Source organism: Antennarius striatus, chromosome 4 (genome assembly GCF_040054535.1).
Source record: "Antennarius striatus isolate MH-2024 chromosome 4, ASM4005453v1, whole genome shotgun sequence".
NCBI lineage: Eukaryota > Metazoa > Chordata > Actinopteri > Lophiiformes > Antennariidae > Antennarius > Antennarius striatus.
In genome coordinates, this window is record NC_090779.1 from 11,201,754 (window position 1) to 11,262,701 (window position 60,948).

At 41.5% G+C, this 60,948-nt stretch overlaps 1 protein-coding gene across 3 annotated transcripts; it reads right to left on the reverse strand.

The window, feature by feature from the left end:
* Positions 1-24,212: 24,212 nt before the first annotated feature.
* On the reverse strand, positions 24,213-56,601 carry mctp2a (multiple C2 domains, transmembrane 2a). 3 transcript variants are annotated; one of them, XM_068314117.1, is made up of 23 exons: positions 56,534-56,601; positions 55,181-56,189; positions 53,498-53,557; positions 53,295-53,406; positions 50,307-50,449; positions 50,143-50,219; positions 49,927-50,041; positions 49,811-49,834; positions 47,304-47,480; positions 46,381-46,511; positions 46,088-46,274; positions 45,802-45,895; positions 45,613-45,715; positions 45,426-45,528; positions 45,229-45,333; positions 45,076-45,150; positions 44,643-44,762; positions 34,916-35,035; positions 33,895-33,936; positions 28,891-29,000; positions 28,685-28,794; positions 27,379-27,476; positions 24,213-25,263 (listed from the first exon to the last, which is right to left on the reverse strand). In XM_068314117.1, the coding sequence occupies exons 2-23, from the start codon at positions 56,186-56,188 to the stop codon at positions 25,204-25,206; spliced, it is 3,174 nt and encodes a 1,057-aa protein (XP_068170218.1). In that variant the 5' UTR covers position 56,189; positions 56,534-56,601; the 3' UTR covers positions 24,213-25,203. The 3 variants fall into 3 exon arrangements, with proteins under 3 accessions (XP_068170218.1, XP_068170217.1, XP_068170219.1); XM_068314116.1 differs by having other exon boundaries at positions 47,304-47,483; XM_068314118.1 differs by lacking the exon at positions 33,895-33,936 and having other exon boundaries at positions 47,304-47,483.
* Positions 56,602-60,948: the final 4,347 nt, after the last annotated feature.

Consider the following 60,948-nt stretch of genomic DNA (forward strand, 5'->3'; position numbering starts at 1 on the left):
TCGTGGCTTTGATATTTCTATCAATAAAATTTCACGTTTCCCCACATGTATGTCCTAATGCCTGTAATGATCAGCAAGGGGTCAGTATCAGTCATTACACTATGATAATGCAGTAGGTGATGAACATTTTTTTTCTTGTGCAACTTCTTTGTTTTTTTTTAACCCATTCATTTGAAAGATTTAGTTAAGACGTTTGGAATTAGTTACATTTCTCTCCTGGTATCGATAGGCCCGAGAAACGTGAACAATGCCAGGATTGTAAACGGCAGCAGACTCCCTTTACAGCTCAATCCAACAAAGTCACAGGGGTGTTGTTTTGCTGCTGTTGTTTTTGTTGAGTATTGATCTTAATGTTGTGTTTCATGTTCGGCCTCCATTTGGGGGAAAAAAATAAGTAAAAGGAGCATTTAGTCAGTCAGAAGATGTTCCTTTAAACGAGGGCGCTATGGTGCTCTCTTCTTCTTTTCCCTCTCTTTGTGTTTTGAGTGACACTTTGTTCAAATTACTGACTAAGCCTGGGGGAAGGTGATACCAAACCTTTAAACTGTTATTAGCGTATGTACAAGTGCTGCTTCCATGATGTAGATCATAATTCAAAGCTGTATTTGTTCGTTGCAGCTCCTACACTTCACCATGTAGCTTTCATTTCATTCACAGTACTTTTATAGTCATGCTCACTTTTGGGGCTTTAGCCTCCTCTCCCATAGGAACCTATTATGCTTCTTAACATATGCAGAAGCTTGCTGGAACGTGCATCACACTCACTTGGGGACTTGACACACTCATGTTTGGGAGGCTCATGTGCCCGGATGAGAGGCTCAGCACCGTTGTAGGGGTGATTCTCATTTAGAAAACTCTCCTCACATTGAGGGCTTTCACAAAGAGAGTCATTATAAGTTTTGAGCAAACATGGAGGGTCACGCATCAGAGAGAAGACATTAATATGTCATGCTGGTTAGCGCATCTTGAAAAATCAAATGGGCATATCTTTTAATTTAATTTAATTTATTCAATTCAGTGTCTATCCATCCATAAAAGTTAAAGAATATGAGGTGTAGCCTTGCATTTTTCCTGTAATGCACTGAGATGCTGTATTTCTCGTATTTTATTCAGCTACAGACCGATGCATTCATTGCGTTTAAAAAAGCCAAATGTCATATTTTTTAAAAAAATTAGATTTAAGAAGACGGCGACACTACCAGTTTTTTGTTTTTTTTTATCATGATCATGTCTGTTTTGAAAGCATACACTCAATAGAGAGAGATCGGGGGGTGGGGGGGACCTCAGCAACACTTTGATTTCAGCTATGAAATTTTAATTTGAAAAAAGAAAGGAGTGAACATATTGCGCTCATTCAAATCTAACTTTGTTCCCTCAAACTGGAAGATTGGATTTTCTTAATTAAATTATCCCCCTTGTTCACATACTCAAGGGGGCCAATGGCTCAAGGCAGTGAGAAAAATGTGTCTGGGTTTTTTTGGATGCATGGCTGGCATAATGCTGGTTTGTGAAGAGAATGAAATGTTTTGTTCTGGTTAGATTCCTTTTTTCCATTCCATTTGGACTCCTTTTTTTTTTTTTTCCAAACTGGCCGTTCCTGCTTTCTTCTGTGCTCCTCTGTGTTGTGCCAGCATCAGCCCTGAGCCTTCTCACCGAGAGAAAGCTTTGATGTGTCCCCCACTCTGCCGCCGCCCCCCTGTGCCCTGATTGGTGGATAGCAGCCGGGGCTGGCGGGGGCAATGTGGGAGTGGATGGGGGATGAAAGCGAGCAGGGCAGAGAGGGGGCACCTGCACACAGAGCTCTGCCTGTGTGTCTGCTTCATCTTCAACTGCTTCCCTTGACCGCAGGCTGAACTCCTGTGTCAGCGACCATCACACGGTCGCTGTGACCTCCCTCTCTCTCTCTCCCTCTCCATTTATTTCCTTTCTCTCTCCTTCCTATATCCTCCTCTTTTCTTCCACTCCCTTTTGTCTGTCTCTCAATAAATGTGTTATGAGAGAGCGGCAGATGACAGGTGAATCTGTCTGTGTGTGTGGAGTATTAAGCAGAATTCGAACTAAATGAAAAATTCCTCCCTTACTCAAGCTGAGTTACCGAAAGGGAGACTTAAATTTTTTCATTTTCAAAAAACGTGTGCAACTTTAATACGACGGTTTTGTGTTGATAATGATCAACACAAGATAATCGCAGAGGGGGTCTGATAAATCCAACCGAAAAGAGAGAATTTACATTTTTACTTGCAATGACTCTGTGTGCGACAGATGAACAATATCCGACTTTGTCTTGCGACCGTAAAGCTGCTATCCTGATCTTCTTTTTCCGTGGGAATTTGATTAACCGTAAAACGGTGCATTATGTCATTCATATTTATGCCATTTAGAGCTGGCAGGAGGTCAGAGCCACAGGACCCCTTTCTTTATTTTATTGAGATGCCTCAGCAATAAGGGTACTGTTTCAGCACAGATGTACGCCGAGAGAGATCGAGCAGAAACAATGAATGTCTCTGTGCCATCACATTTCAGACTTTACTCTGTTCAGAAAGAAAAGGGGTTTTGGTTGAAAAGTGGTGAGCTCATGTTACTGACAAAGTACATTTACATATTCTTTTATAAAATGTGCTCTTGCTGGGTTGGGTCAGCGTTTTAATTGGAGTACTGTCGGTTTCTTTTCAGAGTGACATTGTGATTAAAATATGTTTTTACACTGAGACTGTGGTCAGTGTTTTCTCTGGTCACGTAGTTAAAATATTAAATATATACAGTTTGTGCATATAATGATCAGTGTTTAGTGTCTGTTCACAGGACGACCTTTGACCCTCAGTATAACAACCTTGGCTTGAAGACCAGTGATGATATTTGACCCGAGACCCGTGTGTGCGTGTGGTGTATATGAGTTAGTTTTTCTAAGAGGAAAGGTATCGATGTCTCTCTCTGACCGTGCTGTAGTTCTTTTGAAGCCAGGTCCAGCTGTGACCCTTTTGCTTATGCTGCTGATGTGCAGCCAAGGAACACTGCATGATTAAGATCTAGTTGCTTTTTTAGAGCTTTTTTTGGTGCACAGAGATCTAAGCTGACCCTGTGTAAATGCAGTTGTTGCAGAGGTGACCTGCTTGTAAATGAGGGTCATGGTTCAGGTGCTAGAGGTCACAGGAGTGGGCCCTTTCTGTGCAAGAGGGCACCTTAGTGACTGCCACCACTTTGACCCCCGAATGCTGAACGTGCAGTTGATTGTGTTAGAGCCAATAACGTATGGAGCTCCAAGGCAACAGAGAGGTCATCTCTGGGCCCATTGAGATGTGAAAGGTGACAGGCAGCAGGATCTTAGCCAATAGACCTCAAAGAGCATCTGTCAGATACCTTTGACAGGAGTGTTTGCTCAGCAATCAGGAGGCATTCTTTGTGGATAGAAAGACATTGTTTAATATTATTTTATTCCTCTCAATAGTTGTTTAATGAATGGTAAAATCGTTAAACATCCATCCATACATCCATTTTCCTTCTCCGCTTTATCCGCCATCGTGGGTCACGGGGAGCTGGAGCCTATCCCAATTGGCTTAGGGCGTGAGGCGGGGGGAACTCCGGGTGCAACGCCAATGACCCGCAGAGTTATACAGAGACAGACAACTCCACACACACACACACACATCTGCAATTAAGAACCTGAAGCGCCTGTTTTTTGGAGGTGGGAGGAAGCCGGAGAACCCGGAGAGAACCCACGCAGACACGGAGAGAACATATAAACTCCTCACAGAGCGGGACTCGAACCCGGAAACACCTTGTCGTGCTGCGACAGCGCTACCCACTGCGCCACCGTGCTGCCAATATCAATAGAAAATTTAAAACCCACAGTAAACTACAATAAATATACATATGCTATTGGTAACTATATACACACCTGTAGTAATTAAGAATTGACTTTGAATATAAATATTCAGCGAATAGAAAACAATTTCAGCAAGGAACTCAGAAAAAATATCTGTTGCTATTGACGCATCCATGACTGATCAGCATAAATATAAATGTGCTTTATAGCTGACATATCCTCCGATCAACCAGTGATTGACAAGACTTGTTTTTATTCACCTACCTGATTGACTGAAATTTGATGGAATTTTTAAAGAAGAGTCAAAGACTTTGATGGTTTCCTGTGCTTGAGGATTTCAGAGCAAAGCATCAGAACGCACAGCACTTAGGGCAAATCCCAAAGGCCGTGACTGGCACAGCATGTCCCACATTAGCTCAACCACAGCTCACTGAAATGGACTCGCCTGAGTGGAATAAAACCCATAAGGCACCACACACACCACGCCAGCAGCTTTATCTGACAAAGATCAATGGACGGCAGCATTCACTTGGCGAGCCCAAGCTACAAGGACAAATACAGTATCCCGGCGGGATTGTGAGAGTCATTGATAGGCTTTGGCTGAGGATGTGTACGTCTCACCTCCTTTAATCAGGTTTCTCAACAGCAAACACTGAGCGTCAAGTGATGCATTTAGGGCAGTGAGGCCTTTAAGGCAGGACAAAAGGTGAGAGAAGCTGTGGGCCTGGAGACCCAGCCCTCTCCATCGGTGAATACGGACCTCAAAAGGCCTCTGCCCTTCCAGCTATAAAATTGGCAGACAGGGTGCCTCTAAAAGTCCTTGCCTACTGTGCGTCCACACCAAACTGCAGCACTTACTCCGATGGGCTTAACCAAGCTTCAGCAGAGCCTATATTAAGTGCTAGCTAGTGAAAATAATGCTTTCTAGACTTTTGTGTTCTCAGTCCCTACTTGTCAAGCCCTTGTTCAGCAGCCCTGAAGACTCAGACAGCAAATGTAAAAATACAACATCTAATCGGATGTTGTATTTTGCTGAAAAGATTGCACTTTGTTTAGGATTAAGTATAACACTGTTGTGATGTGTGCACTGGGATAAAATATGTAAAATTGCATTACTTATCTTACACTTATGACTTCCAACCATATTTAGCATTTGCTCCTATATGTGACCCAACCCATGAATGGACTATCTTTGACCAATCTGACCCCACAGATTACTTCCTGTTTTAGAAAGCTCCTACACCTTGTACTCTTACACTACAGGGTTGCCTTCCTTATCTAGAAATCATGGTCCTGAAGCTTAACTGCGGCATCAACAACGTCAGTGTTATGACCACTCTACCATCTTTAATGCCTCTGCAGTAGGTTGTTTAATGGGTCATAATACTAGTCAATAGTATTGCATGTATTGTATTTCCATAATAATGGATCAACCAATGGATTGAGCCATAAAATGAATTACAAAACTTTGTGTTCATGACCACATCCATATTAGACCCACCTCAGCTACCTTACACTCCAAAGGCTGAGAGACTTCGGAGAGAGGATCTTATTTTTTAAAACTAAGTGGGAAAAAAAATATCCTCAGTGAAAGCATTATTTAGGAAGCTGATCTTGCCACAGAATAATCTGTCAAAACTTCGTAGAAAGTTTGTTTTAGTATAACCTGAAGGAATTAAAATAGTGCATGGAGATAAAAGAACATTTTACTTTTATAAGCAATTAATGAGATAATTTTTTTACAAATGTAAAATGTTGCTAAGACCTCAAGGGAAAAGATGACAGAAACTCTTCAATCTTTTAAAGTCATTATTAGACAAATTGCATAACCCTTGATGTTTGTTGCAGAATGTGTTCATACATCATTGGCTACTCAAACACTGTTTCGCCATGCAGTACTCATAATGTACGTCTCTATACATTAGAGCACTAAATGAAAGGGGAGGTCAGTATTCATCATTATTGCATCACAAGCTGGCGAACTGAACTAAAGCCCCTTGGTGGAGAATATCATTTATTTATGAAGTGGCCCGTGACTTAAGAGGATCATGGATCTTATAAGGGCTTTTCAACAAACGCTGAAGCATAAAACAACTGACATGCATTTAAACAAAGACATCATCATTATAAGGCTGTTTATAGCATCCTCAGAAATCCCTCAAGGTCTCATGAACGAAAGTGATTGTTAGTGATTTGAACTTTAAGGCATCAGCATTACTCATTAACTTTATTTCACACTTATACAACTTGTGAACTAGACATTGAAACGTTCTTTACTGGTCAAGGATGTTGACGCAATGCTAATGCTGCTAACTTTTACAAACAGGCATGTTCTTCAAGATTTTTGAAAAACATTCATGACCACAAAGACAAACGTTAATAAAATGCGTTTGTATTTTTGGAAGCACATTTTTGGACTATCTAAATGTTGTAAACCTGCATTCTATCACCATGGAAGGAAAAGATGACCTATTGATCTACTTAATCCCACAACATCACATTAGGTCTGACAAAACAAACCGTAAATGTTCATCTGTGTTACTGTGACAATATCCATTAATAGAGAAAAAAAACAGTAGGAGTACAATGAATTATAATTAGAATAGTAGCAGTTTCTTTCTTAACCCTTTTCAAATTTATGAAATTGGCTAAATGACAAGGTTATGACATTGGCACCAGGACACTTTGAATGAAAACAGTAGATGAGTATGTGGCGTTGACATAGCGTGCAGATCAGTCGGGGTCTGGTCACCTTGTTTACATGATTCATACAACTCACTGCTCATCACGGTCTGTGGCACTCTGTCAGGAAAAGAGAGAAAGGATTGTAACTTTGGCCCTATTGTTTAACAGCTCCCAAAGACGGAGGACACAGAAATTACTCTGAAGAGCAGGAGGCACACGGTGGAAAATGACCTTTAACTGCACTTCCTTAGCTGAATCTCATCCAATTAGAGCACTGTATATTTTCCCTAATAGCAGCTGATGAGGCAGGGCGTATGAGTGAGCACGCCCGACCGGCGTTGCTATGCAGCGAGATGGCTGCTTAGCACCAGAGGAGCGCTGGGGAATAAGTGAGCAGAGAGCTTTAATTTGATAGGGTTAGAATCCTGCAGGCTCCAGGGTCGTGGGTCACCAGGAGCTTGTCTCACACTGAATATGAAGAAATCAGAAGTAAATTGCTTACATCTGCTGCCAGTGGCTGTAAGGCTGTGATTGGCTCCCAGAGGTGTGCACTATCTAACGCAGGCAGCGGAAGGGGGCCTCGGTGCAACAAGGATTGTAATTGGAGTAATTCTGCATTAATAGATGTTAAAAATCCTCCAAGCAGCTGGTTTGAAAAAGTAGTGCCTTGATGAAATGCCGCAGGATCACTGGGGTGTTTTTTTTTTTCTTCTCTCTCCCTCTCTCATTCTTCATCTTCCTCTTTAAATGCCTGTGCTGCATTGCAATCACAGCAGCCCAGCTGTAAATGCTTTGTCTCCCTGATGAAGGCAATGATGTTTATGTCAGACAGGGGAGCAGATAAATAGGGTAAACAAAAGTGCCATGTGAGAATTACTATCCATCAACATTGTCCACAGTCTGGAATGAGAGGAAATAGCTTGTAATATTACTGCCAATGAATAATTTTATATCAGGTCAAGGTTTGAGATGCTCCATATTGCATCCTACTTGTTTCCATCTATGGTTTCCATACCAGCGATCTGATTTGTTTGCCGTGTGTTCATTGTGATTGCCGCTCAGTTATTTCGCCACGCTACAAATACCGTACATGTTATGTTGTCAGTGTGACGCCGTCTCCTGGTTCATGCTTTTCTTCGCAGCCTACATTGGGACTGTGTCCAACAGAAAATGGGACAGGCTGTGAATTATCACAAATGCTCTGGCAAATGACACTTCATTGTAAGGTCTTTGTCACCAATTATGTGTCTATTAAGAAACAGTCAATCAGTCAATGTGCAAATAGCTAACCCTCCAAGGACTCGGCTATTGACAGGATGCTGTCAATAGTCCATCTGATATGATTTAGCTGTAGAAGAACTGTGTGCTCACCGCAGAAAGCTTGACAGTCTTACCGGCCATTTGGAGGCTAACTTCTATCCTCACAGTTTATTGACCAATAATTATTTTAATGAGGCCTTTAATGGAAATGTAATATTGACGTCAGCTTTGCTGAGCAGCTCATTGTGTTTGTCTGTGAAGCTTTTGATTACAAGATCCTCAGTACATTCACCACTGGGTCATTTCCATGGTCAGTGGAAATGAAAGTTTCCGTTTTGCATTAAGAGCAGCACATTTTTTTGTGTTATGCAACACAAGTGAACTACTTTCCTTTTTGTCTTGTGACCTCCATCATAATATGCCGCAGCTACATTTGACTAAATCAAAACACAAATTGGATGTCTGGCAGACTAATTCGATTTCCCCACAAAAAACCCTGAAACTGAACCCCTGTTAGTTAGCTCGAATGATGGACTCTAATATTGTGTTTTCAGTGTGTAACTCCAGCTCAGCTTGCCATCCCATCCCAATCAAAACAGCTGCTTCCCAAATGTTATTGCATTATGTTGCCATTTTGAGACAAATGACTGTAAAATGCCTCTGCCTTACCATTGATGACCACACACACAACACATTACATTCACGCTTCACGGAGCCCCACTGCCTCATTTAAGTAACTCATATGCTCGAGATAACGTGCGGCAATGCTGTCACTTTGATTTAAAAATATAACCAGCACAGTGTCATGTGACGTTCAGAATGAGAATACAGAATCCTTCAATCCATTCTACTACAGGGAAAAGCAAGTTCATCTCCAGTGTTTACTGTTTAGAGGGCATCATGTGGCTGTGAAAGCTGTCACCAGACGTGCAGAAATGAAGAGAATTCATCTGGGTGCTGTGAGCCGCTGCTTTCAGACACTCTCGCTGTCGAAGACTTGAACGCCAATAAGCAAATTAGAAAAAAACCGAATGACAATCGTGTGACACTGCATTTGCCTTAACCAGTCGGCTGGGTACACTGGCATTCGCTCACATTCTGGTGCAGCCCAGTGGATAATCAAACAGCTGAACATGGCCATAGGGCATGCTCTGATAGCATACCTCAAATACAGTCATTCCTAGAAATAATATACATGTGGGTTATTGCCATTGAGAAGATAAGTGCATCTTGTCAATTTCCCCCTGTGGTCACAGGAGACTCTTTACGTTCACGATAGATCAGACTGGCAGTGAGTGGGTTGATAGTTCTCAACTATCCACCATAATTACCATGACAGACTCACTTAAGCTTCTCCTCCATCCAGCAGCATTACTGACATGGATAGATCTCAGGATTCTTGTTGTGCAACATCATCACCAAACAAAAAAAAATGCAAAAGAAATAAAGAAAAGGTTGCAGCGTCCGCAGCTCTGTCATCACTCTCATGATGAAAGTTGTCCAAGGAATATAGGTGGCTTGAATTGATTTCACTGAAAAGCTATTCAAAGTTTGACAGGGATTACATTAATTAGTCTTAGACTACAAGGTGGCATATTGACATCTCTTTTTTATTGACTTGTTGCCAGAAAAAATTAGTCCTGAAAAATAGAAATGCAAACTTCAAAACAAACTCTCTTTTTTTTTTTAAATATCCCCCTCCCCTGGGGAATTTCAGTTCTCTTTTTCCGACGTTCTATTTTTACACTTCAGATTTTCCTTAACAAGCAGAAGACTCCAATATTGAAATTCCTTTGATTTTTTTTTTTTTTCTGGGCACATTTGAATAATATTTCACATTTCTGATGTGATTTGTGGGGGAAAAATAAACAGATAATCATTAAAAAGCAAAGTGGTCTCATAAATCAGCGGTGGGTGTTCCAGCTGAGGTAGCTCAATAAGCTTTCCCTTAAACATTGGCCCATGGTAATGGGAATATCTGAGGGTCAATCGGGGTTAGGCAGTCTTCCTCAACAGGAAATGAGCTTCTGGTGGGCTGTGTTCCCAAGGTAATGAGCAATGTGTGTTTAATCTTGGCTAATATTGTTATAATAATGGGATAAATTATTAAAAACAAGCAAATGGTAGCATCCTAAAGTGCACCAGTGCAACATGAATTTGTTGCATTATTTTATAACTTTTTATATGTTAACTGGAACAACTTTGTAATTTTTTTATCAGGGCCGTAGATTGATTTGTTTCTTCTGCCGCTCATATGTGAACATTATGGAGCCCCCCCTCTGTAATGATGACACCTGAAATGTAACCTCTCCTTTCATGGATCAAAAATTATCACAAAAATTTAAACAAAATCCTGCTTCACCATCAAACTTCCTCAACACATTTCAACATGCACGTCTTTCCAAGCATTTTTTTTTTTTGCAGTGCTCGTTGGTTTGCCCCACAAGCAGGCCATCAAATCGGTGTTCTTTTCATCTGTTCTAAAGTCATTATAGCTTGGAATCTGCCGTACAGCAGCAGCAGGGAGGGGGCTCGGGGGGGGGTGGAAATCCATGTCCTGGTATGCAAATCAATTCCTGAACGCTCCATATTGTATAGCCACATGCAGCTGGCATGATTGGGCAGTGTGGGACAAATTGTCCTCAGCCAAGGTATTTTACTACTCAGCAAAATCTAAAAGGAGTGGATTTTCGTTCACAATTATTATAGTAAAGGTGAAAGGAAGAATTAATTATTAAATTACGAGCTTGTGTGTGTGTGTGTGTGTGTGTGTGTGTGTGTGTGTGTGTTGGGGGTGGTGGTCCCTCCATATAAATACAATTCAGAGTTACAACTGCAATCACAGGACAAACGCATCAAAAAAATACTTTATTCATGTGGAGGTAATTTCACCCCGCCATTTTGATCACGTCATTCCCTCTGGAAAATTGCAATTAAGTTTGTTGAGATAAAACATGCCAACTACTCTGCATTTCAAGGCTGGGATTGGCCTATCAGCTAGTCAGTATGCCACCATGGTTTTCATCACTGTTAATTGATCCTTTCTTTAATTAATCTGGAAAGGAAAGCCCATATCTCTATCCCGTCTGATCGTCCCCTCTGTCTGTCATAACACAATAAAGGCCCTATCCTACGGCTGATATCTCTGCCTTAGCCTCTCCCTCTGGCTCTCGGCCAAATGGACTATTTATGGTGCACCTATCTAACGACAAGCCCGCTGTATGGAGTTCAATGGCTGGGTTCATTAACAGTGCTTTACCCAGCTACTTCTAATTTGCATGTAGTGACACCTTGCTTTTAATAGGGATGTGAAGGTTAGTGGTAGGCCAAGACACGTCCTCAGCAGCCATCAGTCGAAATATTGTTCTTCCAGCTCCTTGTCCCCAAAACCGAAACCAAATTTTTACCCCTGAATCAATGTTTCGCCCTGTTTTTTCAGCTATGTTAGCACTCATATTGTTAGCATACCTCACTGGAAATCACAGCACAAACTTTGATTTGCAAAAGTGAAGTATTGCTGGAATTTAATGGATGACTAGATCATTATACAGTCACAAGAAGCTACAAAAAAAAAAGCCATAAAATACATATAATACATATAAAGAAATAGTCGTTCAACATGAAACAGGCTCATTTAAGATGACATCAGTTACATTACATGCAATAATTTAAAATATTTCTGTCTGACTGTTTCAGCTATATTATGTGCAATAATTTAAAGTATTTCTCTCTATTTTTATTACAAAGGTTTATATAGGTCTTTGTTTGGGGCGGTATGGGTGTGGTCAACAGCCAGGAGGATGCATCAAAAACTTTTTAAAAGATATACTTTTGTTGTCTGTGGAAAACATCTGTAGCCTGTGTTTTGTGTACTCTGACAGCTGGCCTGTTCTTCAGACATATCTACCTGCTGTAATGGTTGCCTCTAGGAGGTGTGAAAAAAGGTCTTAACACTTGGCTTTTCACTACGAATGTGTGCTTCTCTCTGTGCTCACAGTTAAAGTCGCAATTGGACCGTAAAGCACCCCCCCTCCCCCCCGACAGACTGTAAAGAAATGGATGGGAGGCAGCTGAGAAATGAACATGTGAGTATCTGTTTCTGTCTAATTAAATCCGCAGAACAGCCTAGAGCCTTCCTCTGCCAAGGCTGGATCCAGAAGACTTGGAGATTTGGAGGCTGCCTTCTGCGGTTGCACACTGCCACCTATTGTTCAAAGTCCTCGTCTGGAGCTCTGAAACCTTTGTCTGCCTTTCTCTCTTGATTGCTGAGAAGACAAGTTAGCTGGTAACAAACAACAGATGATAGTGACATCAGTCATGTGTCGGGATAAAACACTCTTTTAAGATCACATATCTCTTTTGAAGGCTTCTTTATGACTATTTGTACAACACATAGGCTACCTCTAATGGCACAAATCTTCTGAGCAGGAGAGTAATGTAACCCCAGCTCTTATGTGTTATCATTGTGAAATGTGTTTTCTTAGTGTGGGATTCGCCAAAGATCCATTTGTTGTTGTTGCTCTTGAGAACAAAGCAAAAGAAGAAGTGGCAGCTGGAGGAGCAATTTTTGTCCATCAAGGGCTATTGAGAGTTCAATTATTTATCTTGTGAAGTGTTCCAAGGATGTGGTCAGCTCATCAGGGTTATAATGCATGGAGTGAGAGGACATGTGCATGGAGCATAGGGAGGAGGATGTTGTTGTAGTCTGAAAAAAGTCAGCTCAAGCTTGTTTCCAGATACGAGCACTCCCACGCTCTCTTCAGCTGATGAGCAAGTCTTTAGAGCCGGTCATTGTTCGTATCTCTGCCGGTGAGGGAGACAAAAACTGTGAATGTTCAACACCAGACAAACTTTAAACCGACAACAGTACGGAGGCAGAGAACAAGTTCACGCTGCTTTTATTAATTTTTATTTATTATCATGGTGCTTTTGTGCTGCTTAAGTTCAAGCCTGCTGGACATTTGTGTTTCAACAGAGTTTGTCCTGTGGGGAGGAAAAAGAATCTGCGGGAGCCTTAATGGCATGATGTGCAAACAGAACAGAAAATATAATGAGTTCATGTTCACTCGTGTAGTATTTATAGGCTTAAAATTAAGTTAGTTAATATAAAATTTTAATTGTTAATTGAAGGGAAATTAACTTGACAGCTACAATGGGGTGATGAAACATCTCTGTGTCTGAAATTGTTTATTTGTAATTGTGTACCTGCATTAGAGTCTATGTGGGCTCGATTATTACCAACAGACAATGTTTTATAAAGTGTGTTCACTACAATATGTATCTTTCTTCCCTCTCACATTTAGGTAAGTTTTGCTCTATAGGTAAAGGTGCCATATGCTGGACCACTGACTGCAGAGTCCTCAGAGGTAAATTCAGAATTTATGAATTTGAGCTGCATAAATAAAATCTAACTTCCACGATAAACAATAATGGACATTGAATCTCTGCAAAAACAATGCTAAGCAAAATCTGGCATGTACATTCCTGCAAATCAACAGCATCCACAATGCAGCTTGTGTGACACAAAGGAGTTTATATATGATAGAACACCAGTTTTTATTCTTTGACATTTTATGCAATATTTGGTTTGATGAATTGTGAATTAATTGACATTCAAAGAAGCATATTGTGAAGGAAATCCCTACCAGCAACCCCCTCAAGGCTATTTTCTTTGCACAAAGTCTGACCACAAATGTTAAGAAGAATCAAAATAATATTCAGATTCAGTGAAAAACTTGATTGGACCACATGAACAAAAGCAAATATGAAGTGAGTATTTTCATCCTTGGACTATACAGCTGCTGTGTGCTGACTTTTTATCCCAGCCTTGTCAGAGAGGCAAGAGAAAAGCTGCACTGATCAAAAGAGAACTTATCACGGCCATTTACACCTGAGGAATGACTGGCTGAATTTTACTGTTTTAAACATGCGTTACAGAATTTGCATTTTGTCCATAAAGAACATCAAAGTCCTGAATGACATCATGGAATGCTTTTTGGTCTATCGCGCTTGTAAAGGATATTCAGCAGAAATGATAAAAGCATCACGGTTTACATTGTTTGTATGTGATGTGTGAGGGTTTATGTCCATTTACGGTTAAGAATGTACTTCTATCTTCACACAGAGACCCACTCTAGAAGTTGTGATTCAAAGTCACCAATGGAGCTTCCAAAAACAGCATTTCAGATTGAAAAGGAAAGAGTTGTGATGCTCACTGACCAGACAGCTCCAGAGCTATTCTTTCACATCCAGGAAAGACAATAGCGGCTTCGAGCCGTACAGTGTAACCCCACACACACACACACTCACACACACACACACACACACACACACACACACACACACACACACACACACACACACACACACACACACACACACACACACACACACACACACACACACACACACACACAATACTTGTCAAATCAGCTCTGACATTACCCAAATGTGTTTGAAGAAAGACAAAGTAAAAGTGTAATCCATTCCAAGTGATTGTTACAACAGTGCTTGAGGCAGAATCCATCACTAGTTTATTCCCCTCAAAAATGGATCACTTTCACAATTACTACTAATGTCCATCCATTTCTCCCAGTCAAATGGACTCGAGAGAAGTGACTGATTTTACACTGAACTCAATAATCCAATGCTCATGCATCTTAAGACATGGATCTCCTCTGTGTGTATGTTAACACCATTAAATCACCTCAAATGTCTACATGATTCAATCTTTTTTCACAGTGAACGACAACTGAATTGAATTTCCTCAAAGTGGCTGGCCATTTCCTGTCTGTGTGTGACGAGTGGCTACGGTTGCTGGGGGAATGCAGACTCCAACCTCCCATTCACTTAACTCTCATATCACATTCAGCACAGAGAGAGACTGGCGGACCATTTATCAAAAATAAAGAATCATACATGATACATGATATGAAACGTTCATTAAATGTGGAGTTTTCTTTCTTTTATTAAGCATGTATGCACTTTAGACAGGGTGACCCTTACTCTGGAAGGACATAAATATTTTTTTTGTGTGCAAGGACACCTTTTCTATGCATCCACAGTAGACCATATTCAGTGCCTGCCTTTTGCCGCTGCAGCCAGATGAGGCCCTGGTCTTCACAAGCCTGTCAGTGGTACTCTATAGCACAGTGGCTCTTAGTGGCCGTGACTTCATGACCTGCTTTCCCGCTTCGTCGTGAATAGCTGCTGGCATCTCTCTCCAGCTTGTCTACTAGATGAGGTGCAAGTTTAAAGAGACACATTTTTTGTTCGCAGTATTATGTTATTATGTTTTACTGTACACAGCATCAGCTGGAAAAAAAAAACCCTCGGTTACATATAAGAATAAAATAAAGGGAAATTCTGCCTTTGTTCCCTCAAAAAATGTTTGCATTATTCCCTAAATAAAGCCTCTGCAGGAACCATTGGACACAAAGAAATAGAGGAATGAATTTTGGCTTTTATCAAGTATATTATCAATAGCTTTTATAGCAGTCAGGCTGGAAAGAAAAACACCATGTATTGCTTTATGACATCACTATTTCTAGTAGCATTTACCTTTTTTTTTTTGTCAAAAGTTCATATTCTGATTCTATGCACACTAAAATCAGTTTACAGGCAAAATCTTCAACCATGATTGCATCTGTAGTCGGCCTGAGACAAGAGATGTGTATGTAGGCTGGAGGACACTGATTGCCTCTGACAGTCTTGGCCTGTTTGCTACCTGCTTAATCCCAAACATTTTAAATCTGTGTTTGGAATAAACGGACCAAAAGAGAGTAGAGCACCTAAAGCTGAATATATAGAGTCTACAGGGTTTGATTGGCAGGCCTCGTCAGTAAGTCTCCTCCACTAAGAGGCACCTGCCTCAGCCCAAGTGGGATCCCCACTCCAAAGTGAAGCACAAAGACATTGTCTTAATTATCCCCCTCCCCAACTAGCCCCTCACTCCCCCTTCTCAACACGAGGAAGAAAAAAAAAACACAATTAACGGTAAGCGTTTAGGGGAAAGAGATTATTTACTGGGGCCCATCCTGTGGAGACAGACGCTCAGCGGTCCTGAGAGACAGGCTTGTCCATCAGCTCAAGGAAGCCAAACAATCCAATTAATGTTGAGATCTTTCAGGCGGTCAGTGCTAACCAATAGTGTTTATCATCCAGCAATGACATTGCTTTGATAATCTTTTTTATTTTGAAAGGGCAAAGCAATTATATTTTGGTACGAGACATAGACAGATCATCACTTGATTGTAATAAAAGAAGAACAAACAAACAAAACAATAAAATGGCCAAAAAACAGGATTATCACCATTGTTTAGATATTTGTCACCATAGATGGAACCCAACAAACTGCAGTCTGTGGCTTCACCATCCACATGGAATACTGACCGATGTGGATCAAACACGGGGATCTTTGATAAGTCAACAAAAGGCACTATGTGATGGCATGTGACAGGAGGAAGATTCCACTACTCTCTATAGTGCAGACTTCACTACACGCCCTCCAGGCTACGGGAAAAAAAAAAAAAAAAAAGGACTGCAGCAATTCAAAGAACAGGACTTTACTTTGAGAGGCAAACCGAATGAGAGTCTGGGCCTCGGGTCCACAGGTCAGCTAGCAGGTGGGGAATGAGATGAAGCAGAGCGGGGTAAAAAAAAGAAAAAAACTGGATGGCAGAGTGAGGACGTCACATCTGGGTTGAATTAAGAAAGTAATACGGTGGGCCCAGGAAAGTGTTTGAGGATCTGGGAGGCAGATCTCCTTTCCTTAAGAACAGCAGGTTAGTTTCAGAGGAGAGTCCAGATGAGAATGATTAGAGCCGAGCCTTTTGAGGAGCAGGTGCCTCTTCTACCGCCGCTGCTCGGCACTGAATGGAACCATCATTAATCTTAAATTGTCATAAGGCATTTAGGCAGATGATACTTTATGAGCTTGTCAAACTGTATGTGGTTTGTTTCACAGAGCGAATTCTCTGCATGTGGAGCAAATGCCTCGTTTCAGTCAACAAGCTTTGAAGTCTAAAACTGGATATCTGGTGGTTACACTGCGATGGAAAACGGAGGGCCTCTTAATAAGTGTGTGAGGATTACCTCACTTGACATTACATCACGGGTAAATCGGTTTGAAAATATTACAATAAAAAAAAATCATGCAGCCAGCAGATTTAGCATCGCCTGACCACTTTCCACCAACTCTTACAATGCAGATACAACCACTGACAAAATCTTGTAAGAAGCCAAGAGTAACAACAGCGCTTCCATAATAGATCCATAATTTCCCCCGTGGCTCTATCATACTCACTGTCTCCTCGCCCGCCTGCTCTGTGTAGCACGGAAAGACAAGTTTGAGAATTGATTCAGCGCTTCATTAAGTAATCTAGTAATCATTTACACCAAGCACTTTTGGAGAAAGAGTAAACAGACATTGATGTCACCGTCGGGGTGTGAGGCGAGTGTTGCCGGACTCAGACAGCTCACGTTAGGGTTTTGCTCCTCAAGCTGTACGGGGAAGTGGAAGATCTGCTTTTTCAACACCATTGTTTCCATAACCCACTTCCTTGCATGGCGTTGCTGTCCTGATCTACAGGAACAATTCAGTCAGTCATGAGGCTTCACCCACAGCAGCAACGCCTACATTTGCTAGCAGAAGAGGACGAGCAGCTGTGGACACACACCACTGTATGAGAACTACAGGGTAGGTGTTTAACATAAAAAAAAAAAAACACTCAAGACAGACAGATACTCTCGTTCACATTTTTTTTACATACAGAGAAGTACTGCTGTGTTAGTCATCCCACTTCACGACTGCATACATTTCACTACAATTAGCTCGACTTAAAGATCATCATGTTGATGCAAGTAGAGATGTGAGAAGGAAGATTACAGGACTTTTCTTGTTGAAAAAGTTTTTCCATACATCTCAATACTTTGCATATATTTTTTCCAAACTAATTTGAAGCCATACCTTTCAGTGTTGTTCCTGAAACCCACGGTGCTTTAATTAGAATTAAAACACGGTTTGTAGCTGTGAGCTGTCTCACAACTTAAACCTTGTGAGAAAGACTGGGAGATGGAAAACAAATCTGAGCCAGCCAAGTTTTGATCGGCGTTTATAGGCTCGCCTCTTTTGCAATGTGCAGATTTTTGGAGGGGGGAGTAAAAGAATAAATGTCTTACCTTCCAATGATGTACTCATAAAACAAACAGAGTTGCGTTCATGCAGAGTATTTCAAAACAGAAGTGATTGGAAAGGCAACCAGTGAAAGGCTAAATTCAAGGTGGGAAGTGGTGATGCTGATGAATGAAAATAAATTTATGAAAGCAAAATATGCATGTCTATCTATCCTTTCTTTCTTTAAGTTATTAGTTCAAACAGAAATAAACTTTTGTTGTCTGCTGCACACTCGCTAAGATCTAGGGGCCCGAGTGACGTGTATTCTCATTCTCTCACACGCGTTTTAAGACGGAGGTGTGGGTGGCTGTGGATCAGTAATGATTTACAAATAATAAGTAGAGGAATGAACAAATCAATAAATCAGTAGATCTCTGGTTATTTGTGAGGCAGCCTTATGCTTTTTTTCTTTTTTTTATCTGGGTGTTTTATTTGTTTTCAGCTCTCCAAGGCAGGAGCAGGAATCCCAAATTATCCAGGGGGTTAGGGTTCGCAGTGCCCCTGAGCCCCGAGCCCCATAGCGGAGGTAACGTATTCAATGGCCTGGGGCTAGTGGAGGAGAGGAGCGGCCCCGCTGCATACTGATGGCGGGGGAGAGAAGCCAGTAATTGGAGCTGCAGAGGAGAGGGGAGAGGAGGGCAAGCATTGGGAGATGATGGCTTTGTTTTCACTCTTCCTGTCTGTGCTGCTTAAACCCCCCCCTCCCCCCACCCCCAGACCTCGGTCTCCCTCACACTCACTAAGTAGAGATATGGAGAAATTGAATAGAGATACTTGCTAATTGGTCTCTTGCCGCTTGCTTAAAGGACCATAGACATTCTTTTTCATTTGCCTATTGAAACTAATAAACTGTCTGTCTGTATTTGCGTGACTATGCGAGTGTGTGCGTGGGTGTCGTAAATCAAGGATTACACATGAAGCGGTAGAGAAAAGAGAAACGTGTGAAGAGCTGCTATTACAGTAGTTTTAAGAATGGCTGTTAATAAGTGAAATAAGCATGTCCATTAAAAAAAAATGTATCAGAGTATCAGTAACACCAAACTAAAGCTGCGTTAGATCATTTAATGCTTCCTTTCTTCCTTTCTTTTTGTTTGCTGTCAAACATGCATCACATCTATGAAAGCCAATTTTAAAACCAGCGTTGGCTGATATGATGCAAATTGGTGAATGCCAATTTAATCAGAGTGCATCACAGTTAATTAAGTAAAATTGCGTTGACAAATCATTTGAAAATCGTGCTAAAAGCTCAATCTAACATTGCAATCAGGCTCATTCCTTATAGAGGCGCTCCCTCATGCGGGTAAGGAGAACTGAGAATACTATCACAGGACATCACCGTCAAATTAGCCAGGAGGACACGGACGTGTAGAAGTGAATATGTTTCAAAACTAACACGTTATCACTGTGACGTCCTCCGGCATCACATTTTGATGGCTTGAGCAAATGCCCTGCAAGAACGGTGCAGGATGTTGTGGTATGTTGAAGACGTCGCTGTTGGCCAGTCTCCCCCATTAACAGGTTGAGGCCTGCGGGTCACCAGAAGGACATCGGCGAGAGGAGCTTTCATTTCCTGTCAAAGAGTAGCAGAGAGATGCTTTCCAAAGCATCAGTCACCAGCTAATTGGGCCCCGGTGGGTGACACTGCAGCGTCATAAATAAAACAAACACAGTTGTGGTGTTTCTGCCACTGGACTCTTTAAACCTTCATCACAGAGCAAGCGGCTACGATGAAACACCCAGCCTAATTACTGCAGTACGGGGCTGTTATCTGTTCTGCCTTGCTGTAATTGATCCTTTTTTTCTGCATGCGTTTATGTTTTTAATCAGAAATGAGAGCATGAAAATGCCTGAGAGCCTGAAGAACCATGTAGGAGCCGATAATTAGCCGCTCTGGTTAATGGGCCTAACCGTGCTTGCGTGCTACATGACTCTCCGGTGTCATAATGTGGTAGAGCTTGGAGGAGAAAGACGGTGCTCTAGAGGTGATACTCGTGTGATTAGTCTCCCAACTTCTCCGCAGCCCTCTTCACATCTTGGCTTTGCAGTTAGCGCTAAAAGCCTCTGGTGTATAAAAAAATCACATATCCTGAATTGCACTCACTAATCAAATCTGCTCCACGTGAGCCTCTCACTGACCTGTGACCAGTGTACAAGTTTAATCCCTTTTTTTTTTTTTAAAGTCTCTTAAAAAGACCAAGAGTACCGAACACACAAGTAGTAGTACGTTTATTTTTGCCACACTTCAAACTTGCCGTATGACAGAAAATGTTGCCCCTTTAATACGTGTGCAACATTTGTGTGTTTGTAAAAGGGGTATGTATGCTAATTTGGATAAATATACAACTTGCCCTCGGCAGTGAATTCTAAATTGGGCTAATACTAATACACTTATAGTCTCTTGCTTCTTTTAAATTCATATCGGATCAAAATGCATCAGCTTCCGTGATTGTCATGTTGTGCGTTCTTCATCCTGCTGGGTTTTGCTGGAGTTTTCATTTTGTTATTCAGCCAGTGGCTCCTTCCTTGGGACCATATATCCATATTCATTCAGCACCTATAGAATGTGTCAAATAGAGGTGTCCTAATTGTGTCCTTGATGAAAGGCTATTAATATTGAACACTCTCACGTTCACCCATGTGCCAGCACAGAGAAAATGTGTTTTCCTCTTCTTTTGCAGAGACAAAAAGCAGATCTGTTCATATCTCTAATGATACCTGATTCCCTGGGGGTTAGCGCCGAGACTGGCTGTGGCTTTAGCAGATTCATCAAACAAAAATATGGTGCCTTTTCCTCAAGAGGCTGAGAGTCACATTGCGTTATATCACTGTTAATTAGAATGAAATATGCAGTTCAATTATTCTTTGTATTGTTTCCTAACGCATGTGCTCGTGCTAACTATAGAGCACTGATATAACACCAGGTGTCAGAAAGCTTAACACGATATTTCTTCTTTTTTTTTTGTCCTGCAGTTTATGATTTTCAAAATAACAAAGGAAGCCTGTAACTATTCTACACAGCAGCAATAAAAATATTTCATTGTTTAAAACAGCTTTTTAAGCAGTTCTGTCATGACTGTGGCGGTCGCTGGCCCGATGGGTGTCTGCTCCCATGTGACATTGTTTTTGTGGCAGGCAGTAGCTGTCCTGCGATGGGGTGTCAGTACCTGACAACCTCTGATCCTGGAACAGCAACTGTCAGGCCTGCACCTGTAACGCTGAGACCTCATGGCCCACCCACCACCTCCCCACCACCACCACCACCACCACCACCCCACTTATTCCAACTGGTCCGCAACACAGAGTTGCGCTCAGACATGCTTTGCATCTCGCCAGCACTCATTGGCCCATGCAATACTCTGGAGACCAGGCATGATCCCAGCTGTTGTCTTCATTTTAATGCACTCTGAATAATATTAAAGCAGAATCAGTTGAATTTATTAATGCAGCTTGCCCCTTAGAGAGATGCTTTTAAAGGCCAATGATTTAATTTCAGCTCTTAAAGGCCATCTCCTATTCTTGATGCTATAAAGAATTATGGCTTTTGCCATGTCTTAACACCAGCGCTTTCTGTGGGCCACAAAATAAATTATTAGACAACTGGAGCTACTGAAAACAGCTGCTATTAGTGGCCATTTTTCTCTCTGTTGTTATCACAGTCATATTCCCTACCCCTATTCCGAGAGACAACATCAATCCTGGTGGCCGTGATTTATATCTTCTATCATCAGGGAGAGACTAACACAATGTGCCAGCTAGACTGGGACAGACATCAAAAGCAGGCCGTGGTATCGTTTTAAAAAGCTCCCCATGCAGCCCACCTCAGGTAGAGTCACACAAAGCAATCAGTAGCTGTGGCAAACCTCGTCTACTGTCTCATTTAGATAGTGCATCACAGTACTGCAGATTCCTCTCTTCAGCGGTGTCAGGCTTCTATCTGGATGCAGGCTGTAACCTCCACACCTGTAATTTAGGCCAGTGGGGAGTTTGGAGTGCAGCCACTGATCTCCGTGACCTGCTTCTCAGGTGGTACAAGTCGACCGAGTGCATGTGCATAAGAGTGCTAACACGTGTAAGTCAACTGTAAGTCGTGGTACTTTGTCCCACTGTGCGCATTATGTCTCTCAAATAGGAGGTCAAAGAACCTTAACAGCATTGCACATGTAACAATTACTAAGGAGGCTCTGAGAATTGGTGGCTTATTTAAATTAGGAGGGGTTTTTTTATTATTCGTGACTCGCTATGCTACTTATGAAGCGGTACAGGACTGCAACAGAGAGAAAGGGTGTAGTGTTCTCTCTCTCTCTCTCTGTCTATCTCTCTCTCTCTGCACTTGGCAGTTTAACGCCCGCTCTAGGGCTGAACATTAGAGGAGCGGCTGCTGAAAAAAAACAGGTTGTATGGGTCCTTGCACACAGCCTGCCTGTGGTGCTGCCTGAAGGACTGCCATGGAAACAAGGAGTGTGACAGGCTCTGGGGGGGATCCGCCACAGCTGCAGGCACTTCCTTTTTGACAGCCTGATGAAGATATCACTGCCACACCATGCACAACAACAACAACAACTACTGGAGGAAAAAAAAAACGTGATCAGACAATGTTAACTGCTGTGTGGCTCAAATGTTCATTAGCGAGCTTGTAAAACATCCAGGGATTTCCCCCCACTCTATTCAGTGACCATATTGCACGGCGACTTCTATACCGCTGAGCTTCACAGCATTTCCCTGGAGAAAATATATTGATAAATAATTCCCTATATGTGATTACACCTCTTTTAAGATGTGCTTGTGTATGTTTGTACGTGCTCACAGTATGAGTAGGTGTGCGTGAGTGTGCAGTGGTGCACGAAGACCTGAATCACCAAGCGTTGTCACCCTGTCACATTCATCTGGATCATCCACTGACTCTGAATGATACAAGAAACATCAGAGTCCACAGCTTTGGCGCCACAGACGCAAACATTTAACAGCTCAGAAGAAGATTGCTGTATTCCCATATGATCTCTTGTAATGACACCCTTCGTATTTTAGTCAAAAATGTCATTAATCCTTTGAAAATCGCTTCGTACTGAAGTATTTTGAGGTTGTTTTTGTTAATTTGGTATTCATGTACCCTCTAATTGTTAGGTTTTTATTTTTTCATGTCCTGTAAGAGGTAGTTGTTTGTTGAAATGTCAATGAAAGGTACCCTGGGAGTTTTTGCTTAATTGGTTTCACCTCTTGTGGACACAGGGTTGTGCCACTGAGAGGTTTGTAGCCTCCACCCATCTATCCCCTAAACTGCTCTCCTCTCTCCACATTGCTACAACCACCAGCAACCCCCCTCAAGCCCCAGTGGAGCCAAGAATGTAGGAGGGTTTCAGCCGGTGTGTGGGATTTAGCTCGTCAGAAGCACAGGGTCACCTCCACAACCTCTCACTTTGAAATGGACCCCTGGTGGCAGCTCCTGGGAGAGCACAGTGATGTCTCTATCAGCCTGTCAAAAGAGATAGCCCGGGGCTCCACCAGGTCCCCCTGAGCCAATCAAACTCTTCACAAAGCACAGATGGATGCTCTTTCACCAGCGTGCTACTGTTGAGGAGGGGAGGGGGCACCCGGCCGTGGTGCTCAGTCGCCCAATCAGTCAGAACAAAGTCCCATTGGTGGGTTCCAAGTCTCAGCTCAGCTCAACTTCTACGTTTTAAAGACAGGTCATTTGTCTAAAATCAGAATGACTGAAAGCCCGTGAATAATTTGGGTTTTTTTTAATGGAAATTGTAGCAATAACAAAAATCCAAATATTCCAATAAATGATTTTTTGTAAAACTAAATATGGAAAAAGAAAATTGATAGAGGGTGTACTGCCTCCCCTCTTGGAAAACGCAATGGTGGGAAGACAGATGGAAAACCTGTGTATGTGTGTGTAACCATTAGATAGACCAGGTGATTTTAGTGGAAATGTAAAGCACTAAGTGCTGAGAATGGAAAGAGCACTCTCTGTGAGATGAGCTCTTTCTCTCTCATCTGGGCCCTGTTATTGTGAGAAGGCAACAAAGCAATGCATTAGGAAGCATACTGGAGCCACACAGCTTTGATGTGAGCTCAGTAACCCAGTCGCAGCGGAGGCCGGGGTGTGAGCTCTGTTCCAATGGCCGTGTTGTGTAATCAGATGTGTTTACTGTGTATTCAAGGAAAGAAGTGGAATAAGCCATGCTCACTGGAGTTATTTTAAAAAAACACACACAAAAAAAACAGGCAGAAACTAGAGCAAACTCATCAAAATTCTTTAATCAGGATTCTGGTAAATTCTGTATTTGTTGAGAAATAATAAATCCAGTACAATCAGTGGCGTAGAAGTTTAGTTTAAAAAATACAGCCAGCTGGAAATATAAATTCCTACAAATATACTGTATAACAATTTGTTAATATAAACACAAACAGTAGTAACCTTCTGCTGCCCTAACAGTTAGTTATCTTTGGTATAACTTTTATCATTGGCTTCTCTAAGTTTGTTCGGTAGTTTGAGCTAAAATATTTACACTGGATTATGAAACACTTAAAAACAAACTAAAAAACAGCAGACAGCATACCACGAAACTGGGACGAAACATGGGGAACATGTCATGAAACGGTCAAATTTTGGAGTGGATCCGGATGAAGAGACAAACTCCTTTAACACTGAGATGTTGGCCTCTCTTCAGCAAATCTATCAATTACTCGTCTGCTTGATCAGAGTTTGACTGAAATAAAATGTGACTTAAAGGAGATGATTCCCCTGGTTTTCATTCTTACTTAAAGACTGGTTGCAATACACAAAATTGGTTTATTGCATCTGAATATGTGGATAAATAAAGAACAAAAAACATAAACTTCAGAGTCATACATGTATAACTTTTTCAGCTTCACCAAAGTCAAAAAAACAAAGCATAACGGTGGAGAGCTACGGTAAGGAGGACCTGACGCTTTTCATTCCTCTCCTAAACTATATCCAGAGATGAAAGATAAGCCTTGCAGTTCTCTCTTTTTTCCCCCTCAGGCTTGTGATTGACAACGCCATGTGCTGCCCTCCTAGCAGCTGCAGTTCACAGCCTCTGTCAGGGGGGCTGGAAAACACACAAGGCAAGAGAGCGGCTGACTGCCCCTCAACAGCAGGAAGCAGAGTTAAGGTTGGTACGGTGGGGTTGGCGGGGTCGTGGGCTCTGCTGGCACCGGAGCATTGTTGTCAGGTGGACTGCGTCATACCGTGTTCCAGAGGAGACCAGGCTTTCATCCGGCGTGTCGACGGAGCTTACCTTTTCTTGCGTGGCTGGTTCTGGCTGGTGGGCGCTCTCAGAGCGCTGTACTGCACCTGTAAAAACAAACAGGAGTTTGGTCTGAGGCAGGTAATCCGAGCTCAGCGGAGCGCACGGTAATGGCTCCCTTGAGGAGAGCTGGTGCAGGGAAAAGCGAGGCGGACTCGCCTGTAATGAATCATTTTTTAAACACAGGAGCAGAGGGGATTAATCACAGGGAGGAAGGATTTGAAGAGTCAAGGGTTCTGTACCAGTGTATGCCGCCACCCCCACCCACCCCCCATCCTGCACCACAATCATAATATTAGAAACAGACATCAACTGTTGAGATGACCTGCCAGGCCAGTGAGGAAGTTACAAACTGCATAATCACTCATTCTAACTTCTGTCCCCTCCAGGATTATTGTGAAAGTTGGAGGCTTTCTTCACAGTAATATAGACCTTTGATGTGACTAAGATTTCTTCAGTGGGAAACAAAACCAGAAATGTGACATTTAAACTCATAACTGTTTTTTTTTTAGGTAAGTACAACTAAGCTCAGGATAGATCTTCAATTATCCTTGATGCACAAATGCATTAACAGCAGTGTGTGAGTTGCAGAATCATGTCATCTTTGACATTCAAAAAAACTGATTCAGTTGAGATTTCTTTTTTTAATTTTTTATTTAACAAAACCGCCAGAGCAATCCAAAGGGGACTGATCATAGCTAAGGGAGGGGGGTTGAAAAGGATAAGGGCTGAAATTTGAAAACTTGCTTTTGAAGCTCTTGCTGAGCTCAAACAATATGGCAAATCTGTTGAATAAAGGTAAGAACTCTATGCTAATTAGATGGTCTCCATTATTAGAATGGGAGATGGAATGTGGGAACAAAGTGACTGCCTCCTGCATCAGAACATGAAACTGTCCTCAGAACTGACAGATGCTTCTTATTTCGGGACAGACACAGCATTGTCAGAAGTCCCTGTTTGAGGCGCACTTTGTAGATGTGTACCAGCACTAATTGCCAAGTCACATTTGCAAGAAAGACAGGAGTCAATTTTCAGCCTTTGTGGTGTTCTTGTGTCCACACCTATCTGAGGATTGAAGTTCTAAGTCAACAAAACAAAATACCCGTTGGAATGTTTTAGGTCTCCTGTGTATATGATGTTCTGGTTATTTTTCACAGCAACATAATGAAACGTACTTATGATGAATCTTAGGGGTGTTTTGTTTTTCAATGATTGGAGCTATTTTTTAAGATGTAGTTTCTCTTTTAAACTGGGCTAAAAAGTATTGTTTCCATGAGATTTGAAAGTGAGTCACGTTCAAAGCTTAAACAATGTCTCCCAATGGGAGAAGAAGATATACAAAGGATCGGAATCAAAAAAATGTATTCACCACCTTGTTTTGCCAACTCAGTCAGCCAAATCTCAAACAACACAGGCTCCCTTCCGACATCACAGAGAAGTCAGGAATGGCTTGCTGCAGGAGGACATCAAGGGTGCAGCAGAGAAACAGACTGGGGTGAGAGTGTCTTTCCAGATCCAGACTGTCAGGATTTCTCACTGAATTCTGTCTGATGATTTACCTCGGAGATGAAGGCGCAGCAGAGCACTTCATTTCCCGGCCGAGCAAAACTCCCAGCCAGAGAACGGCAGGCTCGCCGCACTTCTTACAACACCCTGACAGCTCTCCTTAGAGCCGTGATGTAAATGCAAATGACATATCATCCATGGCTAATATGTAATCACATATGGCACCCAGCAAGACGACTGGGGCCGATGACTTTATTAATTGACTCTATCGTCCTGAAATGACGAAAGATCGCAAGAGAGTTTCCGTGCTGCCACCACCAGCCAGAGACGTCAGCATCCCCTCCCCCCCTCACGCCCAGCCACTGACTTTAATGTCACAGTGCTTCAATCACCCAGACAAAATTACTAATAACGGACGAGGATACAGCAATACGGTTAAGGAAAGATCTGAGCATCTCCTCGCTGTGGCACTACGGCGACTATATGGAGTTGCACTGAGGAATAATTGGGCCAGGGCTGTTTTAAAGGCAAGAACTCCATTAATAATCAAACAAAGCCCGAGGATGCATTTCTGCAACACTTGGGAATTCTGGTACAGCAAATAATGCAGACATCTTCGGGGAATTCCCTCCCTGTATGTAAAATTGGACCCTTACCTTTTGAACATCAGAAGGCACCCTCTTGAGGAAATTCCGTATTTCATTATTGTCAATATTATATGGGTTGCGCAGTTTCTTGGTAAATTTGTTAACGCCTGTGAAAACAAGAACGCATTAATAAATAAAGGTGTCACACCAACCATCTTATTTCCAGTTAGTTTTTTGTTTTGTTTTTTTACAGTTTTATAGTGTAAAATAATAATGGAACAATACTTGTGTAACCCTCCCTGTCTACAAAACAGTCATCCCACCATCGTATTATTAGCAACTTCATTACATGATGCAACTTCACATCCTCTTTTTTCAGCCAAACTGAATTCCATCCACATAAAGTGATATTTAATTAATGAAAGCAGATGAATGGTGATAACTTTACTGTGGAACACGGGCAGAAACATTTATGGCAACTTATCCTCTTTTTGTTTGCTTCAATCCAATCGTTCTCAGCACATTTACAGTATATTTACTTTGCACATGGCTGCATACCACATAGAGAAAAATATCTCTGGGGTCTTGTAATGGGACCATTATATTCACAGCTTGGTACTACCTGTACCTCAACATGCAGACAAAGAACCTAAGGACTTAAATATGTGCAAGCAACTTGAAAGGCTTGCCTTGCAACCACAGAGATGGGGGTTAACTGGGGAGGCAGAGGAGTGTCTCAGACAGTGTATTTTTTGTTTGATATGATGGTTTTTTGGTATTGATTGTGTTGAAGGCAGTGTGGACGTACTGTGGTTGCGGGCTTACAGCTGGAGGAGGAGAGCCTGTTAAGGGCAGCACATCTCCCTGACCACTGAGATGACTGTCTATTCTGTATGACTACAGCAGATAATGAGAGGCTAGACCAGGAGCCTACAAACTGCCCAAGGACATCATGTATTATATACAGCTTGCTACTCTACCTCTGCTTTGTTTTCACACAAACCCTAGGCCTCGCCTCGGCTGGGCTCTGCTACATCAGCCCACACTGAGCAAACCTCTGCAGCTGTCTGATCTCTGTGCATCTGCAGAGGTGTAGGGATGGCAGAGTTCTTACTTTACTGTACTTCATTAAATCACGGATTCCCAGTTATAAGAAAGTGAAAACAGTTGTGTTTTACAAGAAGAATATTGGAGTTGAATTTTAAACAAATTGTTAGTATGTTTTTGTCATAATACAAACGGTTCTAACAAGACAGAGAATAAAAGTTTATTTTCTTTCAGTATTCAATGAACTTACTTTTGGTTATGCACAAATTCCATTTCCTTTTTTTTGCAAGAGCATGAATGAATTATACTTTGTGTGTGTAGAACTTACCCCATATCAACACAATATATCGGAATGGGATTAAATATAAGAGTGTTGTCGCCACACACAACACTAAGCAGGCCAGGTAAGACAGGAAAGGGACAGACCAGTTGAATATGCTGAAAAAGAATAATTGAATTAAATTGTTACTTATTTCCTTTAAAACATTAACGTAATTTAGATGTGTAGAGCAAGCATTAAATTGTGATAATTACTTCTTGATTTCTTCTCCAATGTCTGCAATTTCTTCCAGAATAGTCTGGACAGCCAGGACCACTTCCTGCACCATATGTATCTTATCCATCAAACCCTTTTTGGAAGCCTCCTAGAAAAAAAAAAGAAAAGAAACAAAACAAAATAAATAAATAAAGAACAGAGACACTGATGAGGCACACTGTATGTCAATTGTTTGGCATGGCAGACAAAGACACTTTATCTCTGTTATTATGTGTGATTTTTCTATTGAATGGGCCGTAATGAGCAAGCACTGCACACCTTCAGAGTTCGCTTTTGAAGATGAGAAAGACTCAGTGCTCAGAGACTGTATGTGGAGGGCTGTGAGATTTCAGCTTTTGTCTGCTACATACAATAGAGCCGCTACACAAGTGCAATACAATCAAGAGTGTCTGGTAGATGAAAAGTACAGAAAATAGCCATCCGCAATCAGCTGGACTAAATGCCCTAGACAAGAAGAGCAGGGAGTCTAAAAGCTCAGGAAAGATTCCATTCCGTCAGCCCCCACAGGACAGGTTTGAATGTGTTTCTACAAATTTTCCAGGCTTGCTAAGGCCAGGGTCACACTTTAGGAGTTTCAGTCCAAACATATTAGGAAATTGAGTTTCATCACACTCTTAACCAAAATCTCCACAGACACACAAATCTCGTCTTTGACCTTAAACATCTAAGCGCTACAAGGTTAAACTAATGAAACCTCACACACTACAGGGCTGTATTAAGATTCCTGTTTCCCCAGGGCGCATGAATGCCCCGCTATCTTTGACACGCTGTAAAGTGTCAACTTTACAGTGTGGACACAAGAAAATGGAATTGAAAATTTTTGAAATGATACAGGTTGTCCACAAGCTGATGAGGAGGTGTAATAAGGGATCTGTAAACACCTATACTCTCTGAAGTCCTCCTGCAGTGTGAGGCTTAACCAAACACTTCATCCAGCTTAGAATGCCAGTTGGACTGATTCTTTCACTGTATCATTCTTGGCACAGCAAACACTGTGCACAAAGTATTATTTGCTTTTAATGCACTGACTTAATAATGACTGACTCTGGCAGAGCAATAAGTAAACATGAAGCGGGGGTAAGCGGGCTTGTCTCAAAATGAAATAAATGTGAAATAACAATGAGCGTGAAGCCTTCCAGAGGAAAAGGAGTGACTAGAGATAACACAAGGAATAGCAGTTAAAGAGTGCTGAGAAGCCTCACATCAAAAGGAGGGAATAATGACAGGAATGATGAGGGAGGGTGGGAGAGGAAGAGTGAGAGGGAGAAGGGGAATGAGAGCGTCTGGGTCGGGAACTGACAGACCCTAACAGGAGGCTTGAGGATGTCTATATGTTTATGTTACTAGTCAGCAGCGGCCACAGCTGCATCCCGTGTACATTGACAGGGTCCAGACAGAATGCCTTTATCAGAGCTTCATGAAGCAGCCCTTGGGAACACACTGTCTGCCAGCTCAGAGAGACTCCCCACCGTCAGGCCTGCTCTTCTCCACCAAAGGCGCAGGAAGAGAGCAATTCCCACACTAGCAGAGCCTCCCACACTGGGCTCAGACACTCAGCAAGGTCCAAAAAAGGACAGACTATCACAAATATGCTTTCTTTGAGACATCTCATGATCTTGAACATCATGGTCTCATCAGATGAAAATCTGTGTTTATACATCATCCAACTCAACTCCACTGCAGTGGAGGTGGGGAATACCCCACATGAGGTGTTAAACATGTTCTCTATCCTAAGTCGATTTTAAAAGTGAGGAATGCAGTTAGAGTTTGTTCAGTGTCATTAAATTCTGTGTTTGTACAATACTTAAGGACCCGGAGAGAGCTGGGAAGTTCAGAGTCTCATCACGCCCACAGTCCTTTCAAATATTTTTACTAAAACTCATTCAAGTGACCCATATTTTAGAATTAAAATCCATTGATACATACAGTATGAAACATTATCATACTGCAGTGGATACACATGCAAATTCAGCTCTGACAGGAAATAAAGTAGTAAATCATATTGGTTCTCATTCCAAAAGGGGAAAAAAACAGACAAATAGCTCCTCGCTACACCAAGTGGCAGAGCTCTCATCATTATCATTATGGGTTTCAAGAATCTTGAAATCCTCTATCTCCTTAGCGACCAAAACTGAAGTCCTTCCTACCTTAATCACTTGATGATATCCTTCATCTTTGCTCATGTCTCTTTTCAATATGTTCATGAGTGCAGAGAACACAAAACATAAAAACAAAAAAAATATCTCCTTCTGAAATGGAACATGATGGTTAAATGGGGGATGGAGAAAATGACTCCTAAATTACTACTCATTAGAAATCCTTTGGGAAATCGTTCTATTCAAGATACAATTGTAAAAAAAAAAAATTCCCTTTAAGGTAATAGAGAACCTGTTTGTTCTCCTGTTCAAAGGTAAACATTCACTCCTAGACACATGAGGTATCATCAAAGACTGGGAAATGCATATTTAGCAAGAATAAACAGCCAAATTTGAATTTTCAGGCTGAATGTTTTTCTAGCTGATTTTTTGGAAAAATACAAAAATAGCATCTAAGTTAAAAAAAAAAAAGAGAGAAAACAAAAAAAAATTCTTTCAAATTAGCTCTATAATTTACTTTAAAAAAAATGATGCTGGTATGAAGCAGACAGATTTTCATGCGCAGTGGCTCTAATGCACTCATGCATACCACAGATGATGACACGGGCAATCTGCCTGACTGGTATGCTCAAGGAGACCCAGCGGTGACTCGGGACTACCGGGAAAGAGATGGAGCAACCCCTCAACCCAGTCTAACACCCCCCGCAACCACCTCCCCACCCTCCCCTTGAGCTCCCCTGGGCTAGGCTCTGGGAGCATGTCAACCCTAGACCAGCACTGCCAGCCGGGGGGCAATGAAAGGCTGTTTCATCTTCCCTGTTTGCTTCTGTTGGAGATCTATGGACTTGTTTTGCCTCTCTGTTTCTTTATGTTATGATTAAATATTGTCTATCTGCACAATTGATACCTAAGGCCAAAGGGAAGTCACATTGCCCACACATAATTTGTAAGCTGTCTCTTTCCCTGAGGACAGATTTGTTCACAGGCAGAGAATCTGTTCTGTATTAATCTGCTGTAACACTGCCTTCCCTTTCGTCTCTCTTTAACGTCATCGCTTCACATTCTTGCTGTACTGTCAGAGGTTTAAATATTTCCTTCCTCATGAGGGGAAAAAGGGGACGATAGAAACATTTGAGTGGTAATCATAACCTCCTCTGAGGGAAAACTCTTTATTCACATGTTACAGGAAAGACTAGCGTAATAAAATGAAGGCTTTGAAGTAATACATTTTAACACCAATGACATTCTAACCCCAAATATTTTTAAAGAAGACATTGATAGAAGGTGTAAAGCTATGCCGCTTGATCTGACTGCATGATATCAGATTCAAGTGACAGCAAGACCATAACAAGACTTTCAAATAACCCACTTCAAATTAAAGCTGACAGCTTAAAACAAACATGGGTGACTGCTTAATTAGTAAATGAAAGGAGATATTTCATTTTCTCTGAGTGTGAAAGGGCTTAGAGACGCTCATGAAAACCTTCAGAAAGGTATAAAGAAGCTGAGTTCGGAATAAGTAGAATGCACTGCGAGAATCTTAAGCCTGTCTAAAGACACTGACATTTCTTGTGCTAGAAAAAGTAAACACTTATCTGTTATATATTGAAGTTTCAAGACAAAGACATGCATAATAACTAGTGTGTGTAGCAGTAATATTAAATTCAGTGAATAAATGTAATCCTGCCCGACATGATATTCATAAAACACTGAATTTTCTCTATTGTGGCCATTTGATTAAGCACTAGTTTGCATGTTTTCTTAGCAAGGATAGCAAGTGCAGCGTACCGCTTTGGGTGTGCAGACATATCATTCCAGTTTCATCTGTGAATTAGTCCATCCTTTCAGACAGGATTTGCTGGATGTGCCTGTGTTTTTAAAAGAATCTGGGCTTTTTTTTGTAGCCTTAGGTCATCACAAAAGAATATATTGAGCGCATTATGGATATGAATCCTGGGCCTAGACACGCAGCGCAAGGGTCATCGCTTGGAGGCTTTGCGTTAGCTCCACACTTCATTGCCATAAAGCAATAATACACATCCCTGTTAACTGTTCTTTCTCTACAGAAAACAGTGAGATGATGTAATTGAATATTGTGTGCTGTAGGGAAGTATAATTTTCAGGCTACTTAAAGATTTCCTGTTGTTTTGTTTTTTAAGAGTCACTAGAGAGACATATTAATAAACATCATCGTTTACGATTTCTCACAAAAGAACAAGTGAAAATGACTGATAACCTTTGGGGGGAACGTAGAAGTTTACTATCACACTATTGTATGTTACTGCTTTGTTCTGGTTGTAAAAGGTCTGTCTCAAGACTTATAACAGACATGATGCCAAAAATCTGAAACAAAAAGGAAAAAAAAAGAAAATGAAATCCCAACAACTGTGCAAGATCTAATTAACTGCTCTGTTCGAAACTGATTTATATTGGATAATATATTGGAATACATTTGTAGAGTGACATTAAATAACCTGAAGATCAGAGTAAAGCACTATAATACAACTCTTTCATTTGGGAGGCAGGGAAATATTTCTCCTGATAGTTGGAAAAGAGCCTCTGTAACCATTCATTCATTGTGACCGTTGTAAAAATACTCACTACAGCTCACAAACAGTGTTTTTATGTATCTATTATCTATTATTTATTATGTATTTCCTAAACCAGATGCAGACAAACACACTTGAGACAAATCTGGTTAGTAAGAAAGAAATATTGGCAGGATCTCTCTGATTATAAGCACAAAAAACATTACACAAGCCACTCCATAATGAAATGTTAATGAAGTTAATATTATGGTATATATTTGGAGATATCAAAAAGGATATCAGACAACTTTCCATCAACATATATCTCAAAATGTTAGAAAGAGACAAGATATAATACCTTTTCGTCTTCCTCTTCATCGTCACCCATACTCATGTTCACCTGAGTGAAAATAAAGGATGGTGGGTGATTTCAAAAGAACGGGACATGTGGGCACTGGAGCATTTTTAACAAACACCTAGTAATGAAATTTTCTTTGAGTACATTCACCCCTATTGGGAGAGGCTTGTTTCCATAGAGACTGCATCACAGGGGTGACCTCACATAAAAGGAGAGGTGAAAGAGGGCCTTCCTCACAAGAGCACTGTCACACCAAAGCAATCTCATTTCTCCACAACATAAGCACACAGAAAAACAGAAAGAGGGGAAAAAACACATTTAATTTGGATGTTGTTGCCTAGATCACTTTATATCAAGTCATCCCTGACCCCAATGTGGTGCACTCTGTGACATTGCCTGGGAACAGAGCTGTGTCATTGCTGGCCATTGGGTCACAGAGGGGTGGCAGATCATTCCTACTGGATATGAGGGTGAGCTTGGGTTTTAACATTGCCCAGGGATGGCATCGTTGCCAGCAGCCGTGAACACAATCACCGGGGCGGGAAAGTTGAGAATGCCAGGCCTCTGGCTGGCTGGTGAGAAGGCTTACACCACAGTGAAATTGGGGGCAGTCAGAAGTGTGAAGAGCATTAACCTTCACAGACATGTGTAGGGCAGACATCATTTTCATAAGAGTACATTGAGATAGTGTGTTGCAGGGGGAATTGCAGTCTTGCAATTGCATAGGACTAAATCACAAGAAACTGTTGGCTGTATGTGCATTTACACCCACTTCCTTTCAGTGGCTTCTTACAGTTTTATTTTAGTGGACCTCTGGAAACAATGCAGCACAGAAACACTCATGAAACATATGGATTGCTGCTTCAAATTAGGTAACTATTACAAAACTATTCTCATGTCATACAACATATGTACATGAAAGTGTCAAATTGGCATCAATTTAAATTACAATTTGATTTAAGTATGTGCATTTGCAAATTTGTATCATAATTTAGATAGAGTTTAATGGACTTTAACTCACCAGATCTGGGTTGGAGTTGGCCTTCCCTGCAGAGAGCTGGTAGTACTGCCATCCAAGGAGCAGGAGGAGGAAGAGGGGCAGCATGAAAAGCTCCCAGTACCACACCGTCACCAGGAAGATCTGAGAGAACAAGACAAGACAGTTTAAAGCAAAACCCATCAAACTAAAAGACCCAGCCTTCAAATCTCAGCAAGCCTGCTCCCAAAACAAAATATTTTAATGGATTCAACCACATCCTAAATCTCATGGCAAGCACTCCAGACTGTAAAGCCTCTGTGATTTACAGACAATGGCAAAAGATTTTACTCATAGCGGTTTGAAAGTAACAGACATTCAGGGACAACTTTTAATATCTTGAAATCCTATTTATATACACCAATAACACTGTGCTGGCAGAACGTCTTAGTGCAGAACAGAAAGTATGACATAGATAGACACGGCATGCTGTCTTTTAACTAGCACATAAAATCCTCTTAAATATGATGGCAGTGAGGCTGTCTGGCGACACGCATATGGCAACTGGGGAAGCATTTGCAACATTTACCCCCTCCGTGGCGATGATACTGAGAAAGGCCAAGACCCCTGGTAGAAATAAGATGGATCACACTGAATGAGTAATCCCTCATAATTCTGTAAAGGAGTAGAGCTAAGCACATTGCACAACACCCACCGCATTTCGCAGCAGAGCACTAATTGGACGGCTGCATTTAAACCCATTTAGTGACAGCCTAATGAGTTTGTCTCCAACTGAAATGATCAGAAATGTGTGAGGAGGATCACACCAGCAGGAGGACAGGATGGGATTAAAAACACACCGCAGAGCACCTTGAATCTTACAAACTATTATAGCGTAATTATGTGTCATATAGATCCAACATATTGTCTGATTTATTCACCCCAGACACCTTCCACAAAAGTAAAGTCAAACATTTTCATTCTTCAACAGTTACATTCTTTCCAGATTGTTAACTTTTCTGAGGTGTTCATTTAAAAACACCGTGTATAAGTGCTATGATGGCACCGCTGTGCAATCTAGGCTCGAAGAGCTGGAGGCTGATCAGAGTATGAACAATATGTTCGCGTTAAGCCTGAGACAGGATGTGAAGCATTGGGGCCTTCAGGCCTCGATAGCAGGCCTGTAAACAGCAGACTGCTCCTGTCACAGCAACCTCACAGACTGTGTGCTTGTTGCTCTGGGGGGCAGTCTACCTACTGCCACACCAGGCTCAGGTTCAAACGGCCACCGGGGAAACGTGAACCATGAGTAATGCAGACAACGCCGTGGCCTGACCGCCCCAGGCTTCACCAATGCACCGCTCATTATCCTTCCATGTAACCTGGGTGAGGGTAGATGAGCTGGGTCTGGCAGAAATACAGCAAGTTCACCAGGAAATATAGAAATTAACAATAAGTTATTATTCATTTGAATTACCTATGCCGTAAAACCTAGAGCTGGTAAACAATGAATATGCATGATTTGCAGAGGTAGCTGCAGTAAATCTTCTCACTGTTATGAATAACCTATGTCATGTGTCACCTCAGTTCCCATGAGGCAATTCAAAAGCAATGCTCCCCTCACCCCAGAGGAATACAGCTGGACAGGTAGCTTGTCGTATTTCCAGTATTCTTCATAAAAAAGAAAAAGTAAAGAGGAGGAAATGTGCCTGAAAACTGACATGAGCCCAGCAGGAATGTTGAACCTCCTTGCCCTCCCTGCAAAAGCTGCTGCATTAACCACTAAAGTCTAATTGCTTGGTCTCTGTCTTCCTCTGCAAGTCAACAGAGGGAGCCAATTCATTTCCACCCAGGGAGTCGGCAGAGAGAATCTGTCACAGGTATTCATAATCGCCCACTAATGCAAATTTCCGCTCACCGCGTTCTGGCTCAGTGGACAAGATAAAAGCCTACAGAAATACAATGCCTCATGTCTAAACTGAGTGCTTAAATGAGGGTATAAACCAAAACTGTCAGAAATATCTCTTCAATTCCTCCCTCATGGTGTGTCAGCCCATGTGTTCAGGATTTACATGCTTTTTTAACACTAATAAAGACGAAGCAGGGAAACATCTGGGAAAACCTCTCAGATTCCTTCACTCAGGTGCACAGACTGAGACTTCGCCGTCAGATATCCCACGGTAATGAGCAGAGGCAGGACTATACCGTCCCTGTGTCTCTTCACAATCTCTAGAGTTTATTTGAAATGGAGACAGAGCTAATTCCCCACTAAGTGGTTTATGTTTTATTAGCGAGCAGCTGAGTGACTAAAGGACATGTTGGACAAAGTGAAAACTTTCAGGCGTGGGGGTAGATTTGTGTAAAAAAATAATCCGCATTTTAATTGCCAACAAAGATAGTGTCCATTTCAGTCATAAACACCAGGCTGCCTATGTTTTCACCCGTCAACAAATTAGGCGTGACAAGCAAAAACCTTTTACTTTTTTTTTAACATGGAAATGCTGATGTTGAACAAATGGTAAAACAATTATTTATTTTAACAAAAAAGAAGATAAAGCGACAAACAAAAGCACTGGAGGTGATAATTAATGATGTAACCGAGCATTTAGGTTTACACGCGGCAGAATTGGATAACAAACGACTTGTAATTGAACAAGTGTTAGTATATATGTCTGGGAGGAGAGGCTCTAATGTAGAAACCCTCCCTTGACAAACACCATTTAGCTGAAAAATGTCTGTATGATTATGCACGGAGTGCCTAGGGAGGAAAAAAAGAATGAATTAATAAAACTATTAGCACAGGGTGGAGGAGATGATGGAGATGCACTCTCCTTAGCCACCTGTAAGCACTTGGAGAAGGGGGCAACCCTGGGCAGAGCAATTCTGCCAGCGGGGTTAAGAACAGCCTGACAGATTTGTTTTATAGTGCCATTAATATGACTCTACTAAATGCATTCTGCGCCTTCTCATGCAGATCCCCTGGCCAGCAGAATCCAGCACCTAATAATAAAGCACTCAGCGATTAAAAGTGTGAATAAAATAACTTTAAGCTGAGCAAGCATGGCAGCTCCCACCACCCACACACTCCCAGGAGAGGGAGAAGGGATCATAACAGGAACAAAGGGACAAAGACACCCTCTATAAGAGTCTCTAGCATCCTGTAAATTGATTAACAGCGGAGGGGGTGGCCCAGTCTACCAATTCAAACGACTGACGACTGGCAGACAGACCAGACTGCAAGGCTGCCAAATACTCTCCTTATCCACTACAGTAGACAATTGACCGCTAACATAGACTTCACATCAGTATAACTTATAACACTGTTGATGAGCCAAACAATGTCACGGCAGATAGGGCGACATAACATTACTGTTCTGTACACAGAAACCCCCCCCCCCCCCCAAAAAAACCCCACTGCCAACTGAAAACACACACACACAAAACTTTTCTGCATGTTTTAAAGGTATGAATTTCAAAAGTACTGTTTTAAGAGTGTGTTGCATCAAAAAAAACAACAACAACCATATTTAGTCTTGGCCATACCTTCACTGTTTAAATTCAATTGCACTCCGATTGAAAAGCTAAACAAAGCAAGGAGAGAGCCAGCCAGCATTATGAGGGTCAGTCATGCAAGGCTGTGGATGGATGCCAGATTACGTGAACATATACTGAAAGAGTTTAACAAGGTGCACTGAAGGCAGCAGGATTTGTGTGTGTGTGTGTGTGTGTGTGTGTGTGTGTGTGTGTGTGTGTGTGTGTGTGTGTGTGTGTGTGTGTGTGTGTGTGTGCGTGCGTGCGTGCGCGCACAGGCATATGTGCATTGTCGTGAGTGGAGACGGAATATGCATATGACTGTAAAAAAATATGCATATACAAAAAATAGGTAAGTCATTTTATCATCTTCACTCTGAGATCTTATTTCTTTGGCTGCAATCAATGATAGTAAAATTAATCTGCATTACTTCTTCAAAAAAAAGAGACAGATTAGCAGTGAATCAAAGGTACACATAGCAGCCCACCTCAAGCAGGTCTTTTCGAGCCGGGCTGAAAATGAGCCGGGCTGAGGGCTTAAGTTGGGGAGAGGAGCGGCCGGCTTTAAAGTAGCTGTAAATGCAGAGCAATGAGACATGTAATTTGTGTTGAGCTTGGGCCAGTATGGGGACAGGCTTTCCGGGGGGTGTCGTAGGCAGAGGAAGCACAGATAAGATTTCTCTTCAGGGCAGGTAGAGTGTGTGGGTAGCTATGGTGCTCTGAGCTAACACTGAATAAATATTTCACATATGCTCAGCTCAAGTCTTATCGACTGGGGAGAGAGTAAAAGAGTATGAAGGGGAGAAAGAGAGAAAGGCTTTATGTGAGTGAGTGAAATAAAGCTGGGGAATATTGAGCACCTTTACATCATTGGTATCTGTTCTGGAGAGCAATGTAAATTACATTTAAATTAAATTACACAAAATATAAAATAAATTTGTCTTCGCTGTAATTCAATTACTCCAGTTAAAAGGGTAATCTTACTCTTTGATTAGCCTTTAAGTATTATTGTTACTTTGTCATCGCTTAGTAAAAAAATAATTATAATACAATTAAAGCACAAATTTAAATAATAAGAATATAGCTAAATAAAGTGCCAAATATTAAATTCTTTGGTTGCTTGCAAAATTGAAAAACACATCTAAGTGATTAATTTAGTCTTTAAATTGTATCCTATTTTTAACAGAAAGCTTAACTTAATAAACTGATGAGCCACAGTGAGGATAGAGCAAAACAACTCTGAGGAAGCCTAGCCATGCGCGGCTATGAATTAGTATTAGCTCATGAGTCCAGCTCTGACTGTTGTATCACTGACTGTCTGACACATGCCAGGGCCAGAGTAGCACCAGTACGAGGCTGGAGCAGGGCACTCAGTCGGGGCTCCGTGGTGCCTGTCAGGGTGGCTACACTGACCCTGCACTCGGCTCTGGCCACTAGTGTTTAATCCATGTCGGGAGCGTTAACACTGAGTGACCTCCCGGGTGACAGATCTGCCATTTGAGCCTTTTTCCCTGAGGAGGTGGGGAGGGAGTGTCATGGACTCTCTGCCTGTCAGCTCAACTCACATGCATGTTAACGTACCGGGGCAGAGACCAGTCCCAGAACAGCCACGCACGAGGGTGACTAGGTCGCCGACTGGCCTGCCTTGGGAGGGGCGTCCTTTGTGACTAGGAAGGTGACAAGTATGTTAAGTTCACCTATGATGATAGAGATGGTAAACGCAAAGCATACTTCAATTCGAAAGAACACAAGTATAATATGAAGCCGATTACAAGAACAACAGCTGCACTGATAAAAATTTGTTTTCTCAGCTAGCAACACTTGACTTGTTTGTGTTTAAAAGTTGCTTTGTGCTGGGTAATAATGTTAAATAGCAACAATGATGAGTTTGGCAACTTTAAATTGAATCATACGTGTTCTCTAAACTGACATCCGTACCCTTAAACATATAAAAATGGGATCAATTTCACACCTCTAATGAAGCGAATATAGCAGGAGAAAACTTATTAATCCCACTAATAAGGGAGCATGCTTCAAGGTTACATGCTGCATTCAGCCAACCTCTAGAGCTGTCAAGAGACACACAGCTTCCAGAGCAGCTAAATAATAACACTGTGTTAAATCAGAAGGCACTGCTGAGCACTTTACAAATAGCCACAGCTTACAATTTAATAATTAATACATCTCAGAATAAAAACCAGAAATACACACCTCACTGTCACTGTCATCATTTTTTTCCTCCTACTAGATACATTCCCACTGCGCAGTCAGTGAGAACTTCTACTGCTGAGGAGTTGGAGAGTGTAACCCCCCCATGAGAATGAAGGAACCCACTCTTGTAAGGCCTGCAACTTTTTCTAACAGACAAAACAAATGCAAAGCAGAAACAAGGAGACAATTCACAGGCGTACAGGCGGCTTGCTGTTCTCACAAAAGCTTGGCTATACAAGTTAACCACACACAGGCAGATCCAAGACTCACAAAGCTTCTCATTTTAAGGGACAGTGTTAACAAGAACAATTATGACAACTCTGATTATGGCTTTGATCTGGGCCGGTCTGGTGTTAATGGCCTCGGTAGCTCTGGCTCTGTACAGGAGGTCTCCTGAGACCTTTGGAGCCAGATCTGACCCAGTCCTGCCCTCTTTCAGGGAGACGATGATTCTCTCAGCTCCCCAAAAAAGTGCCCACTGCAGCTGCCAAGAGTGTTTACAGCTGCATCGCATCAAACATTCATCAAATGCCATCTTTACAGTGTGTGATGTGAGGCAATCAGCATTTCACAGGCTGTCAAATGATGTCTAAAGCGGTTGCTAGCTGGCAGTGTCAAAAAGAAAATGGTTCAAATACCCACAGAAGGTGTACAGGTTTCTTTCTAGTCCTAACTCCTGACAGATGAGGTACCTCATATGTTAAAATATTAACTCAGCTTAAATACTTAAAGTGGTCTAATGACAGCAAAGCTCAAAATCAGCTTTCAAGTGAAAATGATCCTTTCGCTTTCTTAAAAAAAAAAAAAAACTTTCATCCATTTCATCAAAATCAAAACTGTTCTCAACTTCAAACTTGTGAAGCAGATTAATTTGGCCAGCTAATGCTCATTTAGCTTCCCTCCCTCCATTCTTTGTGGAAGAAACTTGTGTCTCATGGTCTAATGCACAGAATGGAGGATTTCACTCCAAGTTGTTCCCATAAATGGTTCCAGTCCAAAAAAAAAAAAAAGTAGCTGATCTTTTCTGGGCCTTGTTCACCTTTCCAGTAGTGCTCTAGCTCCATCTACAGGTCACATTCTTGTTTGCAGAGAAGAACTCTGGGTGACCCTTCTGCAGTCACTGTTGATGTATAGCACATTCATCTCGCTCACTTAGTGAACAGCACATCTAAAGGCTGTTATTTTATGAAGATTTTAGTTGTCATATTATTTCTCTCTCAGAGAATGGAAGATGCTGTTGACAAACTCTTGAAAAGTGCAGATTCAAGGCTCATTAATGCAGCATAAACAAAAGGAGACAAAAAAATCCTAATTTCTTGTTTCCATTTCCATTCACTGATGACAATGCTTAAAGAGATTCTACAAAACCTAAATGTGTGAGATGAGGTTTGTTTCATCTTCCCCTTCTTTGTATTTGATTACTAAAATAGAAAAACTATCATCAAATGGTGAAAACCTGAAGGTGAAATCAAACAGTATCCAATATTTGACTACAAAACCAATGTATGTGTGAGTGCACGTGTCAACAATGATATGCACATTTTACAGCTTCCTGTCACACATTTAGTAACAGCATGAAACTAAATAAACCATCAATATTAAATCTTAAATCTATATGTGCAGCCTTCTGATTGCCACTCAGCAAAGAAACCTACCTTAATACAAACAAAAATGACTTCTACGGAAAAAAAAAAGGGAATAACTGTTTTATCCCATTTCTATTCACTTGGTTAACCTGAAATGGAGCAGCAATCCCTCATGCAAAATTTGAATACCTTACACTCTATACACCAACAACCACTTCATAATGCATACATGAATCTACATAAACAGGATACAAATGTAGACTGCATGCGGTGTGGAGGTCAGAAAATTGGTCTGTGGGACTGAGTGATATAATGGCTGAGTATTCCTGGTAAAGCACTATGCGAGCGTCCCGCAGTCCCAGTAGAAACCACAGCAGCGGTAATGCATTACAGGATGTATATGGTGTAAAAGGGTAGGACTGGTCTGCCTGCTTGATAAATAATATATTGTAATGTATATTAAAGCTCGACCAACCACTGCAGCATTTCCTACCAGCATACCCAGAGCAGCCCTGCACTGCCTGCCGCTGTAGAAAAGAGCAAACACTAGTGGTATAATTATGCACATCTGAGAGGCAAGCAGAGGCCATCTGTCAATGTCTGAATCAGTTACCTTATTACCACTGCCTAAAGATATATAATAAGATAGGAGTGGGAGCTGCTTTCATTAAGGCACATGGTGGCATGTGGCTTCAGACAGTTCCCTACACTAACTTAATTGTAATGATGACTTTGGGAAGGAGTGGCTGTACAGGGGCTATGGTCGGGGTGAACAGGAGGACTGGTGTGGGCAGTGATGTGGCTCTAGTCCTGTCTTGATAGTCAGTGAAGACCTCACTGTTGCCCTAACTTACTGTCTGACAGTGGTGCAACATCAGAGTTTTACTATCAGACAAGTTAAATATATATACACATCAGATGCATATTTTGCATATTTTAATATAAATCCAGAGCATACAATAAATCAATGAAAAAGGGAACTTTTCACTTGTTGAACTCTTTGTCTGGTGAGTGGATGATGAATAGACGGCAACTGACTCGCTGTTTGGGCAATTCCGCCCATGCGCCTTCAACACTTGCGCTATTTGAAGCACACCTCATGGCAGACAGAGGCATACGCTGACTACTCTGTCTGCTTTTAAAAACATCCACCGGTGAGCTGTTTCAAATAATAAGAAACAAATGGTTACACTATCTTTTTCACAAGAATTACCATCTTCACTGAACTGTTGGCGTTGACGCACAAACACCAAAAAATAGATTGGAAACCACAAAAGTACAGTAACAATGATGATCATGATGAAAACAGCAAATCTTTTCACGTGGTTCTGAGATCTCTATTTGTGTACCACAATCCTTAACAGCAGGTGGAGTAGGAGAGGAAATGAAAGATTAAGAGTGCTTGGTGAGGATCTAATTATAGGTGGAAGGAGATGGTCTCATTCAGCTGACCTGTCACCTGTCAGCCTGCCTATCCTCCTGCTCTTCTGGCCACATCCCTGCCTCCAAGTCTCCTGCTATCTGTCTCCAGAGACGACACTCTTTCCCAACTGTCTTTCTCTGCTCCAACTTTTTTTTTTTTTTTTTTACCAGATAGTAAGCATGCTTCCCACTCTATCCTCATTTATCCGCCCGTATTGTTCTCTGTCTTCCTGTCTGTGTGTCTGCCTGCCTGTCTTGCTGTTGTAAAGGCTGTGATACATTGAGCCTGGCCATTGCCTGGGGGGATTTGCACCTCAGGATCAGTGAGAAAGGCTTATAGAATACAGCAGGTATGAATTCCATGTCATTCTGAGACAGAGCAGGCAGAAGAAAGGCGGTGAAAGGATAGTTCTTCACACACCCTGTCTGTGACCGCTTCCTCACCCTGACACGGTGCTGGCAGGGCTTTCATGGCAAGTGTACACTCTTAATCATGACATTACATGTGCTGTACTTAGGGGGATTCACAGGGTGATTTTAGATTATTTAAGCTTAGGACCTTAGATCACATACCCTCATTAAAAACAGCTAAACAGAGACATTTAAAAAAGGTTCAAATCTCAGAGGCAAACTGTCATTCCTTCACCTGTAGAGGCTGAGACTGTGATCCTCCTTACACTGTCCCCCGGGTTAGCAGGCTTTGCTAAGAAGTCAGATGTACAAACGCTCAAACCAAACCCCTTCAAATACACTCTAATGTCATCAGAACCGAGAGAAAGCCAAGTGGGGTTTGATTTAAAGGATAAAGCACATCCATCACATACGTTAGGGATAAAAACAAAAGTCAACCACTGTTTTCATGGGAAAAAGACTAGCAGAGAGAAAATGGCTAAACCAAAGATTTTCCTCAGAATCTAATTCACATAAAATGAAAGAGTTAAAACCGGGCTGCAGTGAAATGGGACAAAACTCGTTGGCCCCAAGGCTTACAGAGAGTTCATTAACGTGAGGCAATGACTTACCAGAAAGGCTATTAGACTCCTTTGCGTGCTCTCCCATTGAAAACAGCTTTTAATGTACTGTAACGTGTACAGAACTGCTGTGCTGATTTTTCGAACCCGATATATATTCTGGGCAAGAACCTAATGGGAAATAATTGTAACAAAACGCGAGTTAGTATCATTTGATACTGGAATAAATGGTAGTGACTTGCAATTCCGTGAGGTTGAATTAGTTTTACAATCCCTTATTTGCTACTTGCGAAGTTGCATTTTTTTAAAGCCCATTAAACTAATTACTTTGACTATGACCGATCCAAACTACGGTCGGGTGTAGCACTGAGGCTACTTGAACTCCTCACATCCTACTATAGTTGTGATGTGAGGACATCACCTAGAGGTACCTTTTTTGCTCCGTTTGTTAAATTTAGATTAAAAAAAACTTTAGAGACGTAACCTTTTTGGAGAACTTTAGGTTTTCTTCTATTAATTTTGTCTCCTTTGGTTTGAAGGTTTTGAGACCAGCTCTGACCTAGGACAAAAAGAAAAATAACAATTCAGTTCAACAAGTTATTACGTTACACCTGAAAATATTTCGTTTGATTCTTACTCGGTTATAGATAACGTCCAGGACCAGCGTGATGGTTCCTCTTGATACACCACCTATCAAATCTTCTTTCTTCAAAACCAAAGATATCTCCTCCCCATTGTTAACCTTTTAGGATTGCAAGCATTTGTATTTTTATAACAGATATTACATGTGAGACCTTTAGAAGGAATGTGATTGATGATCGTGTAAGAGCTCACAGTCAATAATGGAACAGCCACTTTCCCCAAAAAATTTGGTGTTTTGTCTCCATTTTCATCTAAGACAGTCAACTCAATGATATCATGCATGTCCTTAATTGGGCTGTAATATAAGAATATTACATATAATAATAAAACATAATATTCATATTCACAGCAGATGTATTTTTTCCCAAGATGTTCTTACAATGTGAAGGCTTTGCTCCACTCCGGATTGACAGACTTGTAGACCGTATGAGTTTGGAGTTTGCAGTTCCCGAGTTCAACAACACAAAAGGAGTTGCTTTTTCCTGCAAACAACAAAGTGCTTGAGTTTTAGAAAAGGCTAAGACCATGAGAACAGAAGCCTGAGAGGTCATTTGTTTTTAGAGGTTACCATTGAGGTCAGTTGCAGGAAGATCATTTGCCTTTATAACCTTGACCTGAAGGAACCCAATCTCCTCCATACACTTGTATGAGTTCTTTAAGCTCTGAATAAAGGAGAATAAAAAAACATTGAAAAAATATACCTCTACATTTCACAATTTTAGTCATGCTATCAAGTGCTAATTAGTAAATCAGCTGATGCTAGGACCATTAACGCTCTCTAAGTGTTAATATCTTAAGAATCTCTTCACATAGAAATGCACTAAAAACAAACTAAAACACAAAAAAAATCTTACAAATTTCTGCAAAATTTCATCCTTCTCAACTGGCTTCTCCAGGGTAGCTGTTTCAATGTCAGAAATGGAGACTCCCCAGCAGGGCCTCAAGGTGGCCAGAAACACCAGCCTGCCCTTTCCTGGGTTCAGTACGTGAGTGTAGAGCTGGCTCTCATTAAGTGGAAGTCTCGACAGGTCAATCTCAAACCTGAGACACCAAACAAAAATAGCTCCATCGAAACACATACAGCCATTTAGTTCTGTGATGGGGACCATGTGGGGAAAATTAACACTATCCACCAAAAAATACTCACATCCCCCAGGATTCCTCGCCCTTCCTCCCTCTCTTACAGCACATCTCCACCTGCAAAGGTTCCTGGTTATCTTCAAACTGATTGAAGTCAAACTGTTCTCTCCACTGGGGATTGGTCTGAATGCAAAGGTTCTGGGGGCAGCAAAGACACGGTTTCAGCACATACAGTAACAGAGACCGCACACACACACACGAACACACACACACACGAACACACACACACACACACACACACACACACACACACACACACACATACAGTAAATACTTTGATATAATGTCGGGTTTAATGCATTATCAGACTGAGTGAGTCCTGCATGACAGGTGGATTAAGTCTTCCTTCAATTCAACCAGAACGAGGCAGGAGAGGAGAAAGAGAGGTGTAGTGTGTGTGCATGCTTCTCTATTTGTGTGTGCTTGTATGTGTACACCTCAGTAGCCACTCTGGGATTGTAAACACTGACAGCTTCCAATTAGAATCAGCTTTGTCCAACAAACAAACAAGCAGAGAGGAATAAGAGACGAGAGCAGAGAGGTTTACAAAGAAATAACACGACAATACAAGACAAGTGCACCACGGAATTGTCGAGGGGGGGAGGCCAACAAGTACAGGCAGATGAGCAGGGCATGCTGGGTATGCAAATGAAGGCAATGAAGCACCCAACACCCGAAGCACATAGAGAAGTGAGTGGCAGCTTTGCCCAGTATAATGAGCTACCTCTGCCATGGCCCAGTGAATCAAGGTGGAGGTGAGTCACAGACAGACACCTGCTGAGAGGAAGAAGCGGGGAAGCAGGAGATAAGGGCCGGGGCAAAGATTTGAAGTTTAAAGAGCAGACATAAAAAAGAGAGGAGCATGACAATGGAAACTGTTGGAAAAGTGGGATAACGGAGAGACTTTTGAAAAAAAAAAAAAAATCCAACCTTGCTCTTGTACTTCTGTTCATTGAGGCGGAAACGGACGTAAACGTCCCCATGGCCACACTGCGGCAGGTTCTGTCCCTCCACCAAGGTGATACCGAGCACCCCAGTCCACATCTGACTCTTCAGCTGATTCTTCAGCGCTTCGACTGGCCGCTGCGCCGGCGTGGCCTGGTTCTGCTGCTGGACAAAGGTGCAGACCAACAGATAATGTAGCGTCTGTGGAGCTCTGCGAGCCCACCTCTTTAACCTGCTCCTGCCTCAACCTGGCACCTCATCATGTTCACAGAGTGCACGAAAGTAGCACAAAGGTTTACACTATACAGCACAGTTCTGTGTTGGAACATATTAGCACATCTCCACTGACAGGTGAGCCACACCATGGAAGCTCCTGGAGAGAGGGACGTCAGCGAGCAGCCAGATGTCTCTGGCTGTGACAGTCCCACTCATCACTGGCTCTCAGACTGAGTGTGGAGAGGCAGGACACTTGGCAAACTGCACCAAGAGACAGCAGGCAGCAGTGAGTAATGATGCAAACCACACAGTTCTCTCATCAGCATATTAGACATACATGCAGCATGTATGGGTAGCATCAAAGCTTAATGCATACTGGCAAATTCAATCAAGCTACATTTCGCTGGAAGAAGAATACATGTTTTCTGCTAAAGTGAAACTGGGAAACCAAAAAAACGTGGTGCATTAATGAAAACTTTGGAAAGCAAGGACAAAGCCAGCAAATAATCCACCCCCCCTGCTGTGTGTCACAGAGGGAGTGAGACAGAGAGGCCTTGATTCGTTTCCATGTTAGAGTTCCCGTGAGGCCGGTCGGTGATAGGCCAGGGCTGTAAAAACAAACAGCAGAGAGGTTGCGTAGGGCTGACTGTAATTAAAGAGCAGGACCGGAGTCTGCTCTAGCCTCTTTGATTGCCCGGCTCCTTCCACTGCCCCGGCGACGACGCTTCAAACGGCCCCCCCTCTACAACTCCCCTGCCACTGCCGGCCCCCTCCTCTTCACTACGGGGTCACAACCCACATTGCCACCCAATCCGGAGGGGATCAAAGCACATCTCAGGGACCTGAATTAACATGGAATACCACAGGCACAGCCCTATAAATATCAGCCCCTTCAAAAGAAGAGGAACAGAGGGAGTGGAGGAGCAATATAAAACAGACCTCAGCCAAGTCATCCCAAGTGTTTATCTTGGACACATTTCTATCTCAGCGGCCAATAAAACAATTCCACTTAACTGTAAGTGGCCCCTAAAGAGAATCTATTCCTGGTCCTAAAAGGGCTGTGCGATTGCTTCCATATGGTGGGACAGCATGGGGACAAGCACAATGAGCTCAGACCCGGGTCCATTTGGCTGGTACCTTAGCACTGTCCATCCACAGCTGTGATATTACATACTAACATCTGGGTTATTGCCTGCTATGCCTGAGAATTATCAGCGTTGCCGATCTTAGGCATCCCATACTGGCAACATGCCTCGATTAGTAGAGCCCCCCCCCCCCCGCGCTTCTCCCATACGGCCCCCTTCTGTTTGAAACACTATCACACAGCAGAGTTTTTACTTAGGCACTTGCCATTCCCCGTGTCTGTGGCAGTAACACAGAGGGAGAAAAACGATGTTCTAAAAGAGGGGGAGTAGAGCTGTAAGAGCCGGGTTTTTCGGCACTTCCAGGATAGGTGTTAAATGGAATAAGATATTGTTCGTTTGTCAAAAATGAAATGGGAAAAATGGCATTGTTACATTGTTAAATTAGCACTGAGATTTAGGCAGCGGAACATTGTGAACAGTCCCATCACACATTTTTGTCTCCCTTTGAGTATCTTTAACCATCTGTAGTGGATAACCAACAATGTGTATAAAAATGGCTTGATTCCTTTCTCATCTAATCTCAAATTGAGAATGTGTACTGGACCATCAAGAGACTGAACAGTGGCAGATGTAGTGACTACATAGGTGTGAATACAAACCCACTCACTGCAGTGTGAGTCCCAAACAGCAATGCTCCTATTTCACTCTGAATCTAATTACAGCAGCAATATATTGAAAGCCACTTGAGAGGAGATGGAACTTTGTTTACTACAAAACAAACGCGGCTGTATAATACTTATCGAAGGGCTCTTTCATGACAATATATTCAGTCAATATTATTATTTTGGTTTGAACAGAAAGCAATACTGTCCCATAATTTTTTCATAGTAAGGGATAACACTGAATATAATAATGTATTGCAAAAAAGGTTTGGTATGATACCACAAAAGGCTGTGCTGAATCCAAGGTTACATGTGGAAGCCTAAGTCCTGATCATACCCCTCATTATTTGTTGTACCATAATACAGTGAGCTACTGCCCCCTAGTGGCTTTGATCAGCATAACTGTGAGCACCCTATTGCAAATGCCTAAGTTGAACAAACACTAACACTACTGGCTTTTCGTGCCAAATTTGTAAATTCAGGATAAAATTAAATGAAACGATAACATTAAAAAAAGAGAAAACCGTACTTTATTCTTCTTTTGTGGCCATCTCTAGGGAAAAAAAAGAATAACAAGAATCAATTAAAACAAATTTGAGACAGACCTGCATGAAAAAATACCTCTCATATTAGAAATACACTTACAGGGCCTCTTTTGATTGTGGCATCTCTAAACATCAAGCGAACATCAACCAAAATAACTCCCATGTCATCTTCTTTACCTTTTGGATCACTGACATGCAACTCCATATCATACGTTCTGTGAACAGGCAGACGGAACATGTAAATTAAAAAACTGATGACCACTAACATATAACCTTATGATGAAGTACTCCCAAAGATGAGAAATATATTCCTTACTTATATAATTCGAGATTTTTCAGGGAAATAAAGCTGGAACCCATGGATTCATCAGCTGTCCGATTTTTGTCATAGATCTAAAACAATGTTAGAGACTCTATTAGGATCATGAGACCACAGAAAACCCTTGCAACATGTTAAAATAGGATGTAAATAATGCTCACCCGCAGTTCTATGGGATGCTCTCTGTCTCGAAGAGGATGAGAGAAGGACTCGTTCCATCGTGGATTCAGGCTTTTATAAACCACTTTGCTTTTATAGAACACTTTTCCTTCAATTTTAAACTTCACATAAGGATCACTGGTACCTACATTCCAATAGGAGCAGAGGAAAAAAATGCAGGAAATTGAACCACACTTGATGATAATTTAAGTGATACAAGTACAACCATAATGTGAACAGTTTCAGGGCATTTTATTGGATGCATATTATTTAATGCAAGCTATATTTGCTTCGCACGGAAAATACTGCTTCTTAATGATGATTATAAAAACACACACACATGATTCACCGTTGGTGGATGTCTGAGAAACTGTCGAATGCGTGGAGGACGTGCAACCTACTCATGGCAAGGACAGAAGGATGTAGCTATTTAATTGTAAAAGAGTAGAAACACTCGCACAAATGAGGCAACCAAAACCAAGATCCTGAAGCAACCAGTGTTAATCTCCCAAGCCTGTTAAGAAAGTGTGTGTGTGAGTGGGGTGGGGGTGTGGGACTCTTTGTTTCTGCAATTGCATGCAGATTGGCTAAAAAAATGAAAGACAGTCCCATGCCTTGATTTGTATAGGGGAATAAAGGGGTGCTTGAGCGAGCCTGCAGGGAGGCTTGAATCACATGACAAAGGCCCTGTGGGGATGGGCTGTCAGGCCTGTCAGCTCCCCACTCCAAATGAACATCTCGCAAAGGCAAGTAGGACCCACAGCAGCTCCACCCTGCCAGCCTGTGACAGGGAAACCTCCAGGCAACTTGACAGGAGGAGAATGTGGCAGCTAGCAGGGAGAAATGCTCTGGCATAACTGAGAACGGTGACGATGGAAATTAATGGGAAAAGAAGAGGAGGACAAAAACTAAGTAGTGGGGGCTGGTGTCGTGGATCTTTTCAGAATATGTAATGATAATGTATGCCATCGCACAGCCTTTGGCATGGTGTTTATTGTTGGACAAACACCAAAGAGAAGGGGTGTGTCAGAGATTGCATCATCATGGTGTCATCTTGTCACGAAAAGTAAGGACTCAATACCAAAAAGAAGAGCACAGTCACTGGGAAGGAAAAAGTTATTTACATGAAGAAAGCAGTTTAAAAAGAAAAGTGTGTGTGTGTGTGTGTGTGTGTGTGTGTGTGTGTGTGTGTGTGTGTGTGTGTGTGTGTGTGTGTGTGTGTGTGTGTGTGTGTGTGTGTGTGAGAGAGTGTGTGTGTGTGTGAGAGTGTGTGTGTGAGTGAGTAAAAATAGACTGACAGCTAAATAGAGAGACAGACAGACATTACATTTTACATTAAGGTAAACTAAGTAAATGTTTAAAAACTGCCGGACCATACATTCGTTTTGTCAAAATTTGTGTTTCCATTTCTGGCCACTTGATGGCACTGTTTTCCCAAAGCAATCCAGGACCTCAAGGAAAAGTAAAGATTGAAGAAATGGTCTTTCTCCGTTTGTCAGTCAAAAGAACATTGTCAAAAGTGCATTCACCTTTGGAATCTTAACCTAAATGTGTTCATACCCAAACCACTTCGCAAAGTTACTGCTTCAATTTGCACATAGATTTGAGAATGAACAGTTGCAAACAAATTATCAAAATTTAGTTGTTTCATTATAATTATAATAAATGTGGTCCTTTAAAATGTAACATTTTTTCAAAAATTATTCTTCGATATGATCGTACAGTTGTTGACTGAATGAGAGAAAGTTATATTTAAAATCTTTTATAGCCTTTATACTTTGCGTACCATCAGTTACTCAAGCATCAGGTACACCAGTACTGTTTTATATGATAATTTCTTGGCTCTTACTCATCAAGCAGCATAATTCTGGTCATCTGTGCACATAAACACTTGACAAGAGATGTCATCCTTACAAATAAACAATGGTCTGAACTGAATATAGCCCATCTAGTTTTTATAGAGGACAGTGCATTCTCTTTTTCAACACCCGTCTGTTACAGAGCAAGATGAACAAGATATGCAAGCTTAGCATTAGCTGTGTTTTATTGAGGACATGCCCCGTAAACAATGACCACCTCACCTTAACTGCATTCCCTTAGTATGTATTGAGAACTGTGAAATGCCATCTCACAATCCAAGACTAAAACCAATGCAGTCACAGACTGCAACATCCCATGACACCCCTGAATTCAAAATTTACCCTGACTTACTTGCATAGGTCAAAGATCAGAGCTAGTGCTCTGACCTACTGTCATTGATCAAAACACTAGCTTTGATCTATGGTCTTACTTACACCGGCCCTCTCCCTCGTCTTTCTATCTTATCCAGTTCCTGAGTGTACAAAAGTTGAAATTTGACCTTGACCTAGCTTTCTCAAGGTCAAGGTCATCATCTCATTTTCATCCCCTTTGCCGTCCAAGTATGTGCTTTTTATTTCATCTTTCTATCTGAAACAGTTGCAAACGTATTTGGTGGACTAACTAACGGACGAATGAACGAACAAACAAACGAACACTGACAATTACAATTCATCACCGCTTTGAAGCGGGATGTAATACGATGATTTTGTTTCAGGAATTTCTACAACAACAGTTTAATGTTAGCTTATAAAGAGCTAGTTATTATATTTATTATCTATATTACTTTCTGTCCAAAACATTCTTAGTATTTGCTCTGATTCATTGTTGTTTTGATGATATGTACTGTTATTGTGAATATTTACCGTGGACCACTCTGGAAATACTCATAATTTTAATTTTAATTAATTTTAATTTGACTTTACTGATCCCAGTAGGGAAATTATTAGTTTAAATTATTAAACTATAAATTATTAGTTTACACTTTATGTGTTATCCTCAGAATTTATATGTGCGTGTACTTTTTACATCTATTTTTTTTTACTCAGTGAATCCAAACCCATGCTCTACGGTGAAGTCGACTTATTGACTGCATACGTTATTGTGCAGTGACTTGCAGTCATGTGACCTACCTGAGCGCTTGTGTCTGACGACCAGGTTCTTTCCCTGCTTCAGAGTGATATTGAGGAGGTATCTCTGGGCCGCAATAGGAATTTGGACATCAGGGTCTGATGTAACATTAAACTGTGGAGAAACACTCACATTTATAGGCTGTTTTCACCAGATGATTGTCATGTCAACGTGAGCCCGCAGTCAGAGGAGGAGGAGTACTCACAGAGTAATCCAGAGGATCAGTCCCATTTCCAGCATCAAACTCACACTGATCCTTGGACAGCTGTGTAGAAGATGATTATAGATTTACAAAAAAAATTATTTACAAAAAATTATACATTTACAAAAAAACATTAACACTCCAAACAAAAGAGATATGAATATATGTGTACCATCCTGCAGGTGACATGATATTTATGACTGTTACACCTCACTCTTGGGTGATCTTGGCTGCATTCTGTTGCCTGTATCATTTGTCCCTTTCCTCCTCCATCTTGCTTACATTTAAATATGAATCACATCATCCTGTTTCTTACACATTTGACCAAAATGGGCATGTTTTTCTGTGAGCAGGAGGAATAGGTCAGCGGTGCCATTCAGTTGTGTGATTTAAGGATTGGCTTCATATTGTGGCTTGTAGAGTTGTCTTGTGTGCAGTTCAAGCATTCTTGGTATTGCCTTGAGTGTATACAAGACTAGTTCCAAGGTCAGCAGTCACGAGGTGTTGCTTTACCAGTCTGCCAGGGAGTGTTTTTTGGACTGTGCAATTTGTAGTTTGACCTGAACATACGGCCTTGAACACACTATTATCCCATATACTTGAAAAAGAAAATAATTAGTATGTCCTCCCCCCAATGTCTATGAGTGATTGAAATTGAAGTACACATTTTGAACCAGTGTGTTGCAAACTACTATTTTGTATTTTTAAGGGTGGGGCCGATTTCAGAATTCATTCACCATCTTGTTTGATTGCTTTTGCTTGTAACAAAAAATCATTCTGAAGTATGTTTCTTATCTGTGCTGGGGTGTTGTGAAGATGTAAAGGTGTAATACTGTCTCCAATGAAATGAAATGGGCTTAATCAGTTCAAAACAAACTGAAAGAATCCCTCTTGAAGTCATAGAGAATGTAGGGAACACCTTCCTCTCAACATTTAGAAATGTAAATATGTGGATGTATATTGGCTCAAGGCCAAGGGGGTTTCACAATGTAGTGCATCTGTAACTAGTAACACAGGTTTTCCAGGGGTGTTTGTTTGTGTGTGCGCATATGCGTACATTACCGGCCAGGTATCTATGCAACAGTTCTAGTTGTTCATATGTAAAATTGCTCTAAGTCTATCTGGTATCAAGTAATACTGGTAACATATTTTCATTTATCATACATAAATTACTACATTCCCCCACTTCTTCTTGACTACATAATTAAGTCCTGCGTCAATGTAATTGACAGTGTTCGTTCGTCCGTCCGTTCGTTAGTCTGCCAAATATCTTCACAACCGTTGCAGAGAAAATTGAAACAAAAAGCACATTACTCGGGAAAACTTTACCCTGAGAAAAGTAGGTTAAGGTCAAATGTCAACTTTTGTATACTCAGGAACTAGATAAGATATAAAGACGAGGGAGGCCAGTAGGTCAGAGCACTTGCTTTGATCTTTGACCTATGCAAGGAGGTCAGGGTAAAATTTTGAATTCAGGGGTGTCGCGGGACTGCCTTGTTTTCGAATTGGATCTTGCCTACTTTCTTCCATTCCTGAAGCACTTTTATCTTTAGGCTTTAAAATGCAGAAATAACACCATTTGAATGTAACGGCAAAAGCATTATAGAAAACTAGTATTTTGACATCTGAACAAAAATCATGTGATGTTCTTGCTGTTCATGTTATGAAATACACCAACTGACTAACCTCTGCTAATTCATCCATGGTCTCCGCAGACTGAGCTTTCTCAAGCAAGGCCTCTTCCATCGACAAATCTTTTGTGAAAAGGGGATAACAGGATTCTTGGTCAAGTCCCTCTGAGTCTTCTGTCCAGAACATGTTGATTTGATCCTTGTTAGGAGTGTCACAGCTGGAATCCTGAGGGCTGCCATCGGTACCCTCCAAAGGAGTACCCGCAGTATCTAATGTCAGAGACAATCTGTCTGCAGGAGCTTTTTTAGTTACTGGTGGAGTTCCTTTGTCAGAAGATGGGTTTTTTTGTTCAAATATTACGGTCTTTTTTTCTGTGTAAGGACCCACTTGTTCTCCAAATGAGCTTACCCTGTTCAGTGCTGCAGAAATGCTGTTTAAATGTGCTCTTTCTAATTGGGTATCTTTACTATTGAAACCATCTCTTTCTACAATATCTGGTTTTGGTGAGTAGACAACTGGGTTAGTATAAATGGTTCTTGGCACAGGAACAGGATCATAGTTAAAGTTTGGCACATTACTAAAGGTTTTTTTATCCACTTGTGCATACAATCCTTCATTAGTTATGTTTATCTTGTTTCCTGATGCTGAATTAATTGCATCAATTTCCTCATAAAGCCTCTGTATCCCTTCTGGTGCACTTATTCTATACATGGCTGTAGTTGCGGTATCGGTGTGAACTCTACGTCTGGGTTGTGGGACTGGGTCATTCAGCTTTTCAGTCATAATGAGTCCATCGTAGTTGGAGCCACTTGCAATGGAATCTGTATCACTCAAACCAGGTGAGATGCCAAAGAACAGGGCTTCAGAAGCATTCGATGACATGGAGTTGTCAAAACTCAATGCTTCATCCGACTCAGGTCTCAGATCTGGTACAGATATACTGCGCCGATAGGCTAGCTTCTTCCCCTGTTTAGCAGCTGCCTTTTTACGTGGCTTCTTCATGTGGAGTAGCTTAGGTTTCAGGCGAAAGTTGTCGAAGAAAGTCCTTTTCTTGACCTCCATCCTAGGTGATACACAAAAAAAAAGATTTATTTTTTTTGTCAGTTTTAAAGGTGACAGAAGGTGACAACATGCAATCTGTGAAGATGAATTAACGGCAAATTAAACACCTGAGGGGAACGTGGGAACTAGGAAATAGAAATGCATCTCTATTACCATGTCCGTCTATAGAAACTAATAAAAGAGATCACTGAATTAACCGCAGGCTACATTATCATAGAAAAATCTTCCAATAGAACTGAGGTTGAATATCTAACCTCAAAAACCCCTCTGAATTGATTAAATAAATCACTTTACATGTTTTCAGAGGTATTCCTTTGTAATTAGGAGAACTAGCTCGTACTCTACCTGTCTTCTTGAATTTTCCTGATCAGGTTGTCAAAGCCACACGCTGAATCTGTATCCACTAAGAGAAACTGAACGTCACAGAAGCAACTTGTCTGAGAAAAGAAGGAAGTGTGTCTGTGGGGGGTGTGACGAGTGCGTGGAGTATGCTCCTCCTCAGCCTCGAAGACAATTGATTGGCAGAGATGTTCAACTGGGTGAAACTGGCCATACTGGTCTTACAAGTTGAGTATCAGTGACTTCAAGAATGTCAAACTGGGACTTCAGTCCTCCTGGCCATTCACAGTATCGCTTCAGGAATGTTGTTTAAGAAACTAAACAATATATAAATATATTTAGAAAATTTACCAGGACAATAAATTTGACGATGCACTGAAACTATACTCAACAAAAATATAGACGTAACAGTTTTGTTTTTGCTCCCATTTTTCATGAGATGGACTTAAAGATCTATAATTCATTCCAGATACACATTACCATTTCTCTCAAACATTGTTCACAAATCTGTCTAAATGTGTGATAGTGAGCACTTCTGCTCACTCTCACAGTGTGATAGTGAGCGGATAGTGACATCATGACATCATGATTAGTGCACAGGTGTACCTTATACTGCCCACAATAAAAGGCTGCTCTGAAATGTGCAGTTTTGTCTCACAGCAAAATGCCAGATGCCACAAGCATTGAGAGAGCGTGCAATTGGCATGCTGACAGCAGGAATGTCAACCAGATCTGTTGCTCGTGCATTGAATGTTCATTTCTCCACCATAAGCCGTCTCCGAAGGCGTTTCAGAGAATATGGCAGTACATCCAACCAGCCTCACAACCGCAGACCACGTGTAACCACACCAGCCCAGGACCTCCACATCCAGCAGGTTCACCTCCAAGATCGTCTGAGACCAGCCACTCAGACAGCTGCTGAAACAAATGGTTTGCATAACCAAACAATTTCTGCACAAACTGTCAGAAACCATCTCAGGGAAGCTCAACTGCATGCTCGTCGTCCTCATTGGAGTTTTGCCTGACTCTAGATTGTCGCCGTAACAGACTTCACTGGGCAAATGCTCACATTCGATGGTGTCTGGTACATTGGAGAGGTGTTCTCTTAACAGATGAATCTCGGTTTACATTGTTCAGGGCAGATGGCAGACAGTGTGTGTGGCGTCGTGTGGGTGAGCACTTTGCTGATGTCAATGCTGTGGATCGAGTGGCCAATGGTGGTGGTGGGGTCATGGTATGGGCAGGCATCTGTTATGGACGGAGAACACAGGTGCATTTTATTGATGGCATTTTGAATGCACAGAGATACCGTGATGAGATCCTGAGGCCCATTGTTGTGCCATACATCCATGAACATCACCTCATGTTTCAGCAAGATAATGGATGGCCCCATGTTGCAAGGATCTGTACACAATTCTTGGAAGCTGAAAATGTCCCAGTTCTTGCATGGCCAGCATACTCACTGGACATGTCACACATTGAGCATGTTTGGGACGTGCTTGACTGGCGTATACGACAGCGTGTACCAGTTTCCACTAATATCCGGCAACTTCGCACAGCCATTGAAGAGGAGTGGACCAACATTCCACAGGCCACAATTGACAATCTGATAAACTCTATGCGAAGAATATGTGTTGCACTGCATGAGGCTGGTTCTGAGTCTCCAGACCCCCCAATAAAGCACAAAAAACCTGCACATTTCAGGATGGCCTTTTATTGTGGGCAGTATAAGGTACACCTGTGCACTGATCATGATGTCAGATCAGCATCTTGATGTGGCACACCTGTGAGGTGGGATGGATTATCTCAGCAAAGCAAAAGTGCTCACTATCACACATTTTAGACAGATTTGTGAACAACGTTTGAGAGAAATGGTAATATTGTGTATCTGGAATGATTTATAGATCTTTAAATCCATCTCATGAAAAATGGGAGCAAAAACAAAAGTGTTGCGTTTATGTTTTTGTTGAGTGTATTTTGAAACAGCTTCTCTTAAGAATAGAAGTTTAAGTAATAGCTTCTAATTTTTAACTATCATTTAAGAATGGAAGTGTTAAGAATAAGTTTTTATTTTCTGTCCTGCCTGTCGGTTTGTTTATTGTAGATTTGAATATTTTAGCACCTGTATGTGCTGGTGAGGCCTTTTGTCTCTTTTAGAGCTTCCATTTCTCGTAATATGTGTTTGCTTACGGGTCAAAGTATTTGAAAAAAAAAATTATGGCATAATCTAGCATAATTCTACAACTGTCCTTCTTATCTGACCAAAATACTGCTGATGGATTCCACAACATGATTGAGACATGAAATGCTGGCTGTTCATTTTATCTCATCCCTGATCATCAGCATGGATCTGGCACAAGGCGGCTGCCTTGTCATACCAAACTCCATTTATTCCACACAGTCCCGTATTTGTTTACACTGGAACATGGTTTAGCCTAAGCTCGTCAGAAGTGAGCATTTGTGTTTGCAACGTCTAAACTATAGCTTTCTGTCCACATTAGCCGACGTGCCAATAGACCCACTAGTGTTCACTCTCTTTCTGCTGGTCTGAGCCGAACCGTAGAGACTATATGACAACAGATGTGTCTGAGTCTGGACTGATTCTCGTTCAATATTTGCTGAGGTCTTAAGGAGATCAGGCCCGCATGAAAGAACCCCAACTTGGCTCAAACTTAAAAGGCAGAGCTGGAGATCTGAACAGGGCAAGCCCTTATGGCAGGTGGCTGTCGCCCTTCTTCTCACTCAACTCAAACAGCCCAAAACCCTGCTTGGTTACTCTAGGCAGGCACACTGGACCAGTTCCAGTCTGCAGCACAGCTGGTCCAAAGGATTGGAAGCCAAAAACATGCACTTAGGGGCAAACATTGTGGGCGATGCACATGCCAGCTTTCACACTAGAAGCCACCATGAAAGATGCAGATCGTCAGAAACACAGCTGACCTAAAACCACACATTGTCTTCCAGGGTTTTAAAAATGTTGCAAGTCAATTTAGTTTATTCCTTTTTTTTTACACTGTAAACAGTAGACTTGGCAATAAAGCATTCAAAATTAAACTTAAGCAACCATATGTGACTACTGAACAGTTCTAAACCAAATGTTCTGTTGCTAATGATGGAGGAAAATGTTCACAGCATTTACAGTACTCTGAATGTTTCTGTATAGACAGCCAGTAAAAACCTAAATGATGTGAAAATGATTTCCATTCACATGATAACCTAAAATCAATTATGAGCGGGTAATTTATTTTATTTAAAATAAGAAAACATTTAATGCTTCTTCAGGTACTTAATCCCAACAGGTTAAATTAATGGCCACATTAGGATTAGCTAACGCTAAAGGTTAATATTTGCTTCTTTTACGTCTTTCTGGAAAATCAACAAAAATCTGGAGGGTTTTCCTGGATAAAGGTTAATTTAAGTTTTTTTAAATTTATTAATTAAGGCGTGTACTAAATTACCCTCAACACAGGCAAGCGCCTGTCCAGCTCCCTCTAAATACTGTGTGACAGCGCCTCCTGGTGGGAGAACTGAAGACCTGCACCATTAAAGTGAATGATCACCTGAACAAACACTATACAGCATCAAGTGTCACGTCTCTGGACTATTATAATCCTGTTTGTTTTCCGGTCAGTAACTTTTCATGTTATTTCAGATTCGGTCCCACTTGCAATCAGTTAATTCCTGCCTTCCCTTCATTCACCTGCTACTACTCCCCTAATCAGCCACCAGTATTCATATACCCAGCTCAGCCCTCAGTACTCTGCCAGATTGATTAGTGTTTGCCCTGACTCTCCAGCCCTTGGTTCCTGCTGGTTATCTTGATTCCTGTTACTGACCCAGCCTGTTTCCTGGACTCTGCCTTTCGTCGGCCCCTTTTGGATTTGTTTTTCTGGTTTATTTGAATGCCTTTTTGTGTATGAACTGCCTGATTTTAGACTCTGCCTGTTTGTTTGCTGTCCGCCTGACTCGTCTGCTGTTTGGACTGATTACCTGGTATCTGACCCCTGCTTGTCCTATAAAATCTGTTTTTGGACTTGACCCACCTGCTTCACTGTCGTGGTTTTGGGTCCTCACCACCAGTCTTGTTCGAGCCGTGACATCAAGTTACAGCTGAGGCATAACCTCACAGTCAAACTTTCAAATAACTATCCTTTTACGTCCCAGTGGCTGATTATTTACATACTCTGGTTTTCATCCAAAACATTTACTAGTTTGTAAAATAAAAAAGAGTTATGCTACTACTACTATGACTAATATTACTAATGATAATAATAATAATAATAATAATAATAGAAATATTCCTAATAATCAGCGTATGTAAATACATGTGAATTTTGTTTTAAATCTAGCTGCAATAAGGCACAAGCCACTGTCTTATTATGCTAGTCCCAAGCCTGGATAAATACAGAGGGTTGTGTTAG

What these genes read in the sequence shown, in the direction of transcription:
- mctp2a (XM_068314116.1), bottom strand. Translation starts at nt 56,188, where the DNA reads ATGGAGGTCAAGAAAAGGACTTTCTTCGACAACTTTCGCCTGAAACCT. An exon ending in ATGAAATTTTGCAGAAATTT is followed by an intron (nt 45,896 to 46,087) that starts GTAAGATTTTTT and finishes TCCTTTATTCAG; the next exon opens with AGCTTAAAGAACTCATACAA. An exon ending in ATGAAGAGGAAGACGAAAAG is followed by an intron (nt 29,001 to 33,894) that starts GTATTATATCTT and finishes TTTTTTTTCTAG; the next exon opens with GAGGCTTCCAAAAAGGGTTT.